Genomic DNA, 72,089 nt, shown 5'->3' on the forward strand with positions numbered 1-72,089 from the left:
TTTAGGTCAAGGAAGTAGGGAAAACTAAAACTTAACAGGACAGGACACACCAAGATACACATGCCTGGTGGCAAAATGGGCTCAATGACTTTGTATACATCACTTATAAATCACGTTGTATAATCATCTGCAGTGCTGTCCCTCAATTTACTCAGGTGCAGAGAGAATTACAACACAGATAACAAGCGCTACACTCTGCCCAGCCCTCTCTGAAAACAGGCTTTCTCTATCAACACCCACCAAAACTGAGATTCAGAGTTCCAATTGCTGCTTTACTCAGTATGGTGCTATAGAAAGCCTCTAGTTTGGAATCCCTGTTGGGACATCCCGACTTCTCCTCAGGAAGAGAGGAGAAGGTTGCTTTTGTTCTCTTCTCACGTTCGCAGGGCATGTTAGAAGGGTCTACAGTGCTGGTCAGCAGTGCCATTCCACCTGACTCAGGATATAAAGTATAAGCGTCTTGTTATCCTTTATGAACAAATAAAATATGTGATATTCTAGCCCATTGCTATTTACTTCTCTTAACTGTCAGAAGGTGCCCAACCCTTGATATATTTGATTTAACAACACAATATAAAATTTTTCAACACACCTGTTCCTATAAGGAAACATGAGTTATATGGCTATGCCAGGAGAATGAAGCAAAAATATCCACAGCAACCAAAAAAGTCTGTAGATTCTTGAAATCCATATCATAATTCCAAGGAAATAGAATTATTTACAAATAAAGAAAATGTCTTACAATACACACGGGACTTTGCAACACTGAGTAGCCAAAGCCATCTTAAGAAAGAACAAAGTTGGAGACATCACATTTCCTCATTCCAGAATGTATTACAAAGCTACAGATATCAAAACAGTATGTGAGTGGGGAGACAGCTCATCAGTGTAGTTGGCCTCCAGAACCCACATAAAAAAATAATAACTGAGTGTGCTAGAGAGGTGGAATGGGTGTATCATTGTGCTGATCAGAGAGTCTAGCTTACTTGGCAAGTCCCAGATAAGCACAAGACCTTTTACAAAGCAAAACAACACCCTACCCCCAACAACAGAAAAGTGGATAGTCCTGAAGATGGGCACCTGAAGTCATCTTCTGGCCACCATGTACATACACACACACAAGGTCCATACATACATGTATGTACCTACACACCCAAATACACACATGTAACTACCAGCATGCAACTGCATTAAAGTAGATGTGAAGAATAGAACAAAACAGATATCCTAGAAATCAACACACACATTCACGATCAGCTAACCTCCAGCAAGAACGCCCAGACATACAGAAGGGGGAGGACTGCCCCTCCCTCAGTAACTGCTACTCATAACAATAACTACACACAGAAGAATGAGACACATGGGTTAGTATTTAAGTATAATGGGAACATCTCAACTTCTTGAGCTTCCTACGTGTAGTTACCATAAGTCTTTAAAAAATTATTTCATTTATTATTATTATTGCGTATATGCACGCATGAGAGTGCCCAAGTATGGTGTGTGAGTGGGCACACATGATATGGAGCACACTCGGAGGTAGAAGTGAGCTCTTTCCTTCCTGATAACCTAGGGTTCTGGAACCAAAGTCGGTTAGTCAGGTTTGAGTGACAAGCACTTTCATCCACTAAGTCAACTTCCCCACTCTGAATGGAATGTTTCAATTCAGAGGAACGAGCTAAGCAAGGGGCATGTTGTCAGTGACTGCCTTCTAATGTCCATTTAATGTTTGTAGTGTTCAAGGTTGCTGTGAATTTTTTTTAATTTTTGTGTTTTCTTTGTAACTTACCAGAACTTCTCTCTCTAAAGAGTAACCATAAGACCTTAAAGACAAACAGTCTCTAGGGGGAAGGTTGGGGTCAGCATCCACAAGGCCAGTATCCAAGACCACTCAGTGGGAGAACATAAACCAAACACTTCTTCAGTATTCTTGGCGATGCTGTGTATCACGTGATAGTTAAGTGAAAAGGCAACCCAACATGGAGCAAAGTGGAACAAACTTTGAGTTAGGAAACTCCAGGCAGAAAATATAGGTCAAAGCTTTTGTTAGATTTGGCAATAATTCTTTATATTTTTTCATTTTTATAGGCGTGTGTGTGCGTGTGTGTGTGTGTGTGTGTGTGTGTGTATGTGTGTAGGCACATTAGGCACATGCCATGGCATGGATGTGAAAGACAACTTGCAGGAGTCAATTCTCTTCTTCTATTGTGTAAGGTTCCAGGGATCAAACCCAGATGTGGACAGCAACTATTTCTTGACTATGACATCAAACCCGTAGGAGATAAAAAGCAGCAAGAGACAAATGAGATTACATGAAACAAAATTTTTCCTTATCCAAGGACATAGTCATCACAATGAAAATGAACCTCTGAATGAGGAGAAATTACTTCCAAGTCATTAATTTCATTGAGAGTTAATAAAAATGCTGAGCCGTGGAGCCAGTCCCAACTGATCCGTCTAGAACACAACTCCTGAACTTAAGGTTCAGGGAACATTGTAGAAGAAGGGCTATAAAAGCCACAGGATCAGGGAGTGTGCCATGAGACTATATCACCTAGTAATGTCATATGCTATATTCACAAAGTCTCACCATGACTGCCTAAACAGCAGCTGAATAAGGACAACAGTAGACATGGCAAAGTGGGCAGGGAAAAGCCCACGAGGCCTCAGCACTACACGAAGAACTGCAGACAACTAAGGAACACTGAGAATGGGGGAACTCGTCTTCCCCAGAGAAGAGCACACTAACAGGTTACCCAACACCAAATGATCAGTCCTGAAAACATGTTCGGAGAGGTAACATTATACAAACCGGACAGGTTGATTGAGGAAGACATATGTATATAACAACAATTACTACGAAATGAGGCCATGAATTTGAAATAGAGCAAGAAAAAGTATGTGGGAAGGTTTAGAGAGAGGAAGGGAAAAGGGGAAATGATGTAATTAGATTATAATCTCTAAAAATACACTGTTTCAGTCTTGCAAGGTAAAACGGTGTTTTAATAATCATAGGAAAGGCAGCATTACTGAACACCCCATCCAAAGTGATTAAAATGGTGATTTTTTAATAATAATCTTTTATTTAACTTTTTACACATGTTACTCCCAGCTCCCTCTCCCTCTCCTTGTCTCCTGCCTCCCCAATCCCCCAGCCCCCCACACCATCCCTCCTTCGCTCCCCAGGGAGGTTGAGGCCTTCCATGGGGGATTTTCAAAGTCTGTCATATCATCCCAGGCAGGGCCTAGGATGTGTCCAGGCTGGGAGAGCATCCCTCCATGTGGAATGGGCTCCCAAAGACCATTTGTGTGCCAGGTATAAATACTGAGATCTACAAGAATCACACCAACTGGCATTAAGGCTACCTTAAATGCCCTTCCCTGATAATGAGATTTATAAAATGGTGATTTTTATGATGTTTTACTATAATAAAAAAGTATCCAATTTGAACTTCCAGACATGTGGATAAAAATACTCTCAATGGAATCAATAGCATACTAGATGCTATAGAAGGAAAACATATTTTGAAGGAAAACATAAAACTAGAAACGATATCAAATTAAATATAAGAGAGAATGGCAAAAGCATTAGTGAGAACTGAGGAAATGCCAAGAGGAGCCATATGTGTAATGGTAATCCCTGCATCCAAAAAAAAAAAAAGGAGTGTAGATATAATTGGAGATACATGACTGACAGAGGTATCACAGAAACTAGACTGTTTATTTTGCGTAGAAAGAACCTCAGTGACAATAGAGAAAGTCACCTTTGGCCTGCAAACAAAGGCCGATGTAGGGCCATCAGACCCATTGCTGAGCCTGGGTCATGGCCAAGAGACCTAGGACCTAGAAAGAGGCGGTTGGGTCTAACCTGATGATCAGCTTCCCAACCTTGCAGAGCCTTTTTCCTTCTCTGTTGAAGTGATATTGATCATTCTCTGCTGGCTTGGCTCATTTCCACCGTTGCATTCATGTCCACTTGCATCCTCGGTTTATTTATTTCCTGGGCTGTTGAGTACTTATGGGAAGAGCTGTGATTTGTGTGACCCGGAGATGCTCTAGCAGAAATTACACAACATTTTGGCAGACCACAGTGGGGTGAAGTCCAGCTCGGGATGGGAGGGGTGGTCCCAATGGAGACTTCTAGGGGGCTCCTAAGCAGAGACCAGAATTGTTTGGGGAGGTGCAGAGCACACTCTGTTCTCTGGCCTTTTTACACCAGCTCAGAACAACTCCATCTGTTCCAAGGCTTGACAAGGACAAGACAAGTGAAGTGACCGGGGAAGACTCGGAAGAAACTGAATTAGGAAGCAGCTGTGGTCTCTAGCTCTGTCTTGAGCCCAGCGGTCTCGCACCTATCCCTGCACCTTCCACATCTGTGAACAAGGGGGCTGAATCTGAATAAAAGGGAGACCATTTCTATCTCTGTGCTTACGATTCCCAAATGTTTTCTTTATGAGTTTGACGTCTGCTCACCATATGTTAGTCATTGCTTTCCACTGCAGATTTCAGCTTCATTTGGTGTGCTTTGTTCCAGAGCAAAGACTCTGGGTAATCTCTTTCAGCCTGGCTTATACCATGCCTGGCTGGATGTTTCCTGTGGTCATGATGGGATGGAGAAGGCACTGGAAGGTGGTGGGAGTGTTAGTGACAAGTGATGGGGGTCAGGGGGTGGGGATCGCCCTTTCACAGAAATTGAGTGAACAGAGTTGTTTTGTATAACACACTTTCACGCCTTCATTCCATCCTTACCTACGCTCTTTCTTCGTTAGGGTTGGGCTCACGGATCTCACCCTCTTGTCAAACTGAACTGGGCCTTTGCCAAAATCAGAGGTGCTATTGTGAGAGCCCCAGGGATCTGAAAGCTCATAGCTAGGGAGGGAGGTGTCCTTCATCGTGGAGCTCCTACTGGTCACACCCTTCTCACACTGCTCTAAAGTATCCTTTCGCCTCTCAGGGAACTGTTGTCTGGCTTCGTTACAAAACAGTGTGAGAGTTCACTGGTGTCACGAGGAGCCAAGTTATCTCCTCCACTCTATTGTTCCCCACGCTTCACCAAACAGGGGGATGGAGCATGAAATTGTAAATATTCATTCACCCAAGGGGAAGAGCATGGCGAGTCTGGCCTTCCCTTTTCTTCATGAGGTCTCTAAATGCAAACAGTGTCCAGTGCAAGTCTCTTCCTAGTTGTACACAGGCATTTTTACATGATGGGAGAGGTAAGCGGGTTCCTCAGGTTTCTTCATAATGCCACTAAACCAGTTTGCAAGTGCCCATCTTCATGGACCAATCATCTCCCTAAGACAGTATTACTTTGAGGATTAAAGTTTCAACATATGAATTTTAAGGCAGAACATGAATTCTGAACACAGCAAGTTTTTTACAGACAGAAGTAAGACATATTGAGACATTTATCCTTCCCAAAGGGCCTCCTTGGGATGTGGGTACTCCATGGACTATCATAGTACAAGCCATAGAGATACACATCTATAATCACAATAGCAGGGAGGCTGAGGCAGGAGGATTGCTACGAATTTGAAGCCAGTCTGAGCTACATAGCAAGTTCGAGGCTAGTCAGAACCACAAAAAACAAACAAACAAACAAAAAACAAAAACAACAACAACAAAAAGCAAGCAGACATCAACAACAACACAACGAACAGAAACAAAGCAAAGTGAAGCGATAACAAGAACAAGGTGCTCTGGGACATTTGTAGCGTGGCTTGAGTTGAGTTGTGTATATGCGACAACTGGACAGACTGTGGGTGGAGCAGCCAGCATCAACCAGAAGTAGACTCATTTCCAGTGCTCCCTCACTGAGCGCTAACTTCACTCTACCCTGCAGCAGTCCCGGGAATCCCTAAAGAGCCCCACTCCAAATCCCCCCTCTTCAGATGGAGGATGAGCAGCACTGAGACTGCGCACTGAATACTGAGCACTGAGTGTGAGCACTGAGCGTGAGCACTGAGCATGAGCACTGAGCGTGAGCACTGAGCGTGAGCACTGAGTTTGCAGCCGTCACCTCTCTCCCGGATGCTACAATGAGGCACCAGGGGACATTTGGGGTTCACAGAAGAAGGAAGCCATTGCCCCAATGGCCTGCCGACAGCACATGGCGCATGTCACTGTCCTTTCAGAAACGGCGTTGCCTTCGTAGATCCCAACTTCTGGTCATAAGAAATGTCTCCTTTCTTAGCCAAACCCACATTCCGTCTGGTAGAAGACGGCAAGTTCGCTTGCCTTGTGCAAAGCCCTAAGGAAACACCCCCTGCAGAATTCTACTGCAGTCCCTTTGCTGTGTGGTTAAGTAACTGCGGTCAAAGAGCCAAGACAGGCCAACAGTTTCCCTCCACTGTGACCAAAGCAAAGCCTCCTTTGCTTTCCCACGGCGAGTCCGAGTTAACTGAGAACACTGTGCTGCTTTTAATATTCCTTTCACCACGCCTTTACTGAAGTGTGACTTTGTTCCAGAAAAGCATAAGAAGGCTGGCAAGGGTATCTGAAACCCTACATCCACTCCGTTCCCCCGGGGAGAACTCGTGCTTTCCCCGCAAAGGGTTCCTAACTGAGGCACAAATCCTCAGTTTGGGAATACTCCCTGAAATAGAACAAAATATGTCGCCATGATTGGCATCTTTAAGTCTTTGTTAGCTGAAAGCTGAGCTAATCATTCACAGGCTTCCCTGTACTTTGAGAATTAACAGTTAGTGATAAAAATCACTTTGTTCTTGGCTTTCTCTAAGACACAGATATGGGTTCAAGAGAAAAAAACAGCAAGTCCTAGATCCAAAATAGACCTCAAGGTCAATGTTAACTGACAGGGAGCCTATACTAGCTATAAACATTTGAAAATTGAACATAGCCTGACAGGTATCGTATAAAATACTTACCTAAAAACTATCGCTCAAAGCGATTGCCATAAAAATATGTCAAGTTCCGGGGCTGAGGAGGTTTCCGTAGATAGGGGTGCTTGCTGTGAAAACACCTAAAAGCCACATGTGGCCGCGTCTGCCTATAACCCCGGCACTGAGAGTAGAAAGAAATCAAATCGTAGGAGCCTGCAGGCCATCCAGCCTAGACAAAACGGCCACCTTCAGGGTTAGTGAGAGATCCTGCTTCAAAAACTAAGTTGATGAATGATAGGGGGAGTGTCTAACATCCTCCTCTGGAGACCACATGTGTACACGGGTGTGTAACACACACACACACACACACACACGCAGACAGTATGGTAGGCTCCAACAAGATTGCTCATCTCCACTTTTCAGAGAAAGAAACTGGGTGCTAGTTGAAGAAACAGAATGATGCTATACAGTGGAGAGCGGTGTGGCCTGAGATGATGTGAAACCAGTGCCTGCTGGGTAAGGGTCCCAGGAGGGCTCCTTCCATAGCGCGCGTGTGTCCTGGGTGAGAAAACGGAGTCTTTCACCCTGTCATCTGTCTCCTCGAGACCCCAGACTTAGTCTGACACTGATGGCAGTACTATTCCAGGAGGTCCAGACTTACACTGATGGCAGTACTATTCCAGGAGGGAGGTAGTGAGGTGAACTGCCGACTTCACACTTACTCTAATTGCCCTGTAGAACGGAGCTTGTCAACTTGTCGCGCTTACTCCATGGGTTCTTGGGCTCCGAGAGTGAGTCTGTTCAGCTGCCTTGAGAAAGGAGGGGCCGTGAACTAATTTAGGGCAAGCCTGTGTGTTTTCCTCACTTACACTTCCCAGGGTAATGAAGAGATCAACGCTGCTTTAGGCTGGGCAGCCTGAACTCACCCTAGCAAGTGTTGAGTCTGCCGACCAGACTGGAGGGAAAATGCACTGTGTTTATGCTCATGAGGAGAATGGCCATTTTGTTACGTTGACCTGAAGGCCTGAACTTCTTGTGGGGTGAAAGGAGAGGTTGTGGTGAGTCTCTCACAACTGGCAGACAACTACAGAAACAATGCCTGGAAACGCAACCTTATTTCTCATCATTGAAGGAGACCCAGTCAGGTTTCATGGAGTAGACTTGGCTTTTGTTGGTGAATGACCGGCATGGCGATTCTCTCCCACTTTGGCCTCTGCTCCTGGTTGGTGGCCCTCGTTTATGGCTCTAACACTTGCCAGTTGTTGACAATTCTCTTCTCTCCCCTTGCCCTTTGACCTAGGGGTAGCAACAGTGTCCTTGTATCACAGGACCCTGGTCCTTTATCACCCAGTTAGGGTGACTGACCTTGACTAGACATGGAAAACACCTCACTCATCCACTTTCTCTTGAACTCTGGTTTACTCTGGCAGCCGTGCTAGGTACGGCTGTAGACAGCTACCTAACCAAGAGTCGGGTTCTGACCTGTCCTCAGAGAAGCCCACTGGGAGGTGGCGATGGCGAAGGTGTTGGTGGGCAATGAGAATACAAAATGAAAAAAAAAAACCCATGAAGCAGATGCCCAGGCATCGACCAGCTCAAAGCCACATGCTCAGACTGGGTCGCTGTAGAACCCGGAAGCGAGGGGTGTGTAGACGGATTAGAACCTGGTGTGAGCGTGTGGGGTTGGAACTGAGCAAGAGTAAATGTAACACACTGAGGGAAGGGTGTGGAGTACCAGTAGGGATTAGGCATTTCCCCACAGTAACGCCCTCAGTCTGGGCAGTTGTCTGTAGCTGTACAGTGGTTTATGGGCTGAACAGACCATTTGGGAAGCAGTTTCCAGGACCTACATGAACAAAATGGGTGGCTGTGTGCTTCATAGGATGCCCCATTAGTCCAGTACTTTAGGGTGTGGTGTTTCTGTTGAGCACAAAATGGTCCTTTACGGCTTCATTTTCCTAAATTCCACTGGAAAAGAGAAACAAAATTCAGCTGTAAGTTTATCCTGGACTGAGAGAGAGAGAGAGAGAGAGCAGTTCTGTAGTTCTTCCTAGATGGCTGGCCAGCTTGCTTCCCCCCCCCTCAGCTCCATACTGCCACCTTCTGGTCTTTTAGAAATCCTGCAGAAGAAGCCGCTCCATGTCTACAGGTACTTCAGAGATTGTAGGAGTCCGTTCTTATGCCAGCAGCTGGTAATAGATGAATAGACCCACGAAGGAACAGATACACAAACATAAAAATAAAGAGTGGCCGGGTACACACAATGACAGAGTCACGCTCAAGTTCTGCAGAGTACATGGGTGACGGGCCCAAGTAGACACACTAAAGAGGACTAGGCTGCGTCACACAGCATCCTCAGAGATTAGTGAAGACAGGTGGAAGGTGAAAGGATCACAGGAGGAGGCCTTGCAGAAAGGGCCCCAGGAAGAAGATACCCCAGTGGGGCTAGTGCATCAGCCACAAGCCTCTAAGTTAAAGCACCTTGAGAATTTGGGGTGGTGCGGAGGGGTTATCCAACCGGTACAAGGGCCTCCAATTCTGCTAAAAAACGCCAGAGTGCAGTCCGTGAATGCCTCTAAGCAAAGGAACGATGTTCTAAGCAAAGTCTGTGGCTGCCTCTCAGATACCTAGTTTAGGCACAGCTGGAGAGATCCATCTTAGGGAAGAGACAAAACGCAGCCCATGGCATTCCCCCAAGTTCCTACTGCACCTTAAAGTGGATGAAGATAACAGGATGATAAAATTTATACTGTTATTAGCAATTTCCCAAAAGAGTGAGCACTGCACTACACAAACTGTAAATCACACAAGCTATGGTTCTGGGGGGGTTGACTTTGGTTTTGGTGAATACTAAGTTATTTTGTAAAACTCAAGAAATCTAATACCATGATAGGGGATGGGGAAGTGGCTGAGTTAGCAGATTGCTTGCCTGGCATACACGAAATCCTGGTTCCCAGCATCGCACGAACCACCGGTAACCCCAGCACTCCAGAGATGGAGACAGGAGACTCAGAAGTCAGAGGTCATCTATGACAACATAGTGAGTTCCAGGCTAGCCCAGATAATGTGAGACTCCGTGTCATGAAAAAATTATGTCCCTCAAAGTATTACTAACCTCAGCTATAATGAAGGATAAAGTTGAACAAAGTCCATGGCAAGTAAACCTGAACTCTCTGATGACAGAGAATGAAGGCGTGAGCTTACCAAGTGCACAGCAATCAGGGAAGAAAGACTGGAAGAGTGAACAGCAGAAAGAAAGAAAGAAAGAAAGAAAGAAAGAAAGAAAGAAAGAAAGAAAGAAAGAAAGAAGGAGGAGGGAAGGAGGAAGGAAAAAGGAAGGAAGAAAGGAAGGAAGGAGGAGGAGGGAGGGAGGAAGGAAGGAAGAAGGACAGAGAAAGGAAGGAAGGTAGGAAGGAAGGAAAACAGAAAGGCATTTGGTTAGACACACCATCAACTGAAACCAACAGGGGAATCCTCGGGCACCAAGACAGTGAGCTAGTGGGTCTGACATAGAGTGCCCCACACAGCCGTCTCCTGCTGGCAGGGGACTTCTAATTATTCCCAGCACACGAAGTTCTTCACATGTTTTAAAAGATTTTATTTTTGATGTATGTATAGGAATGTGTTTCTGCCATGTGTCTGGGTCCTCTTGGAGATGAGAAGAGAGCAACAAATTTCCTGGAGCTGGAGTTACGGGCAGTTGTGAACCGCCCAGCCTGGGTGCTGGGAACTGAACTATCCAAGACACTGTACACTCACTCTTAACCGGCGAGCCATCTCTCCAGCACCCCCCACCTCCACCCCCACCACGGGCGTTCTACTCCATGAGATCAGCTATGGCTGATCTTTTGCTTTGGGAAGGTGTCTGGGAGTGTTCACCTCCCAGCTCTGGTCAAGGCCAGTGTTTTCATTCTAATATACTTTCCTTCTGCTCATAAGGCATCGGATCTCCACTTTGGATTTTTTGCTGTTTTCTGTTCCCTTTCCTAGAGGTTCGGGGGCTAGCCCATCCTTGACGCACTAAGACAATTATGCTTGGGTCTGTATTGGGGCTCTAGAGTCAGATCCTCAGGGAACTTACCACTGCACAGGACAATTTACTAACTCACGCCATGGTCTTTTGTGTTAGTTAGCCTTACATGGGGAAAGAGCAAAAGACTAGAAAAGACTAATAAGGAGCTTGTGCTCGAGAGCAGGGAGGAGAGTGAGAAGGGCTGTGAGTCCTGGCCTCGGAACACACCTCTGGTGGCTATACACACCTGTGGTGGCTTTGCACACCTGTGGTGGCATTGTACACCTGTGGTGGCTTACACACCTGTGGTGGCTGTACACACTGTGGTGGCTTTGCACACCTGTGGTGGCATTGCACAGCTGTGGTGGCTTTGCACACCTCTGGTGGCTGTACACACCTGTGGTGGCATTGCACACCTGTGGTGGCATTGCACACCTGTGGTAGCATTGCACACCTGTGGTGGCTTACACACCTGTGGTGGCATTGCACACCTGTGGTGGCATTACGGCTACCCTTTCACAAGGCATCCTGTTCCTTCCACTCCCACACGAGCAGACATCAATGGTGCTGAAGCAGAGCAGGAGTGCAGTGACCAGGGCACTTCCTCGCCATCGTCACCTCCTATCCCTGGCAGGCCATGAGTCTTCAGGAGGAAAAGATGCTGGCAAGGGTTTGGTTTTGCCTCCTCTTTTGCTCTTAAAAAATCCCTTTGGGTATTATTAAGAACAACAGCAAGGAGCAGTTGGATTACCTAGTCCAAATCCATTCTAAAAGAGGGGGGGGTGCTGGATGGCGGGAATCTGGGTGAAAGGTGGTGCAGGGAGAAGAGGGCATCGGGGAAGAGGGGACTGATGACCATGGGAGATCTGCATGGTGTGCAAGTTTGCAGTGGGAGTGAGGAGCAGTGCTAGCTAGGGGCACACATTTGAGGAAACAGGAAACCATGGAGAGACCGGAGGGTTCCGTTGAATTACCCTTGATCATGTAGACTGTTGTTTCCACAGGCTTTTGAGTTACCCCACACAGGTGAGGCCCACTGGCATGCTATCCTCAGGGCAAAGTACAGGGCATGGACTCGCAGTGATGCCTCACGTGTGCCAATTTTGAAAAGGAGAGAAAACTGGATAAAGTTCAGGGGTGGTGCATTAGAGGTATCCCGGGGGTGGGGGGTTACAAGGGATCATTCGCTGTCTTCTGTTTTAGGCTCTCCCTCTTCTCGGAAACACTGTCTAAAGCACTGAAATTGGAGAAACAAGCTCCCCTGCCCTTGTAAAAGTCCTTAGTGTCACCGCCTCTGTAAAAGTCCCCAGTGTTCTAACCATGGGCTAATTGATCCTCTGACACTGAGGCCATGCCGTCTGCTATTAGAGCAATCAGCTATTCCTTGTGGGCCAGCAACTTGAAGGAAATTGTACACAGAGAAGAGAGACAGCGTTCTTCAAGAAAGACAGGGCCTTGTTTGTGGGGAAATTAGCTTTAACAACGAGTTGATTTTTTTTCTTTTTTCTTCAAAGGGTCAGCAGGGCTACAGAGGTGGCTCAGCTGGGAGACCATTTTGCATGCCAGCGAGGGAAACTGAGTTCGGGTCACTAGAATCCACCATGAACCGGGGTATGGTAGTCATGGCTACAATCCCGGTTACAGGTCACCTGGCCTGTTGTGAACCGTGTCTTAAACAGGATGGGAAACAGGGACTGGCAGCAGAGCTTGTCCTCTGACCTCCACACACCCCTGCCATGGCATGCATGATACGCATGCTACATGCCTTTCCGAAAGGACAAGAGTCCAAATTAGGAAGGGATTCCGCCAGGCCGAGCACCCTCTGGACAACAGGAATGAAATGGGGTCTCCAGACAGGGACAGCACCCTGGCTCCCAGAACGCTTGTCATTTTGTCCAGGACACTTAGTCCTCCATCCCACTAATCCTCTTGAGCATTTCTTTTGGATTTAGACAAGCACTTCTGGGAACTCTCAATGGATGCCTTGGGAAAGCCTGTTTCTGATTCTCATCCCAAGGCTAAGGCACTAGATTAGAAATGAGGGATTAGAAGTTTAACTCTTTTTTTTTATTTATTCTCCTCTCCTACAGTACATCCTGACAGCAGCCCCTTCCCCAACACACACACCCGTAGCCTCCCCTCTCTTCCAGGCCCCTTGCTCTTCCATTTCCCTTAGAAAAGAACAGGAATACCAACCAAACGTAGTATACCAAGATGCAGTAAGACAAGGCACAAACCCTCATGTCATTAACCCTGAGGACATAATCCTTGATCTCAGTTTTAAAAGTAAGAAACTAAGCTTAAGAGTCCATATTGTAACCAGATCCTTTGGGACTGGGGACTGTGTGCCTGGGGTGGCGGGGTAGGTACAGGAACTAGGTGCCAAGGGCTTCCATTAGAGGCGACGCTTCTTGATCCCCGTTGCATGAGGTCTGGAGTCATAATCTACAGCGTTGGCATGACTTTGTGCTTGGGAAAGCTTGTGTTCCAACAGGTCTTACTGGATGAATAACACTGCATTTGACACATGCCAGGTTGTTATATAAGCCTTGATTCTTTGCCAACACTTGCACTGAAGTTTGTGCTAGGAACGTTAAAACACTATCTTTATGGTTTTTCAAATGTGTAATTGCAAAGTAAGGTAACTAAACTACTGGGCTCTCTGGTGCCTCACTGAGATTTTATTTTTCTTCTGTGGTGTTAGGCATATTGTTGTTAGGCAGTTTCAGTGTGTGTGTGTGTGTGTGTGTGTGTGTGTGTCCTTGTGTATTTTTGCCATCAGAACAACATGGGACTCCCAAAATGAGTTCGGAAGGATTCTCACACAGAAAGGAGCATGTTTGCCCCTTGGGTTCAGTCCCTTTTTACTGGAAAATATTAATTATGGATTTGGCTCATAGTTACCTAACCTATCCAACTTACACTATGTCCTTATGTGGAAACCTCACATTTCTGCTATTTCTGTTCTTCTTTTTCTTATGGATCAATTTGTCTACAAATACTCCAATACTCTACAATCATTAAAATTTCAACAATTAAATAAAACTGCCCCTTTCAAACAGACTTGTCACTACAAATCATTTTATGTAGCTTTTGATTTTATTAAGAACTTCTAGTCAGGTATACATGTTGGTAACCCTCATTTGATGTTATCCCAGGCTTCATACTAGGCCAGTCTGATACATATCATAATGAAATTTTAATACATATTGTATGTATGCACATGTCCATAGACAGAAGATGATAAATACACACTGGTATAGTTACAGCAAAACAAAAATATCTTCACGTTAAGTGCTGTTATTACCATGTAACTAGGGACTTAAGGACTTGTAATTCTACTTTATTAAACTGAATATTGTGGTAAATATCACAATGTGATTATAGCTATGGTTCATATTTAATTGCTATTCTAAACATTTTGTTTTATAAGGTATTAACATATATTAACAAATAGCCCCAGACACTGTGGTGCCTTTTGAATATCACAAAGTTATATAATGATAATTCTTAAAGTTAATCATTGAAAAATGTGCCCTTCCCTTAAGTTTCCCAATTTTTCTTAATCTAATCAAATAATGTGTGCAATTTCACAATATAATTCAAGTTAATTTATAACACATTTTAAAAGCATTTCTGTTAAAAACAGAATGAGGAGTTGTAATGTGTTTGGTGGGTATTGCTCTATAAACGTGTTTACTGCATCTCTACACGCTAGGTCTACTTTAAGTCACTTTGACAACCATGTAAAATTCTACAAACATTCCCTATTCTAACAAATAGAAATCCAAGTATATGTTTGTAAAAAGATATAGATTTATATCCTTAGAAAACACAAATTAAAATACTTCATGCTACTATTCAATTTCCTTCTAACTCTTGGCACCTTACTAAACTAAAATTATGAAGGTTTATCAAACCCTGTAAAGTTTCTATATCCTCACCAAGTTTACTTCTGTGTGTGTTTCTGAGACAGACCCATGATCTCAGAGGGCACGGCCAGGAAGAAGGTTCCAGGTTACAGTCACCCAGCACAGAACACCCACCTCTTAGATCTCAAAATGTCAGGACAGTCCGAATGCTGAAATGGAAATGACAGTGTTTAGTCGTGTGTGTGTGCGTGTGTGTGTGTATTTCTTCATATATATATATGAAGAAAAACATTCCTTCCATCATATGATAGAAGCTCTATGAGAAAGCCATCTGGGTTTGAGGTTCACACCTTCTGTGCACTCTGGTGCGGGAAGCTGAGTGGATAATGAATTAACTCTGGAAGCGTCTGCTGAAATCGCAATTGTAACATGAAAGAGTTTGCCCTGCAGCAGCAGGACTAAGGCCATCCTGGGGAGAACAGTAAAGATAATCCAAGAGGGTATAGATGTCTTGATGCCCAAGAGATGGTAAAAGCAGGCAAGACCTACCTCTCTTGTGTCCCCCAGAGTTTTGTCAGGGCCTGCAGGAGAGTAGGTGTTATGTTCTTAGATTACTTAATAAATGGAAGTGGGCTGTAATTCAGTAATAACACCACTGTGGGACTTTGATATTTGGGGATGGCCTGAATACATCTGCTTGTGAAGGACTGGCTAGGATTGGAGAACAGGAAGCAGAAGGCCCACTAAGTTACTGTCAGCAGGTCCAGAGAAACCATGAACAGACTGGGCCAAAACGATGGCCTTGGGCAGGGAAGAGGAGAGACACTGGAGGAGAGGGATTGGGCAGGAGTGAGTGTGTGAGGGTCCTGTCTGCGGGTCTCAGCATCTTTTGGACACACGGGGCAGGAGCCAGGATGAAGGTGCAGTGCTCTGGTTCCTGCTCTGTTAAAGCAGAACAAGTGTCGTTCTCTGCTCAGGTGTAGAAAAGCAAAAATTGATTTGATGATATTGATGTAAATGAAACACTCTGGGGTCCTATATAGGAAGTCATGGAAATTTAAGGGCTCAGGTTTACAAATGTCATCTGGGAAGTTACTGCATTAGAGAGACAGTAGAAGTTAAGGTTTCTGCACGTAGTTTTGTTTATTTGGAAAACAACTAGTAATTATTTTTCAAACCATATTAAAATATTAGTCTTGTGTATGTAAATAAATGAATTTTGACTTTTTTTTTTAGGTAGAAACGCATTCACTGTTTACTTGATTAAAAATTCAAATTCAAACATATGTACACAATGTTTGGATTCTGTAGACTGCATCAGGCATAGACAGGGTGTCGAAATGAAATGTTAGTTCCTATTACTGACAAATCCAAACCCACTGCACACTACTGATGCTCAATACTTACAGAAGCAATGAATGCTGTCTATTTTGACCTTATAGGCTGATCCCAGAAATCCATAGGAAAAAAGCAGCTGACCTTTGACTCCTTCACACTCCACCTTGCCCAATGCTCAGGAGGGACAAATGCATGACAGAATCGCCCACTGTTTACCTGGCTTATAGGGCTTTAGGTGGGAAGCCTGACCTGTGTGGAACAGAGTGCACGCTGGCATTGCTCCCATGAGACCAAATATTACTTATTTGCCTTTTGTAACCTTAGTTTCAACAGCTGAATACAGCAAGAATAACATCTGAGAAAAAAAAAAACTCAGAAAACAAACACAGTTGCAAAACAGCTTTGGGAATGATAAACAAGTTAAGCATGGTATTGCTTGAGAATTCTGGCAGCTTTATCATGTTAAAATGGCTGATGAGATCCATCTGGCATGCAAAACTAAAGTCTAGGGGATTTCAAAGAGCTCATACAGGGCTGACATTCTAAGAGAGTAGCTATGTTCCCTGGCTACCTTAAATAATCCAAAATAAAAAAAAGGGAAGGAAATGGAAATACTTATAAAAACTAAACATTAAAAGTAGCCTGTGGGAAAAAGTCAAAAGTTACCATAAGAAAACATACCTTTGTCCTGAACAAAGCAATTCAAATCCTTCATTGATGTTTTTAAAGGGCAAGGTGTGGGTGATCAACTGGTCCAGGTCAAATTTCTCTTCCAGGAGCTCAGTCACCAGTTTCGGTACGTCATCTCTGCTCTTCCAACCTGTGAATAAACTTGGTAAAGCTTGTTCTCGGTAGTCTACTAAGTAATCCTCACATTTTATGGCATTATAGTGTGTCCTTTCTCTTATGCATGATTGACATTCCTAACATACAAACGATCTGTATTTCTCCTATCGTAAGAAACTAAGGCCAACAAAAGCCTTCTTCCTTCCTGCCTCCTTCCAGTTGCCCCACATCTCTGCGTGGTACAGAACCACAGACAGAACTGTCTCCCATGTACTGTTTCTGGTCCCAGTCCCTTTGACTCTCTTGTGAGCTCACTCTTCATAGATTCACACACAAGCACACTGCCATTTCAGCTCAAGTCAAGGTTACTCCCGCCGTCATTTGGGCACAGCGGTTGACTATGAATCCTGTACTAATGTGTCCTCTGGGGAGCATTGGTGGTTGATTTCTCCCTGTCCCTCACTCTGCTCTCCTGTTTCATCCTCACTCATTATTATCCTACTTCAGCTAGGAAAATGTGTTTACTGAATCCTCCTCATCTTCCAGACTTCTACTGTGGCCCAGGGCTTAGTCCTCATACCTTTCTCCTCTTTGTGTCTCTCTTGGTGTAATCTCCTCTATTCTAAGGACTTTAAATAAACTATTTACAACATTTAAGTGTCTGTCTCCAGTGAGACCTTTCCTTGAGCTATAGTCTATCTGTGGCATGTGCTCCTCAAAGTATCTAAAAATCAGAAGACCTAATAATATATCCAACATTGGGTTTTGTTCTGTAAATGTACAACTAAGAGTGTCATTATCGCTATGGGATCAACACTAAATGACAAAAGAAAGGGGTATACCAACAGTCAATGTCACTTGACAATTCTTGATTTCCACCACCTTCCCATGAGCCCCCAACTGCTCCTTCTGTAGTCTGGGGATCTGAACTTGGATCCTTATACTTGTGCAGCAAGCACTTTGCCCCTGAACCATCTCCCCAGCCTTACATGAAGCTTCCAATATATAATTAATGCAAAATGACTCCTCTTACAGTGGATCTTATCATATCAATGGCAACATTAATTATATTATTTCATTCATATTTTGTTTGCATTTTCCAACAAATTACATACTTCTCTTGTTCAAGATCAACTTTCTCCTCTTTATACTCTCAGCAGGTACTCAAAAGGTTATCCTTCTCTCACACTAAATTCCTAGTGCTACATGAAGGTCCCAGAGAATGAGACATTGTAGGAAGGGATTGAAGTTGTGATTAAACTCCTCCCTACAACAGAAGAGTGATCCTGACCTCATCCTCACAGTTTCTTGGTTGTTCTAGCAGGGAGCTGAACTAGCCCCATGGGATATGGCATTCCAGCTATTCATTTATTTGGGCTCTGGGCACAGAATTTTTGCCAAGGTCTTCGTGAGTAGGGCAACTTCTCTTTCATGAGTGAGTATTCTTTGTGTGTGTGGAGAACAATGGATGCCCTCAGAACTTCTACCTCAGAAATCATCCCAGAGGAGACATGTCTGGTGCCTTTTACTCAGGCCTTTGGGTCACAGGAGTTGAAGATACTGACCTAAAGTGTGTTCACTGGTGCTAGCCCTATGTCACTTAAGGAACAGACAGATGTCCTTTGTGTAATTGCTATTGCAGCTCCATTTGGGGTCATTTACCACTCACCCTTGGAAGAAAGTACTTCGAGGGTGAGAAGATGAGAACATAAGCCTCTCTCCCTCTGTAGGCAGGAGACACAAAGTTACTAGTTGCTGTCTGGAGGGCTGGCTGTCTCACCTCCAAAGATACAGCCCTTCCACGTCCTCCCAGTGAAGAGCAGCATTGGGTCGTACGTGAGCATCTTGGCTGATGGAGGAGCACCAACCACCACACTGGTCCCATAGTTCATATGGCAAGACGAGAGGGCATCAACCTGAGTTTAAGATAAGGAGATTGTTGCTTCTGGAGATCACGGGCTCAGAAATGACAACAGGTGGTTGGAGTTCCAGTAGTTAACATGGTTTCCAACTACTAAATAAAATTAGGCTCCTAGGATTTAAAAATTGTCGATGCAAATTTAGTCCTTAATATGCTTCTTAAGATGTGAAGTAGCCTTTACTGTGGCCAGTGTCATTGTTATATTTTTTAGTACATTTTGTCAACCTTCACGAACTAACAACACAAGGGAATCCTTGTGATACTTTCACACCAACATCAGCCCTTCAGATAAGCCTTATGTTATTTGCGTTGGACAAATTAATCAAGAATGTTTGAAATCTTCATTTGAAAATTGAATACAAATACTAAAACATGAGGCAAGGAGTTTCTGCTCCTGGCAATATCTCTGAGGCTAGGTCCACAATTTTGGTCATTCACCCTTTCAGTTATTCATTAATAACCCATTTAAATACTCAGGGGATTGCAACAACGGACAGTTTGCTTCAGACAGCTCTTCCTCAAGGTTCCACCTCAGAATCAACAGACCTCATAATGTTTCTGTCTGGCTCTTGACTGTAGAAAGTACAACCTAGAGCGCGATAGATGCTATGGAAAAAATCCTAGGTGACACCGTAAAGGGGATGTGACAGGGATGACAGACTGAGTGTTTCTTCTTAATTACCAAATACCTTAGAGCAAATTTCACCTGTTAAGCAATTGTGAGCAAAACTGGTTTTGTCCAGGTTTCCAGGACTCCTAATTCTACCCGAGGCCTGGGCTTTCTGTAAAGTCTGCCACCAAGGTGCCACCGACAGAGGAGGCCTCAGGGGTGCCACCGAGGAGGCAGGACAGCCGAGCTCAGTGACACAAGGAAGGGTTTGAAGGAAGGTGTCATGTATACAACAATCCCTTTCCCTATCATCGCCTCCTTAGCTCTCTTTAATTCCCATCACAAAACAAATTCAAGAAATGGAATCACTTTTGCCAAGACCTCCTCCATGTATACAAGGGAGGTTATGGGCCACAGGTTGACTCCTTGCCCTCTAATTACATGAAAATGGAATGACACGATACTCACACGGTCAGGTAAAACTGATCATTAGATTGTGACTTTTTAGGCAAAATTGCTATGTGGTTATCATTACACTTTCCATTGCATTTTTATGCATTTATTCGTGTGTGGGCAGAAGCATAGGTGAGTACATGCCATGGAGTGTGTGTGGACATCAGAGAATGAACTTGGGAGAGTTGGTTTTCTTTTCTACATCTAAGTATTGGGAATCAAACTCAGGTCATGGGTTTTGGAGACAAGCCCTTTTGCTCACTGAGCCATCTCACCAGTCCTGTTCTTTGGCCTGAGTCAAGGATATTTCCATAGTTGATTGTTAATAAAGCTATGCAAAATGACCTTTAGCCTGAATGCATCTTGTAGCTTGGGTATTTTGTGACTCCTTGAAACTTGAGTCTTACCATGGTTTCAAGACGCCCAATAACTTCAAACGTGTACTGCACGGTGTTCCCAGTCATGTCTGACAGCACCTCACTGATGGGCTTGGTGGAGTCCTTGGGACTGATACACTCTGTGGCACCTACAGCCAGGGCCTTCTGGAATTTGTCCTTGTTGATGTCAATTCCAATGATCCTGGAGGCTCCAGCTGCCTTACAGCCCATGATGACAGATAGGCCAACTCCTCCCAGGCCAAACACAACACAAGTGGAGCCAGGGGTGACCTGTGGAGAGGAAAGTTCCTCCAGGAGTTAATGGCGAAACCTGCCAAGTACTCTCAGTGTCAGAAACACAAAATTCAAAGGATTGCCATGACTTGGACCAGGACTCCAGGTGACTTATTCAGATGACAATGGCACAAAAAGAATTAAAAAGAGAAGAATGCCTGAGAAAAAAAGAACTTGCCAAAGCAAAGGCAGTATTTGCCAGATAAACATCAGCCCTTCCTAAAGGCTTACCGTAGGCTGGCAGCCTATCCACAACCCCCTCCACTCTCGCAGGAGGGTTAGACAAGGTCCACACACTCTCTATTGTCTTTCACAAAGCCATGCTGATTTGTTTGAGGTTTGGTCTGCTGGCAGTGTCTGAACAACCATGACTCTCAGTCATTTGGAAACATGTTGTCTTTTTTTTTCCCAGCCAAGTCCAACCTCCATGTCACATGCACTTGAGTGGTTGACAGATAGCTTAAGGAAGGAGCCCTACTTAAATCTAGTACTATGCTAGATTAAAGAAGGATTCACCCATAGTCACTTTCCTGCTAGAAGGCTAACCAAGACTGAATCCAAATGATCACTTAGACACTCACCAGGCTTTTGTGTTACATGGCAGCTGTTCTGGTCTTCCCTGTGTCCTCTAACCCATGTGTGGAAATGTGAACCTTCCGTACTCAACACCTGGCCTTATTTGGAGAGTGTCTTTGCAGAGGTCATCAAGGTCATTAGGAAAAGCCTCCCTGTGGTTTCCATGTAGTTAGAGCTATCTGTCTCTCATGGGCTGTGTGTTGGGGACTTGGTGCCCTGTGCTACCATGTATGTGGCTGTGAAACCTGTGTGGCCTAATGAGGTGTGAGTCTGTCCTTGAAGGCGCTGGCCTCAGCAGAGATTGATTCTTGGGGGATCTTGGTTGGTTCCCTGGAGAGTGGGCTGTGTGGGGTGGCATGGTGCCTCTGGTACACACTGCCGTCCCGTCTTGGTTTTCTACGCTGTTAGGAAGCTGGAGGGGTCCCTAGCCAGAGGATGACTACATGTGAGCTAGAACTTCTGGTCTTCAAAACTGTGAACCAAATAAGTCTGCTTTCTGTTCACATACCCTGTTCAGGTCTGTTGTCATAGCAACATAAAACTGACTAGCACATCCCTAGTCCAATGTAACTGGTGTACTTATTTTTTTTATTGAAATTTAAGTATAAAGATGCAGTAGGGAAGATGATATGAAAAACCTGGAAGGTTGACGGCCATGGATGTGGCAAGAGAAGCCTGAAGCAGGTCCTCCCCAAGCAGCCCTCAGAAGGAAGCAATCCCGCCAGCACTTTGACTGTGGACTTCCGATCTTCAGGACTCTGACAATAAACCTCTGTTGCTTAAGCCAGCCAGTCTTCAGTACTTGGCTACAGTCTTTGGAGCAAACGAACATACCAGCACCAATAGCGTTCGGTGGGAAAAGAGAGATTCGTTCTAGGACTGACTACAGACTTCAGTGATTTAACCTGAAGGAGATGCTACAGAAACAGAAAGTAAATCCAGAAATTGTAGCTCCATGTATTTAGAAATGAAATGTCTACTTTGATCCCTGCCTCTGCCTTTTCTTCCAGTTCATCTGGCACCGTGCATTTTCTTCAGTGTCTTGTTTTCCGATTACTTTCGTGTCCTAAGAAAACCACCCGATGGAAGACAGACAGGCAGGAAGGCAGAAGCTACGCAAGTCAGCCCTGATTCTTACCTTGGCGGTTTTAACAGCAGCCCCGTAGCCCGTGGAAAACCCACAGCCAATGAGGCAGGCTTTCTCTGGAGCAGCTGCTCCGTCGATCTTAGCTACGGATGACTCATCTAGTACCGTGTACTCCGTGAAGGTGCTAGTGTTCATGAAATGCTGGACCGGTTTGCCCTTGCACGTGAATCTGGTTGTGCCATCGGCCAGTACTCCACGACCCGTCAGACTGTTGGACACATCAAATGCACACATTGCTTAATTCAGGTCAGAAACTATCATGGGAGACTCAAAATGACAGAGTGAAAAATAACACCTACTCGCTCCTAATGCAGAGATTGCCCTCTGGGTTACAACAGGCACTGCATTCTCTGCACTGTGGTAGAAAGAGGGGGATGACCTTGTCACCTAGAAGGAAAGTAGCATGATGTAAGACATCATTCATTTGCATTAAAATATGGAGTAAGATGGTTTGGTGGCTCGTGCCTATAATCCTAGCACAGTGCTGACTGCTACAGGAAAACGGCCAGGCCAGACTGAGCTGTGCAGTGAGTTTTCGACCAGCCTTGGAAACATTAAGACCGTTGACTCAAGAACCAATTAATTAATTAATTGACAGATGAAATAGATATGAATTGACCTACATTATACACAAAATGTCTTTAAAATATTCTAAGGATTATAAGTACCACAAAGTGGCATTGAAGAGTGAGATTTGACAAGTTGACCTTACTCAGTACAATCTACTCTCCTTGTGTCTCTCAACTCTCTCTCTCTCTCTCCAACTCTCTACTAATACCCAGTGAAGATGCTGTCTCTTTCAATAGAATAACCAAGGCCCCCATACCTGGTTTCACTGTAGTGACCCCTTCTCCAACACTCTCTACAACCCCAACTGCTTCATGTCCCACAATCACTGGAAACTTAGATACTATCGCTCCTTTTATCACATGGTCATCTGTGCGACAGATTCCTGTGGCCAAAATCTGTTAAAAACAGCAACAACAACAATAAACATTGCATTACCAGCAAACAGATCATTTTACAATGGGATGACATTTAATTTGCTCCCTTAAACTCTGCATCTTTTTCTCAAATTATAGTGTTGATGCTAGTTTGAGCCTAAATCAAGCATCAGGCCAAGTTCCCTTATTTCAGGGATGTACAGCATTGCTGTTTCCCTTCCTTCTTGGATCTTGTTCTACAGTGAAGAGGTCAGACTAGCATCAAAGCCTGCTCAACAGGGGCATCTAAACCAATGATAATGAAGGAGGGCTGTCCCAAAGTGGGGGGCGGTACAGGAAAGTATTGCTTCTCAGTCACAAACCAGTCCCTAATGAAAGTCCTCTGGATGGCCCTGGTGAAACAGGCCTGTAGTCCCATCTATTTGGGAGACACAGGCAAGAGGATTATCACAAAGTTCATATCTTATTCAGGCTACAAAGTCAGTTCAAGGTCAGCCCATGCTACTTAGTGAGACCCTGTCTCCAAGCAGGAGGTGAACACATAGCTAGAGATATAGTTCCTTGGCAGAATGTTTGCCTGGCATGCATGATGCCCAAGGTTCTGTTCCCTGTGCCCCCGCATATATATATATATATATATATATATATATATATATAGTGACTCACACCAGATTTTAAGATAATTCTCAGTCATGGTATTGGTCATTTTCAGTCAAACACTATACCAGTAAAAGTTCAACAAATAATAAGACCTATTGGCATTGTTATTCTTAATGGACAAAAAACTGGTGAATTCCACAGCCAACATGTCCACTTCCCTAACAACAGGTATAAATTGGTTGGAGAATTCGCTGGCAAACATTTTTTAAGAAGCTAACCTCCGGGCTAGAGAGATGGCTCAGCAGTCAGTTAAGAGCAGTGGCTGCTCTTCCAGAGGACTCTGGTTTGATTCCCAGCACCCACACGGCATCTCACAACTGCATGTTTGTAACTCCAGTTCCAGGGGATCCAACACCCTCTTCTGGCCTTCTCTAGCACCAAGCGCATGTGATACATAGACATACACATAGACAAACACCCCCCTCACATAAAATAATAAATACATAACATTTTAGAAGGAAGCCAGCCTCACAACAATGTCTTTCTCAGCATAAATGAGATCGCCTTTTGGGTTTATGTGTTCCAAGCCCCTTTCTTACCTTAACACGAACTTCCTTCGCCTTTGGCGGGGCCACTTCTATGTCCTCGATGGAGAAAGCCTGGTTTATTCCCCATAGTACAGCTGCTTTGCACTTAATAACCTAAGAAGCCAAGAGTCATAACAGGTGTTAATCGTAACACAGACTCCGTGAGTCATAGAAATATCACAGATGCTTTCCTTCAGTGACAGAATTTGAAGCCTTATGGATTATCTTGTGTGGACCTTATCTGGTGTCACAGCCTGAGACATGGAATGAAAGACACAGGACACACATCACATAAGGTCAGGGCTGAAATTCACACAATAGTCCAGTAGTCTACTAGTATGGTTTGAAACGTGATAGATGGATGCAACTGTCATCTGCATTGCTTATTAATGAAGGACAAGTCTGGAAAAAAGAGAACACTGATGATCTGTAAAAATTTAATCCGAGCCGCCCGGTGGTGGCACACGCCTTTAATCCCAGCACTCGGGAGGCAGAGGCAGGCAGATCTCTGTGAGTTCGAGGCCGGGCTGGACCGACAGCCTCCAAAACAATACAGAGAAACCCTGTCTCGTAAAAACCAAAAAAAAAAAAAAAGAAGAATTTAATCCGGTCTTTAATTACATCTAGTCCACTCAGCAATGGTGAAGCAATGAGACAACTCATGTCATAAGACTTTGTGATAACTTGAAAGAAAATGGCCTCCAAAGGGAGTGGCACTACTGGTTGGAGTGGGTGTGGCCTTGTTGGAGGAAGTGTATCACTGTGGGGGTAGGCTTTGAGGTCTCCTATGCTCAAGCTACTCTCAGTTTGGCACATAGTTGCTACCTTGTGAATCAAGAGGTAGAATTCTCAGCTCCTTCTCCAGCACTATGTCTGCCTGCTCATTGTCATGTCCTGCCATGAAGATAATAGACTAAACCTCTGAAATTGTAAGTCTCCCTACACCCAATGAAATGTTTTTCTTTGTAAGAATTTTTATGGTCATGGTATTTTCTTCACAGCAATAGAAACTCTAATTAAAACAGAAGTTGGTACCAAGGACTAGAGTATTGTTGTGATGGGCCTGACCATGTTTTTATTTGGAGGAGTGTGGACTTTGGGAATTTGAGTTAGGAAAGCAGTGGGACACTACTTTAATCACTGTTTAATGAGCCATAAAAGTACAAGCATGGAAGACAGTGGTGCTAAGGGTAATTTGAATTGTGGGAGCCTGGCTCAAGAGGTTTCAGAGGTGAAGAATTTTAGTATGTTGCCTAGATATCATTCTTGTGGTATTTTGTTGATTAATGTAGCTGCTTTTTACCCTTCTCTGAAAAGTCTTCCTGAGGCCAAAGTGAAAATTTTTGGATTAATTGTATTGACCAAGACATTCTCAAGACAGCCTAGTATATACTCCATTGAGTTGTTACTAATTTTAAATCTAATGAAGATTTATAATGAAAAGGTGCATGCTGAGAAAGGAAAAATGCAAAATATACAATTTGAGGAGAAAAGGAGCCCCAGGAAGTGAAATGGAACTAAGTCCTGTGTTCAAGGATATAAACGGATTAAGAAATGAAATAAAGGATGTTGTGACATCAGGGCAAGATCCCACACAGTTACGTTTCCAATTTGTGAAAAGAAATTAAAGAAAAAGTTAGTGCTGGCTGGATGGTGCATGCCTTTAATCCCAGCACTCTGAAGACTTAAGCAAGCAGGTCTCTAAGTTTAGGGCCAGCCTAGTTGACAAAGTTCCAGGATAGCCCCAAGATTAGGCAGTGAAGGAAACCGTGGAAAACAGAAAGTTGGTAAATATGTCATTGAACAAGGGGGCCATGTCTCAGCCCTACCAAGCAGCAAAACTTGTCAACTTCAGCATCCTGGTTCTAGCTTTAGAGTCAATGATAGAAGAAAGGGGTTATAGACTCTTCCTCCATGGCTAAGGAAAGCTGTAGAGATCAGATGTGTGGCAGGGGTGTCCCTGCATGGAGACCCAAACAGGCCATTGTGTAAAGCTGTGAGGTTGAAGCCTGGATTGCCTTGCAGAGTCCAAGGTGTTGGAGATGCCAGAGCCATGGGATATCTGCTGAGGAGAGCTGATAACAGGAAGTAGAACCAGCCCAAGAGAAAGAAGTGTGTTGCAGTCAACAAAGCTGAAAGGAGTTGGAAATCTGAAGTGTTTTGACATCAGACATGGAGATGCTTTGGTCCAGCATTTCCTCACTATTCTCCCTTCCCTGCGTTTTGGAATAGTAATCTATATCTTGTGCCATCATATATTGGAATTATGTGTATACTTTTTAAATTTGATTTTATAGGTGATTACAATTAAGAAATTATGTGAGTATCAAAAGAGACTCTGAATGTTAGATTTTTAAATAAATTTAGGACTTACAGACTATGGGGACTCCTGAAGTTGGACTGAATACACTTTTGCATTGTGATATGGTTATAAGTCTTTGGGGCCAGAAAGTGGAATGTGATGGTTTGAAATAAAATGGTCCCCCAAAGAGAGTGGCATTATTAGGAGGTGTAACTTTGTTGTAGGAGATATGGCCTTGTTGGAGGAAATGTATAACTGTGGGGGATGGGCTTTGAGGTCTCCAATGCTCAAGCTCCTCTCAGTATGGCACATAAATGATTCCTGCTGTCCAGGGATCAAGACGTAGAACTCTCAACAGCTTCTCCGGCACTATATCTGCCTGCACATTGCCGTGTCTGCCATGAAGATAACAGATTAAACTTCTGAAATTGTAAACCCTACCGCCCCCCAGTAGAAGTTCTCCTTTGTAAGAGTTGCTGTGGTCGTGATATCAATTCGCAGAAATAGAATCTGAGACAGAAACGAATCTGTTTGTTACCATCGTAAAGCGTGTGGATTGTGACTGTGCCTCTGGGGTGTGACCCGTATCTTCACATCTCCATCCCTTTTTACACTTAACCCAAGTCAGAGCTTCTTACCTTGTACAAGTAGGATACACCCAGCAACCCACCACCAGGCACTCACATGGTTTTGCTAGAACTAATCAGCTAACAGGTTTTGGTAACGGTATATAAAATTCTAGTGAAAGAGAGAGAGAGAGAGAATTTAAGTTTGCTGACCACCTAGCCTGGATATACAGCAGGCACAAGAAACCATGCTTTGAACAAAGGTAGAAGCAGAGGACAGAGATACCCAAGGTTGTCTTCTGACTTCCACATGGGAGCCATGGCATGCAGACACCTATATTCACATACATGTATGTAAACACACACAGAGAGAGAGAGAGAGAGAGAGAGAGAGAGAGAGAGAGAAACAGAGACAGAGACAGAGACAGAGAGAGGAGGCAAAGAGAAGGGGAGAAAGGGAGAGAATAGACACATAGATTCAAATAAAATCTAAAATTTCCATTTATTATTATGATTCAACACTGTTGTTCAATATTATTTTGACTAGACAAACATGCTTTACATTTGTTTATGATACAGAATATTACCTTAACTGTGTAAAAATGTATTACATTTATTTATGCTGCATTTGATAATGGTTTAAGGATGTGTGTTTAATTATATAAAGATGTGTTGCATTTCTTTCACCTTTCCTGCCTAAGGTACCTGATGGGTCTAATAAAAAGCTGAATGGTCAATAGATAGGCAGGAGAAAGAGTGGGTTGGGCTGCCAGGCAGAGAGAATAAATAGAAGGAGAAACCTAAGCTTCGGAGCCGGTTGGTGGCCCCAAAGAAAAAGCCTAGTATACAACACAAACTACACCTCAACTATTTACTAAATCATGCAAACTCCTTTAGATTAAATATGGAAAACATTATGCTAGAGACAGATGAATGACAGAAAGCCATCAGTGTCTCATTTAACATGTACCCATTGTCTAGCTAAGGAAAGTATTTTCAGTCACAGTATAATCTGGCCAAGACTAAACTAGAACCGTCACATCACATTAATGGCAGTGACAGAGAGCATGAAGTAACTTTTATATTTAGCAATGACGGGGAAAAGTCATAAAGGAAACAATAGCTTATCCGAGGCAATTCCCCAACATCTCATCCTGCTATGCAGCTGAGGCTTCAGGCTAGCCCTGAACTCAACAACCCTTCTGCCTCAGCCATCTGAGTGCTGGGGATATAGGAATGTGTGTTCTGAAAATATTTTATGCTGAGACAACAGCTTTTCCAAGTAGAACACAGAGATGTTCTGAGAGAGGATACTTGAAGAAAAATGGACACACAGAAAGCTTAATCAGATACATAAAGAAAGTGTCAAGATCTCCAATCACTGCTCTGACCTCTGAGCTAGTCCTCTGTTCCAGGAGATGTGTATAGAGGACTCCATCGGGAAAATACAAATTAATATACTGTGGCATATTTACTCTTCTTGCTCTTAAGAATATTTTCAAGAGACTAGAAATGACAAGCTATAATTCTACATTTATCAAGTTTACAGTGAATTTGCACTTAATAAGAACACCCAATTTTGTTCAAGCAATAGAATGGGCAATCCTATGCAGGGTCACCTTTCTGGAAGATAATTTTCTCAGTACATCATGATACATAAACATGTATTGACACCTTTACCCTATAATTCCATTATACAATCAGCCTCAGGGGAGAAGAAAGTGCAGAAACATCTTAATATGCTTTAGAGGTTATCTTAGGACTCTAAGGGAAATCTGTAAAAAATAATGGAGGAAACTGTTAAATGCAGAAATCAGTGTAAGATGTTGAAAGCTGATTGTTAAATTGGAAAAATGGGTTAGAGATATTCGTATCTTATATGAATATAGCCACATAAAATATAGTTGGAGAATGCATAGATGATACAAAATCAGGCAAAAACAAACTCAGTAGTCGTTTGGGAATGTAAGAACATGCTTGGGTTCCCCACCCCCCCATACAAATTCTGTTTCTCTAAATTCTCTATGATAGGCATTGTAATAAAGTCTCCAAATTCGTGCATTGAAGCCCTAACGCTCAGTGCCTCAGAACGTGATGGTGCCGTGCTTGGAGATGGGATCTTTCGCATTGTAACCGAGTTAAGATGTGGTCACTAAAGTTAGTCCAGTCCAGCAGGGTTTTTTAATATATAGTGAGGGGAAGCCGTGTAGAGATGGCAAGAAGAGCACCTCCTAAGCAAGGCTTCCGAAGAAGCCGTGTTCTCAACAGTCTGTCCTCAGGATCCCAGCTTCCAGATGCCTGAGGAGACAAAGCTCTCTTCTTCAAGACACACAGTCCCTGGTACTTGGTTATGGCGTCTTTAGCAAAGTAATGTAATCATCTTTTAAAAATGAAACAGCAAAAAATTAACAGAGGAGTGATGACATAACAGAGCCTCTTTCTGGGCTACATTAAGACACTGGAACTGTTTTGTGGAGCATATAAGCCCCTGTGAACCACCCTACTGTATAACATCATCAGGTGAAGATTCAAACCTGTTGTGCTGTTTATTTTATGTGATGTTTTCTTAGCTATAGTTAGGAGATGCTGCCTGGAGGCCCTGAATTCTTCATGACTGGGGATGCTCTGATAGTGCTGCACATTCCCATGATAAAGGCCACAGAGCAGGTTGTATGGAGTTATGAATATTTTAAGATTCATTTCAACTCTTAAGTTCCATTTATCTCTATGAAGAGTTACTAACTTCCATAGTGCAAGACTAATTCTCCTGATTATCAGTTTTTCACAGGATTTCTGGCTCAAACTAAGAAGTTTTCATTCTCTCTCTCTCTCTCTCTCTCTCTCTCTCTCTCTCTCTCTCTCTCTCTCTCTCTCTCTCTCTCCAGTTCTGGGGGGGAAATGTCTTTCAGATTCTAGCACTCCTGTGCCGCCTCAGAGACACTAGTGTTACTGAGACTTTTAACAGCATCTTCACCTTCCTAAAATTTTAAGGTAGACTAAATGCAAAGTTGTTTAAAAGTAATATAAACATAAGTGTCTGACATCCCAATCTTCAAGCGAGAAAAAAATAAAAACAGTATTATTTCTTAAATTACTGTCACCCTTTAGGCTCTGTTACCTTCGGAAGGAATAAACATGCTCTGTCTACAGCATAGTTCGATTTCTAAGAAGGCCTACTCTTACATTTGCTACAAAACATGCCCTCTGAAACTTGAAAAGTATGATTCTTTTGTTGCTGGCTTTGCATTCCATAATTAGCATTTTTCCATTCTTAACAATAGGCCACATCCCCCACCCCCTCCACACCTGCAAGCTGCATGGGAGACGTGGACCAATTAGATTCCAGAAATGAATTGCGTATACACTATTGACCCTATTGAAATGAATTGAGTACACACTATTGACCCTATTGAAGTCTCCTCATGGAAACAGTTTGCTCTCTAGAGCAAGTGTCTGACTAATCTGAAATTAAATTATGAATAATGTCCATATAAACCACAATTCTCTTTTTTCCTTCACTGCCTTCTAGAAGAACCTTCCCCATGTGGTTTTCAATCAAATCCTGCTGCTTGCTATTGGCGTTCTGTTGTAATTGACCCACGTTTCCCCTATGTGGGTCACACAGCAGCCTTGCCGTCTTCAACAGACAGCCTTGTGTATTTAGTTACTCTACTGGATTCAAAGTTCTCAGGAGCAGCCTCTATTATTAGCTCATTAGAGAATAAGAAAGCCGTAATAGTTCCCTTACTTTTCCAGCAGTGCCCATCCTGGCTCCCTTGGGCTTGTGGTCTGAAAACTTTTTCTGATTGATGCTCAGTTCACTCTGCCATGAGTAACAGCATCTGCACCTTCAATAAATAGCGTGAGTTGGACGTTCTGCCTACTGTCACAGCCTTGAAACTTTCCCAACCCCAAGAAGCTCCACCCTCCTGCAAATCAAGTGATGAAAAGAAATACAATGTTATGTTGAGATAAAGAATAAGAACCTAGCAAAGTTTGAATAGTCAACTCTGCTGCGAAGGGGAAGAATGCATCCTTATCCATTTTATTTCGGAGAATATAAAAACAGGTCAGATTAATTCAGCTCAGCGTAGTTGATTAAGAATAAATTGCAGGCTTCTAAGTACAGGTTGTTATGTAGGGCAGCTGATTTTAGGGATATCTTTAAGCATTTGCATTTGCACTCCACTCTGCAGACCTCATAGATCTGCTAGATAGAGTGGCTAACTATAAATGAGGGCTAGGGGTATGACTGTGGGGTAGAGCCCGTGTCTTTCCCTGGGTTCAGTCTTTAGCAACACACACACACACACACACACACACACACACACACACACACACACACACCTTATAATGACATGTATGTATTTATAAATACATACATGTAATTGATGCAAGAAAATCTGTAAAAATCTGTACCTAGATTTGATTTGTAATCAGAATTGATTACACACATAGGAATCCAGACTTCCAGGGAATTAGAATCCTGCTATACACAGAGGTCCTTGCATCCCTAAAGGAAATCCTTTGGGCAAGTATTTACCTGTTTTGCTATTCTAAGCCACTATTTTCTAGTATGAAGCCACACCAGATCCTCCTGAATTTGCTTTCTTTTTGATAGGAGGGTGTCCAAGGTATTTCTTATTTTTGACAGTGGTGAGTTGTCACAGTGACACACCACAGCTTCCAGTAACCTCTCCATTTGCCAGTAATATATCACTCCTGTGGAGTGACACAGCGAGGCTGGCTTTCATCTCTAGACAAAACTCTTCAGTTCTGTAACACAGAATAAGGACTCTTACCAACCTAGAAGACATTTGGCAGAGTTTGTTGTTCAACTACTTATATATCAGCAAACCTTTTCCTCCGACAAATGGAAAATACGGCCACAAATCTCTCAATGTAATGCAATACATGCAGCAAATCTGATTTAGTATGGTTATATAAATTCAGAAGTTAGTAATTCTAGAGCAGTCGCCAAATTAAACCCAGCAGGGAAAGCACTGCCAACGAATCCAGCTTGTACGTAAGCGCCATTGTTTCAGCAGCAACAGTAGAGAGCCCTAGCGTGTGTTGTAGGCACAGTAGAGAAGAGTAGGCAGGTATGGACATGGTATATGAGACTTCTGAGTCTCAAGAGCAAGACTCAGCTCATCAATCAAAAGCCTGTTTGCTTCTGAACAAAGGCAGGGGAACTAACACGGGCAGTGCCTGAAGAAAGACAGCGGGACACACAAGGGCGGTGCCTGCATGGAGGCAAACTTGCTCAGTTGATAAACTCCTTAAGGGTTTTTCAAAACTTCATAACCTACCAGTCTGAAAAGTAAAATATTCTCAAATTAGTGTACCAGGTGATGTTTGAAAGAAATACATTTTTATGTTCCCAATCCATTTCACCCAGAATTTATTGGCTAAAAATCATCAAAAGCTGAAAGTTGGAAAGTACCCAATAAAAATGACTATTCTGGGGTGGGGATAGGGGTGGAATCCAGGAAGAGTTGAAGGGAAGGAGAATGTAATCAAAAGACATTGTGTGCATGTGTGAAATTCTCAAAGAATAAATAACAATATTACATTAAAAATTAGACTTAACATGAATGGCTTGAAGTTCCCAGGGTAACACATCAGGTTAGAAGCTTATGCCATGCATGCAATGAATGAGAAGAGTCGAATGGCATTGCAAACAGAGACGGGAGACTCGCTAGCATAAGGAATATAATGGGAAAGGCAATAAGTAGGGAGAAACGGCAGAAGACAATGCGAAGGACAGGCAGCACACGGCTAAAATGTGGCTCTCTGATGGAGCTGATGCTGCATCCAAAAGATAAGCAACTGAAAAGTGACTGATGGTCCTAGCCATGGGACAATTCAACAGTCAACACAGGCCTGGACACAGGAGGGTTTCCTGTGCAGAGGGATTCCATTTTGCCACACCCAGTATCTTAGATAGAGATCAGTGGTCAAGTGCCATCTTGAGAGTTAAGCTTAATAACTAGGTTTAAGATGGTATCTTAGAATTGTTTTGATTTGCATTTCCCCGGTGGCTAAGGATGTTGAACAATTCTTTAAGTATATCTAGCCATTTAAGACTCTTTTGTTGAGAATTCTCTGTTTAAATCTGTACCCCATTTTTAATTGGACTATTTGTTTGTTTGTTTGTTTTATGTCTAGTTTCTAGAATTCTCTATATGTTTTGGAGATCATCCCTCTGTCAGATGTGGGATTGGTGAAGATGTTTTCCCATTCTTCAGGCTTTCAGTTTCACAAGGTCCAATTTAATAAATGTCAATCTCAGTGTCTGTGCTTCTGGTGTTCTATTCAGGAAGTTGTCTCCTGTGCCACTGCATTCAAGGCTACTTCCCACTTTCTTTTCTATCAGGTTCAGTCTAATTGGATTTATGTTGAGGCCTTTGAACCACTTGGACTTGCATTTTTTGCAGAGTGATAGATATGGATCTATTTGCGTTCTTTTTTGGGGGGATTTAAGACAGGGTTTCTCTGTGTAGCTTTGGAGCTGTCCTGGAACCAGCTTTTGTAGACCAGGCTGGTCTTAAACTTACAGAGATCCTCCTGTTTCTGCCTCTTGAGTGCCGGGATTAAAGGCGTACGCCACCACCACCTGTCTTCCACATGCCAACATCCAGTTATGCCAGCATCATTTGTTGAAGATGTCAGAATATCTAAGATCAAAAATGCTAATGACAGCCTATGTTGGAGTGGATGTAGAATAAGGGGAACACTTCTCCACTGTTGCTGTGAATATAAACTTGCACAGCCACTTTGGAAACCAGTATGGTGGTTTCTCAGAAATTTGGGACTCAATATACCTCAAGACCCAGCTATACCAATCTTGGGCATATATCCAAACATACCACAATGACACTTGCTCAAATATGTTCATAGAAACATTATTCATAGTAGTCAGAATCTGGAAACAACCTAGATGCCCCTCAGTTGAAGAATGGATAAAGAAAATGTGGTATATTTACATGATGGAGTATTACTCAGTGGGGAAAAAAACAATGACATCATGAAATCTGCAGGATAGAACGAGAAAAAATCATCCTGTGTGAGGTAATCCAGACCCACAAAGACAAACATGGTAAGTATTCACTCATAAGTGAATATTAGCTTTAAAGTAAAGGATAACCAGGCTACAATCCACAGACCCAGAAAAGTTAGGTAACAAGCAGGACCCTAAGAGGGATGCATGGATTTCCCTGGGAAGGGGAAATAGATGAGATCTTCTGGGTAAACTAGGGGGGATGAGGGGATGAGAACATGAGAGATCATGTTGGGCATGTTAGGGGCAGGACAGAGAGTGAAAGTAATGAAAGAGATATCTTGATGGGAGGCATTTTGGGAGAAACCTGGTGCCAGGGATCTATGTGGATGACCCCATCTAGGATTCCTAGCAGTGGTGGACAAGGTGCCTCAACTGGCCTTCTCCTGTGGTCAGGTTGATAACTACTACCCTAGTTGTTATCAGAGAGTCTTTGTCCAGTAACTGATGAAAGCAGATGCAGAGATCCACAGCCAAGCACTGAGCCAAACTCCAAGAGTCTGTTGAAGAGAGGGTGGAGGAACTGTACTAGCCAGGGTGGATCAAGATCATTATGGGGGGAAAACACAGAGACAGCTGACCTGAGCTAGTGGGAGCTCATAGACTCTGAATCCACAGCTAGGGACCAACTTAAGCCCTCTGTTACCCTCTGTGTAGCTTGTTCTGTCCCTGGCAGATTGTCTGGGATGCCTCACCCAGGGTGAGGAGCTTGGTCCTGCCTCAACTTGATATACCATGCTTTGTTGACACCCATGGGAGGCCTAATCCTTCCATAATGGGGGAGGACTACATGGGGGGGGTAGACTGGAGGTGGGAGAGAGAACAGGAGGAGAGGATGGGGGAGAAACTGTGGTTGGTTTGTAAAACAAATGAAAAAATCTAATAGAAAAACAACAAAAAAGAAGTAAGTTTACAGCTTAGAATGTGTTCAAGAAAAAAACTTAAATAATTAGACTAATGGTTCACCTCAAGCATTAGAAAACAAGTGCAAGCCACACCCAGAGGAAGTAAACAAATCAATGAAACAGAAACTAAAGGCACAATAGGAACAATGGATTCAATAAAACTTTGGACCTCTGAAAAGATAAAAACCAAATAGTCCTTAGCCAAACTAGCCAAATGAAAGAGAAGACCAATTAAATGAAATGAAAAGAGAGACAATATAACAGACACCAAAGGATCATGGGGAAAATACTTGAAAAATCTAAATACAAAGAGTAGGAAATTTTAGAAGAAGTGAATACATTCAAAGATACCTCTGACCTGTAAAATTTATATTAAGTAGATATAAACAATTTAAAGGGATCTGTAATGAACAAAAGCACTTTAATAATAACAGTCCTCCAATATGGAAACGCTTAGGACAGGAGGGCTCCCTGTTGAATTCCACCACCCTTAAAAAAGAGCTGGCAGAGTACATCTCAAACAATTTCATAAAATCAGAAGCAACACACCATATTAATCCTATGATACCAATAGGATTGTTACAATAACAACAAAAACAGTATAGACCAATTTCCCTGATGGAGGCAGATACAAAAATCTCTTTTAAAAAATGCTTGCAGACTGAATTTAACAATGCATTAAAAAGATCATACAAATTGGTGTCTTTCAGGGATGAAAGGAAGGTTCAATATATGTGAATTAATGAGAATAGCACTATATGTAAGTAGATTCAGGGCAGAAATCACATGATTATTTTAATACTTGGAGTTTGGTTCTATCCCAAAGTTCATGGGTGTCTGTCATGAAAAGGGTTTATCTAGAAGGAACCATTCAATCCAGATTGCTACAAGAAGAAAGGTTTGGGGTTTAGTGTACTTGGCTCAGGGCCTGGGTTTACACTTGTGTGAGTAGGAGAGAGAGTAGCCACAACGCTTACATGTCCTGAGGACTCGGGGTGGGGACCACACAGCTCCTAGCAGACTGTTTCATTCATAACCAGGAGCAAATGGCAATAATAACTTGATTCTAGTCAAACAGATTATTATTCTGATTCATTGCTTGGATTTTTAAAATATTTGAGATATAAACATATCTGTGAAAATGTGTTTATGTCACTTAGCTGTGAGATCCTAGAAGCCATCAGGATTTTCCAGAAGTTTGGGCACCAAGACCCCTCTGAACAGAGAATTTCCACTGAAACTCAGAACTAAAGGAATAAACTATGATCAATGAGTTGACCACCCATCAGCAGCAGGAAGATTCCAGAATGCAGAATTTTCAGTGCCCTGAACAGGAGAGGCCAAGGCATATGGAAACCAGTCACTGTAATTTTCAAGCTGCCTTGTTTGGAGTATAATTGTATGAGACCTACTGGGTGGTGTTAGCATGGGGTCATTTGCTCTTGTTTCTCAGGACACTGTTTCCTTTCTGTCCATTATCTCACCCAGGACTCTGACCTCACTGTCCCATAGGGACAGCAGGAATAAGAAGGGCCTTTGAAGTCAGAAGAGCTAGCTAGCATCTGCTTCAGCGATGACCAGTAAAGGGACACACTATGTACTTGGGAAACACAAAGAGAAACAAGTGTTTCCATTTGGGGCTTCTTGAGAAGTGTCAGTGAGACAGAAGGGTGGAGACACATGTGAAGTGAAATTATGATAGCCATGTCTTTAGTTACGAGGGGTGAACATTGCACAAATATGGAGATTGAAATCAATGAACTATTGAGTTAGTCTTCATAGCAGAAAGAGCCCTGAAACTGTAATTACCTAAGTGCACAGGACTGCTTAGTCACTCAGAATCACAGTGAACATTGCTGAACTTTGTTCCACCTTATCAAACACCAAATCTTGAGGGCGGTGTTTTCTTCTAGACTTTGTTTCTCACATTTTCTCATCCAGTGATGAAAACATAAGCTGTAAGTAACCACCTGCAGGCTGAAACTCATCATTCTCTACCCTCTTCAGCTATGCCAGGTCATGTGGGGTTGAGGCATGCCAGGGGCAGGGCAGTAGAGGCATCTCAAGGTTTTTCTTATGTGGGAGGCTAATTCTCTCTAGGAGTTGGATGCCAGCTCCCAGGGCTGCCATAGAGACCATTCTTGGCAGATTCAGCATATTTGCTTTTACATGCACACCCCACTCAAGAAAAGAATCCAGTGAGGGATTTTCCTTCAGAGCAAGAGAGGAATGTCACATGTGCTTTGAATAAACTCCTCGTCTGTCCAGTTTGCCAACTGACTGGTGTTGGACGAGAATTTCTATCTGAAGGAGACAAGAATTGAGAAAAATATTCTGGTCATTATCTCTTTTTAAATATGCATGTGCTCACACACATGCTCATATATACACACGTACACATACATATACACACACATGGGGGGCATAGGTGGTGGTAAATGTTTCCATGTGTCTGGCTAAGATATGCTATTTCAGAGACTGAGCCTAGAAACTGCTTCTTGCATAGAAAAACAGATGTCAATACACCTGAGCATCTAGGAAAGAAGCCTGCCTAAGAAGCCAAAGGCAGGAGACATGGACCAGGAAGAAGTCGTTGGAGCCCTGGGAAATATCCATCATACCAACAAGTCAAGATCTTTTTTTTCTGTCTCTATTTTTTATTTAAGTTAGAATCAAGCTTGTTTTACATGTCAATCCCAGTTCCCTCTCCCTCCCCTCTTCCCCTGCTCCCCACTAACCCCCTATCCAATCCCCTTTCTGCTCCCCAGGGAGGGTGAGAACTTTCATGGGGGGATCTTCAAAGTCTGTCATATCGTTTAGAGAAGGGATTAGGCCCTCCACCATGTGTCTAGGCTGAGAGAGTGTCCCTGTATGTGGAGTGGGCACCCAAAGTCCATTCGTGTACTAGGGACAAATACTGATCCACTACCAGAGGCCCCATAAGATAGCTAAGGTCTCCTCACTGACACCCGTGTTTAGGTGGTCTGGATTAGTCCTATGCTGGTTTCCCAAATATCAGTCTGGGGTCCACGTGCTCCCCCTTGTTCAGGTCAGCTGATTCTGTTGGTTTCACCAGTCTGGTCTTGACCCCTTTGCTCATCATCTCTCTCTCTCTCTCTCTCTCTCTCTCTCTCTCTCTCTCTCTCTCTCTCTCTCTCTCTCTCTCTCTCTCTGCAACTGGATTCCAGGAGTTCAGCTCAGTATTCAGCTGTGGGTGTCTGCCTCTGCTTCCATCGGCTACTGGATGAAGGCTCTAGGATGGTAAATAAGGTAGTCATCAATCTCATTATTGGGGAAGGGCATTTAAGGTAGCCTTTCCACTATTGCTTAGATATTTTATGTAGTTTGTGGCTATTGTAAAGGGTGATGTTTCTCTGATTTCTTTCTCTGTCCATTTATCGTCTGTATATTGTAGGGCCACTGATTTTTTTTAGTTAATCTTGTATCCTGCCATTTTGCTGAAGGTATTTACCAGCTGTAGGAGTTCCCATGTAGAGTTTTTCAGGTCACTTATGTAAACTATCATATCATCTGCAAATAGTGAAAGTTTGACTTCTTCCATCCCGTTGATCTCCTTTTGTTGTCTTATTGCTCTAGCTAGGATGTCAAGTATAATACTGAAGAGATATGGAGAGAGTGGACAGCCTTGTCTTGTTCCTGATTTTAGAGGAATCATGTTGAGTTTCTCTCCATTTAGTTTTATGTTGGCTGTTGGTTTACTGTGTATTGCTTTTATTATGTTCAGGTATGTTCCTGTTATCCCTGATCTTTCCAGGACCTGTATCATGAAGCGGTGTTGGATTTTGTCAAAGGCTTTTTCAGCATCTAGTGAGATGATCATGTTGTTTTTCTTTTGCAGTTTGTTTATATGGTGGATTACACTGATAGATTTTCATATGTTGAACCATCCCTGCATCCCTGGGATGAAGCCTACTTGATCATGATGGATAATGTTTCTGATATGTTTTTGGATTTGATTTGCTAGCATTTCATTGAGTTTTTGCATCAATGTTCACGGTTGATATTGGTCTGTAGTTCTCTTTCTTAGTTGTGTCTTTGTGTGGCTTGGGTACCAAGGTAATTGTAGCCTTGTAAAAAGAGTTTGGCAATGACCCTTCTGCTTCAATTATGTGCAACACTTTGAGGAGTATTGGTAGTACCTCTTCTTCTGGTCGAATACTGCACTGAAGTCATCTGGCCCTGGGCTTTTTTTGATGACTGCTTCTATTTTGTTATGAATTATAGGTTTGTTTAAATTGCTTATCTGTTCTTGATTTAATTTTGGTATGAAATATCTATCCAGAAAATTATTCACTTCCTTTAAATTTTCAAATTTTATGGAGCGCAGATTTTCAAAGTATGACCTGATGATTCTCTGAATTTCTTCAGTGTCCATTGTTATTTCCCCCGTTTTCATTTCTGATTTTGTTAATTTTCATGCTCTGTCTGCCTTTTGGTTAGTTTGGATAAAGGTTTGTCTATCTTGTTGATTTTCTTGAAGAACCAACTCTTTGTTATATTGATGCTTTGTATTGTTTCCTTTGTTTCTGCTTTATTGGTTTCAGCCCTCAGTTTGATTATTTCCTGGCGTCCACTCCTCAGGGGTGAGTTTGCTTGATTTTGTTCTAGAGATTTCAGTTGTGCTGTAATTCTCTAGTGTGACTATTCTCCAGTTTCTTCATGTGAGCACTTAATGCTATGAACTTTCCTCTTAGTACTGCTTTCAAAGTGTCCCATAAGTTTGGGTATGTTGTGCCTTCATTTTCACTGAATTCCAAGAAGACTTTAATTTCTTTCTTTATTTCTTCCTTGACCCATGAATGGTGCAATTGCACGTTGTTCAATTTCCATGAGTTTGTAGGGTTTCTGAAATTCGTGTTTTTTTTAATCCTAACTTTAAAGCATGGTGGTCTGATAAGATACAGGGGGTTATTCCATTTTTTTTATACCTGTTGAAGTTTGCTATGTTGTCAAGTATGTGGCCAATTTTAGAGAAGGTCCCATGTGGTGCTGAGAAGAAGGTATACTCTTTTGTGTTTGGATAGAATGTTCTATAGATGTCTGTTAAACCCAATTTGGTCATAACTTCTGTTAGTTCCTTTGATTCTTTGTTAAGTTTCAGTCTGGTGGTCCTGTCTAGTGGTGAGAGCAGGGTGTTGAAGTCTCCCACTATAACTGTGTGAGGTCTTATGTGTGATTTGAGTTTTCTTAGTGTTTCTTTTATGAACATGGGTGCCTTTGTATTTGGGGCATAGATGTTCAGAATTGAAACTTCTTCTTGGTGGATGTGCCAGAGGTGTATTGTGACCAAAGCCATGTGAAGGCTTCAATGCCCCTTCAGAAAAAACTCTACACAACATGGAAAACCATCACCATTTTCTGAAAAGATTCTGTACTGTTTCCCACAATGACTCTTCAAAGTACTTCCAGAAAACAACTGCTTACTCTGATGTCTACCTTAGATAAAGCAACTCTACTAAATTCCCATAACACTGGGGTAGGGAGGACTAATGTCACTATTATCCTCATGTGAACTGATTACAGGAAATGCTGAAGGTAGCAAGGGCTGTTCACATTTAGACTTATGCCAATGGAGGTCATTGTGATTGCTTTAATTGACACCAGTGCTGCCATTTCTGGCTGTTTGGGGATGCCATCGAAGCCTGACATACCCCAGAAGATAAAGTAAAAGGTCCCTGGGAACCCAACTCTTTAAAAATAACCGCATATGATATATGCTGAAATATGAGGCAGTTTGCAAGGACAATGAACCTGAAGGATACAGAGAAGAAGAGACACACAGAATTCCACATATTTTATAAAATGCACAAAGCCCACAACTCTAATCAACTCATTTGTTCAAGCTCTATTGCTCTCTGGGTACATTCATAGAGGAAACAAATTTAGATCAGGCAATAGCTCTTAGTGATATAAAGGCAAAAGCTATAGTTATTTCTTTAGAAAATTCTGTACATTTTCCTTGTGAATACCAAGATGGTCTCTAAAAAATAAAAATAAAAACAGACCTTTATTTTGTCTACATTGGGCTGAAATGACTAAATTCTGTTGATGGTTATTGAAGCAGTTTTGACTGTCAATACTTGGAAAGAGATGTCTCAATAAAATCTATGTATTAGATTCTAAAGCAGTATTTCTTAACTTTGGTGCATACTAGAAAGACCAGGAAAGCTGTTAGAACACATAAAACCAATTCTCGCATACCCTTCTTTCACTTAAAAACAAATTATGGAAAAATTTTCCAACTGATTCCACGATAAGTCACTATGGGAACCAATACTAACTCTAGTGCTGTGACCACAATCTAGGTTTGTGTCATCACTCTGCCAAGAAACTGGGAGACAGAAATTAAGTGGAAGGAAAGGAATTTGTTGGATACTGGCTTTGAGAAAAATAGAAAAGAGCTGTATCTCAGACATCTCTCTTTGAAGGTGTTAGATGGGCCAAGGGCCTTTGTAGGGCACACTGGTTACAACAAAAGGGTGGGTAGAGAAATCCACTGTAGGGGCTCTTTGTCTTCAGGGCACATATGTGTACACATGGGTGTGGGGGCTGAAAGTTGATGCCGGGGTTTTACATGATCACTCTACAGCTATGTATTGAGCAAGGTCTCTTGCTGAGCCCACGGGACTCATATTTGAGCTAGCCTGCAAGCTGGCTCCAGGGTTCTCCTGTCTCTACTTCCTGCATGGTGGGGGCCACCCTACCCTCCAAGTTTTAATTGGATGCTGGTAATACGAACTCCCATACTCAGGTTCAGCTTGCAAGGCAAACACTTTACTGCCTAAACCATCTCCCCAGGCCCTAGTGGGTGAGTTTTTGAAGTCCAGAAGTTGGAATAGCCTTACCCGCCTTACCCTTCAATAAAACCCTAAATAGTCAAAGACACCTTTTCAGTCTATCTCTATTTCCCTTGGTAAGCTATGCCATCCTTTTGCTGAAATTTTATTTTATTTTACCAAAGAGATCTTACACCTTTCCCTGATGTCTACTTTGTGATTAGGAAAGTCCTCTAACTTAAGTGGTCACCTTAACAAAGGACCAAGGTGATCTCCAAGCTTGTTGTGAATGATACAACAGTTTTCACCGAGGGCAGGATCTGCTGTTATCTAATGAGAGAGCTGGAGACAAGCTGGGACCTGAGGTGTAATCCTATTAGAGAGGTCTAGCTGAGGACAAGTCTGTGGTCTGCTCCGGATTATTTCAAAATAGAAAAACTTCAAGTTCAAACAGACACGGTTTAACTGCCTGAGCTGTGTTAAAGCTGTTTTTCTCATTAGAAGCGTGCCTGGCGTGGTGGAACTCACATACTATGCTAGTGAGGCAAAGCCAGAAGAAGGGCCTAAAGCTTGGGGCTAGCCTGTTCTATCACAACTCCAGGCTATCCACAGCTACAAACTGAATGAATGGAAGGATGAATGAATGTGATAAAAAACAAGCCAAGATACAGTCTGATGAGGGTTAGGGTTTGTTGCTGGTGGTGGCCTCATTTCCACAGTTGAGACCTAGTCTGGGAAATGTTTATTTGGGCATTCATCTGTAGGGATTTCTGAGATATTTCAATACTTTCTGGGGAAAACAGCAAGATTTTTATACCAGGAAAATTCTTGAAAGCCAGAGATAGGCACAAATTTCTGCCATGTGTAAAGAGGAAAGATGACTCTCTTACATCTGAAGTAATTTGTTGGAAATAACCTCAGTCAAGCTGAAATTTTCTCTTTATGACAGTGAATTTCCCTTCAACCAACTGTATGTAATGCTTACTGGATCATTAAATCATTGTCTAACTTAATGATTAAGCCCTTACAAGCCAAGTACTATTATTGTTTATTTTGAAGATGAGAGATTGAGACACAACTTCAGAGGTGATCCTGAAAAGAAGTGATAAGTAAGCTACCTGAAGGACTTGGGACGTGAGTGGGTTGTAGAAATGCTTATAAAATAGCTAAGCAAAATGGAGGAGGAGAACAGAAGAGAAATAAAATAAAATAAAATGGAAAGTGGGGGAGGAAATGAAAGGAGCTGTGCAGAGAGAGGTGATCTGAGCCCTAAGACAAATTCTATCAATGTACAAAGCCCCTGGTGAAACTCCCTGAAATGCCACATCCTGAAATGTGAAGCCGGTGTCCTCCTGGTCATTCATGTCACCAAGTGAAGAGACCTGTACAGCTAGGCACAGTCAGGCTGACAGGGGTTTCACAAGCATGGGCAAACAGGGCATGCCTTTCTCCACAGTTCCTCCTCCTCCTCCTCCTCTTCCTCCTCCTCCTCCTCCTCCTCCTCTTCTTCCTCCTCCTCCTCTTATTCCCCCTGTGAGCTTCTGTGTCTTCAAAGAGCCAACCACCCTCTTTCCCTCCTTTCTGTCTTCATTTGGGGCCCTGTTGAGTCAAACCGACAGGTGCAGTAAAAGGAATTTAGGTTTATATAAAATCAACCAGCATTTGCACTTCAGATTCACTGGGTGTGAGACCAAGAAAATGATTTCTTGTTCTCTAATCTTTTTTATCATCTTCAAATGGAGAAGATTCATCTGACTATCCAGAGAATACTGAGTGGTGCTTAAGAGTTCATTCTCTGGACTCTGACACCCATTTAAAAACATTCATTTTTTATGTATTACCTGATTTCTGTCTGCAAGCCTCGTTTTCTTCATCTATATAAAGAGGGTAATAGCACATAGCTCATAGCATTGTGAGAATAACTGAAGAAATACAACCTATGGGACACTTGATGTACTCTCTGACAAACAGTGAACAATCGACAGCTGTCAGCTTTATTACTGCAGTTGGCCATGGGCTTGCTGAACAACCCCTCGAGTACTGAATGATTTCTGGTCATGTGATTTCTTTTTTGAAATGTGTTTACAAGTGATGCAAAGTTAACTTGTTGTTCTCTTCTTTCTAGAAAAGATGAGGCTGTGGCACGCCTAAGTAGAGGCTCAGAGTATGGGTTAACTTAAAAAGAAACAACATCCCAAAGGTTGAATGCTATCTCATGGTTTGGATTGGTTTTGAGAACTCTCTAGAAAGAAAGGGGTTGTGCTGGGTACTAAGGTCAACCTTCACATTCATATCACCCAAATGCCAGACTGTGATATTGTTAGAAAATATTTTTGTACATATGATGTAAGAAGACATTAAGGTGGAGCCATATTTGATCAAGAATGGGCCTAAATTCAACAGTGTCTTTGTAAGAAGGTCATGTAAGAACTTGCAGGTGCTGCGTGAGAACTTGCAGGTGCAGGAGCAGACTACAGGCTGCACCCATGTGGCTAAGTGAAGGAGAAAGAACAGGACAAAAGAAAAATCCCACAAGGGTGATTGGTGCTGGGGAGCTTCATGAAGGCAGAAGAGACAGGGCAGGGCCTGAGTGAGAACTACGCCAAGCATCATGGTTGCTTAGGCCTGCAGAAGACCTGCAAATGCATTCATGTGTGGGTACCAAAGGTGTCCAGACAAAACCCTCAGGATGTACTTTCCAGGAGACACTACGAGAGCAGGTGTCTGGGGTCCTATAATGTCGGGAGTGGGTGACCAGGGACATAGGTCATTAGAGATTTGGCTGTCCAAAATCAAGAGTTACCTATGACAGATTTTGGGACTGGACACCCCAGGCTACACTCACAAACTCTTTAAGCATGTAGCCAGAAGCTGTTCATTACCTCATCTTCTAAAGACACCATGGAGTTTAAGTGACAGTCTTAAACGGGAGTATATCATCCAGTGTTAAGTCTGATGCCTTGTTTATTTGAAGACAGGATCTGTAACCCTGAATTTTCAACCTTCCTGCCTCACTTTCTCAAGCGCTGGCATTAAAGGTGTTCTCCGATGCACCAATCTTGGGTTCTTATAGTTTTAATCAAGAGATAGCCTACCAGCAAAACTATTCTTTTGTTCATTTGTTTTTGTTTTTATGACATCTTTTGTTTGTTTAAATGCAGCTAGTATACCCTACCAAGACCTCAATTTGGCATTTCCTGAGAAACTTTTCTTGCCAAATGTAAGCAGCTGTACTCAACAAACAGCAAATCAAACAAGCAGCCAAAAGTGTGAAGCCTCCCTCCACAGCTGGCGGGAAGCAACAGGCAGAGAAGCTACTCGGCTGGCTCATTTTAGGAATTACCTCATTCATATTTTCAAACCATGGTTAGGAATGGGGAATGGGCCAGAGATAAAGGGTTACAGTGGCTACTACACTCTATACTGTATTTTTACAGTGTGGTGCCTTCGATCAGGTTAGGTCTAGGAAGTTAGTCCTGGCTTAGTCCTGGGAAGTTAGTCCTGGGAAGTCAGTCCTGGCTTGGTCCTGGGAAGTCAGTCCTGGCTTGGTCCTGGGAAGTTAGTCTTGGGAAGTTAGTCCTGGGTTAGTCCTGGGAAGTCAGTCCTGGGAAGTCTGGCACACCGTCTAACAGGCCTGCGTTGGGATTCTGGCTGACCATAGTACCTACTATCTCCCACTTGATTTAAGCTTCTGTCAAGGGGATTCTCTAAGGGATCCATTGAGAATAACTTGAGCCTATGACAGATGTTCAGGAAAGCACTGTGCTGGCCCAGAGTGACAGCTGGGTACATTAGCTGATAATACCTGAAGCACACAGTTGAGACCTACCATCAGAAGTGCTTTATGTCGGGTAGAAAGCTGTTTTTTTCTACCAGGAGACATGAAACCAACAATGGTTATGTATTTTAATCTCACATAGCAAAGCTTGCAGAGGCTGGTGACTAGAGACTTGGCCTTGGGACCTAGCATGGCCAGGGCGTGGGGTTCCCTGTTGTCCTGCTTTGGCTAGTAAGATGGTTGCCAACGTGAAGCTACCTCATCTTGCCCCAGCACATGAATCAAGAGAGGCAGAGTGGCACGCTCACCCGCTCCTTTCTTTTAGAAGAAACAGTCCCCCAGGCAGTATCCAAGTCAAGCTCCTTTATGACTTCCATGAGAACAGGGCCACCTGTGCAGCCCTAGACTGCCACTTCTGTGCGACAACCACTTCCTGTTCAGCAGCCAACATCCACATGCAGTCACAGGGGACGGAGGACACTGGCAGAAAATGCCCCACTGGTGGGCAATGTGTGGACAGGGCCGCATTCCATACATGGTTCTTTTAAAGGAGGAAACCAGAGATGATTGCATATATAATGTTTGAGTTATCATGTTATAAAAATTATTTAAAAATATGAATCCCATCTTCCTTCACGTTGTGTTCTTGAAGGCCACTACCCCACCTGCTCTGGCCCTTAAAGTCTTGTCCAGAGACTTGTAAATAAGCTACCAATTTCTTAATGATTCAACTTGAAGATGCCATTTATTTCCAGCTAGAACTAAACATGACAAAAATCACTATATTTCTGCAGCGGTTCCTAAGGTTGGTCCAGTTTGCTTTATTGGTAGATTAAGGATCTTATGTTAATCAAATTTGTCCATGGTTTTTCTACCAGAACTAACATGAGCATGGGTTCTGGAGAAGGTATGGCTGTACAGGAAGGAGCCTTGGTTTCTGATATCGCTGAGTTTGGGTCCTAACTATAATCCTCTGTGACTCTGGCTGTAAACTCCTCACCTGTAAAATAAGGCTACAGTAGTCCCAGGCTCCCGGGACAGTTGGGGTAGGTAAAGGGAATACATGCATATAAACTGTTCAATTAACATTACAATGATGTTATGCCAAGGAGCTTGAAGGAAGACTTGGTGGATAAAGAGCTTGCTGAGCAAGGACTTGGGTTTGACGCTCTAGTACCCCCATAAAAATCTAAGCATGGCAGTCTGTGCTTGTAACATCAGTGCTGAGGAGGTGGGTCCCTGGAGCTAACTCGAATGCCAGTCTAGCCAAATTAGTGAGCTCCAAGCCATAGAGAGGCCCTATCTCAAAAACAGAAAAAACAAAACAAGGTGAATAGCACTGGAGAAATAACACATAGTCAACCTTTGACTTCTATACGCATGAGTGTGTGCATGTGTACATACATACACAAACACACACATGAACACATACATATACACACATATATACAAATACACATACACACATATACACACATATAAACACATACAACACATATATACACAAACACACATACACACATGCAAATACACACACATACATACACATATACAAACATATATACACACATTACACACATACACACACATATACACACACAAACACACACATAAATACACAAACACACACACATGAACACATACATATACACACATATACACACATACATACAAATACACATACATACATATAAACACATATACACACATATACACACATATATACACACATATATATACACACAAATACGCACATACAAACATATACACACATTATACACATACACACACACAAACACACACATAAATACACATACACAAACACACATACATAAATACACATGCACACATAACACATATATATACACACACATACATACATACATACACACAAACATACACGCATACACAAACACACATACATAAATACACATACATACACACATATACATACAAACACACACATACAAATACACAAACTCACACACAAATACACATATACACACATACATACACACAAACACACACATACAAATACACAAACACACATACACAAATACACATATACACACATACATACACAAACACACAATACACACAGGAACATGAACACCATGCTGTTGTGCCAAGACACAGAAAACAATGTCCGTCCGCCCGAGCACACATGGACAGCTTGGTTGTGCAGTCTGTCTTCACAGGGCGGCGTATCAGGCCATGTGGAAACACCGAAAGCTCACACACTGTATGAGCCGAGCACGGGAAGGGCACGGGCTGGCTGCATATAGAGTGGTCAGGGCCATTTTCCCGGGAAGTGAGTCTCTGCTGGAGGCCAGAGCTAGTTTATCTTCTGTGCTGCCGCTGCGGACTCCAGGCTTGGCCTCTGGAGTCCCCCGGAACTTTGGGAAGCTGATTCTTGGGCACTGTTGCTATACAAGCTGGGTCAGACATTAGGCCAAGCACTGAACCCACCCTGGGCCCGGCTCTACCCTGTAGCTTTTCTCCGGTCCATGGACAGGAAAGGACCAATCCTATCAACCTTCAAAAACAGCAAATGCTGGAATCTGTAAACCTAACACTTTTCACCAGGGCGGGCTATCAGCCATTGCCTGGAAGTGAGAGTAGTGTCTTCAACCTGCTCCCAGGTCCTGCCTCCAGGTGTGAATAACCCGTCCTCCCTGGGAAATGCTCCATGCTCTGACTCCTGCACATGCTCTGCAGTGTCAGGACTCAGGGCTGCTACCGCAGCTCGGGCTCCAAGAGAGCTGGGTGTGCAGTGTTGGTCACTGCCTGGAAAATCCCCGTGCCCCATGCCTCTCCCTGCTCCAGTCAGCATTTCCTGACCCCTCTTCACCATTCCACCCTTGTCCTGTGATTCATCCGTCCGTCCGTCCATCTATCCCTCCACCTATCCACTCATTCAAGAAATATGAAGCTATCACAGGGAGGGAATTCCACCCATTATCTGTAGAGTCTCCCATAAAAAGAGCTGTCTCTAAGTGACCCCTGTTATACACCGACCGAGCCTCGCCCTTCCCAGGGTCAGGAGTCAAAGGTCAGCTCCGATTTCTCTAGCACTTCTGGGTCTGCAAGGCATTTTCGTGGGAACTACTTGTTCACTCTGCTCATCCTGGGCTGCAGCGAGTGAACATTCACAGCTCAACCTCTACAAAGAGGGAACCAAACAGCATGCAGGAAAATTCCAAGAAAAGGCCACCCACGTTCCAAATGTCTGTCCACGAGTGGAGACCATCAACTCTGGTGACCCAGCAGCTTACTGGCAGGCTTGTACATAAGCCCTCACGGATGCCTTCGTCTCTGAGAGGTGTATTACCTATGGAACTGAACGGCCACCGCAGGGTCGGCCTCCTCCCTGCCCTAGCCCAGGACAGTGGAGTCTGACATGTTATAGCCACATACTGTAGCCCTTGCTGCCACCTAGTGGTGTACCCGACACTTGCAATCATGAAGCGAAGATGGGCTTACATCTTTGAAAGCAGTTATGGTTTTTAGTAGGCATGAGTGGTAGTTCACCTTTCCTCTTTCTCTGGTCACACACTTCCTTCCTGTGTGCATGTGCACTTCTGAGTGTGCATGGGTGGAGGGGGTGTGTGCGCACAGGGAGGTGGGTTCACACGTTTTGAGGGCAGGGGTCAGTGTTGGGTATCTTCCTCATCACTCTTCACTTCAATTTTTTAATAAAGGGAACAAACAAACAAACAGAAAGATTCCTCTAAGCCAGTTCTTACTAAGTTCCCTGAAAAATCAGGGACAGAAAAATCATTCTACTTTGGTCAAGCTATACTTTTTCCTTTCTTCAGACGGCAGATCCACGCAGCCAAAATGTGTGGCGAATCTACAGATGTGTGTACTTGCTCCAGATATGTAGTCTAAAGAGAGAGGGGATGACCAGAAGGCTCACGGCCCATGCCTGTCTCACAGAAACCAGAGTTCACAGATTGTCTACATTGTCTGGCCAGCAAGACCCGGATGCTCCCTTCTAATGCTAGCACTGGGATTCAGGCAGGCTCTTGAGCGCCTGGCTTTTTATGTGGGTGCTGGGGACCTGAACCCACTTCCTCACGCTTGTGTGGCAAGCACTGTACCAACAGAGACATCTCCCGACCCTCTCTAGCCACATCGCACATAAGTGAAAGCAAACGGTGACTTTAACTCCTCAGTATCTGCGACGTGTCTTGTATGGACGGACAGTGAAGGAGAAAGTTGATTAAATCCAAGTGTGCACAACAGCTCTTCTCCCAGTGAAGAAAAATCCCTTCTTAGAATGAGACAAACTGTGCAGAAATGCTCCGTATTGAGTCCTAACAAGCAAACTGGAAGCTTGTCCTCAGAGAGAGAAGGGGGAGGGAGGGAGGGAGGGAGGGAGGGAGGGAGGGAGGGAGGGAGGGAGGGAGGGAGGGAGGGAGGAGGGAGGGAGTCGGCAGCCATTGCATGGACAAGCTGGACTGGAGGTCTCTCCCTTTCCCAGTCAGGGTGGGTCCTAACACTTCTCACTGGTGCTCCACAGACAGTAACCAATAAAGAGAGCTGAAATGAAGCTTCTAAATAACTCAGGAACCCAGAGCTGCATTTCTTGTCTTTAATTGACCCAGATAATGCTTTAAAATCCACTAATCACCACTGATAAATTTATTAGGCATTCTGGAAATTCCGCCTGTTTTTGTTGTTTTCAAGATAAGGGTTTACTCTGTAGCCCAGGCTGACTTTGAACTCGCAGAAAGTCCTGTAAGTCTCTCAAATATTGGGATAAGAAGCATGGGTTACCATGCCCAGTTTCTCCATTCCGATTTTCTCTTCTTGATTATTTTTCATTATGTACACAAAGCAACAGATTTCACCGCGGAGTTTTTAGAGAAACCTTGTTTTTGTTTATGTTTTCCACCATGCTTTTCCCATCTTCTCCCTCCCCTCCACTCTGCCCCGTCCTTCCTCAGACACTCCTCCTCCTCCTTCCCTCAGCCCTCCTCAGACCCCCCTTCCCTCAGAACATCAATAGTATTCTTTATGCACCATGGTGGAGAGGCTTTCCCATCGTCCCCTCTGCTGCACCATCACTGCTCAGGGAGCTGTTTGTGTCACATAGCCAGCATTCACTAGACAGAGCTGTGAGGCTCGCTCGCTGAGCACTGTGACTGTGCGCTCTTCGTCTTTTCTTAGGTCCGTAGCGCCTCTGCCGTACGTCTAAAACGGGAAGAGATGTTCCTTGCTATGTTAATGAAACTGTGGTATCTAGAGGACCCCGGGAGCCATGCTGGGTGCAAGGTTCTGGAACTCTGATTTCCCCAGAATGTTACTCAGTTGCTAGGCTGTGTGATATCACCTAACAACCAGAGAGGCGCCTCGGCTCTTTGGAGTGAGAGTGGGAGACACTTGGGGGGACACAGCTGTGTTCTTTTGAAGGCATTAGACAGGCAGCTGTTTCCACCAGAAAAAAACTCCTGAGATTTAAGGAAATAACAAATATTAAGTATAGATCCAATATGAGGTTGGAAGGGCATCAACAGACCTGATTTGTCTGCTTTAAAAACTGTCCTCAGGTATAATTTTCTATTCATCATTAGAATAATGTGTTAACATTTCAGGTACGTTTTACTTATATCCTTCGAATATACTTTTTAAGGTGTACAAAAACTAAGTAAGTAATTTTGAGGAAAAGGATGATATCTTTTAAAGTTAGTTACTTATTTTTGAGGGGATCATACTACTAACACTGCACTAGTCACAGACTAGAGACATATATTCTGGGGGAAAATCACCAGCACATTTAACGACAGTTACTGAGTTCACACCATGTAGCAGGTGTGTGCACACAGAGGGAAAACCGGGCTGGATCAAGGCATGTCTGATGATGACACCCTGTGGAAAGAAGCAGGGAAGACGTGAACGTTTACAACAAAAAGCAGGGTGTGGGGGGGGGCAGATGCTATGCAGAATGATTTAAAGAAGAAAAGAGAAACTGACAGAGGCTGGGGTGACCATGGCAACTACTGCAAGGAGGGGGTTAGGACACCTTTTGGACAAAGTGCGTACCGAGAGAAATTAATCGAGAACGGGAAGAACCACGGGGCAGCGGCGGAGTGCATTCTGGGTAGAAGAGTGGGAGGGGTTCACGCCCTCAGTAACAGCTGAGCAAGGCGGCCACCTCGAGTAACTTTCAGCTGCTCATTTCTCTGTGTGCTCTCTTTGTCAGCCCATGTTTTATGCATGTACGATTTTGAACTTAAGACTGTCGATATTTTATGCAAATTGTCAGGGCATGTTTATGAATAGCATTAACGGTTCTTTTCCATCCATCCCTTTGGAGGATTGGATTTCCCTTATTCCAAATAAAATTCAACAATTTTACTAACATATAGCTAGATTCGAGAGACTACAAGAAAGGAAACTTGCTTTTCCTAAGCAGCTTTGAAATGTCTTTATTTATTTACCTGGTGTATATGAGTTTTGCCCGGATTTAGAGGTGAGCATCTCGTGCACACAGCACTGTGGAAATCAGAGGTTTTAGATCACATGAAGTTGGAGTTACAGACGGTTTTGAGGCGCCAAATGTGGGTCCTGAACTAGTCCTTGTCCTCAGCAAGAGCAGCGAGTGCTCTTAATCTCTGAGTCATCTCCCCAGCTGTAGTTTTTGGAATGAAGAATGCAAAGTGCAGTTAAATTCCCCTCACATAGGCTTCACATCTCCTTTTCAAAGATCAACAGCCGGAGAATCACAAAATAGAGTGCAAGCAGGAAATCTCGTGGGTATAACCACCGTCTTAGTTAGGGCTTCTACTGCTGTGAAGGGACGGCGTGAGCACCGCAGCTCTGATTTAATTGCTTACAGCTGGCTGACAGTTTCAGAGGTTTGGTCCATTATCAGCGTGGTGCGACTTGGCATCGTGCAGGCAGACATGGAGCGGGAGAATTATCTGAGAGGTCTACGTCTTGCACAGCAATAGGAAGAGGTCTAAGACACTGGGTATGGCTGGACCACATATGAGATCTCAAAGCCCGCCTCCACAGTGACACACCCACTCCAACAAAGCCACACCTACCTCCTAATAGTGCCACTCCCTTTAGGGGGGGCATTTTCTTTCAAGCCTCCATATCCACTAAGTGAAGAAGTCTCAGGCAGATTTTATAATATATAAATAGAGCTGTGATGTTTAATATGAATAGCTGAAATAGACATGATTTAAAAGGAGGTTAAGTTCCAGAACACGCTCTACTGCTTGTGCTAACTTGATTGAGCTGACTGGAGCTACAGCCCATGGGTGCCACTTTTGCGAGTGTCAGTTACTGACACTGCAGTAGCTTTTAGTATTTTGCTTCCCCACGATTTGAGATATGTGCTCCTGTGATGGGAACACGTCTTCTGTATGACCCTCCGACATGTAAATCATGGTAGGGCAATAGACTGGGAATTGTTGTCTAGAGCAGCAAATTCCTATGAAGTACTGGGAATGAGTGTGTACCTTCTGCTCCCTAACTCACTCCCCCACCCTCACCCCTACCCCCACCCCTACCCCCACCCCCACCCCTACCCCCACCCCCACCCTGCGACAATTGTGCATCACGAGATTCTATGTTACTTATTAACCAGCTCATGGCTTATGTGTAGAAGTGATCATTACTTTGCTTGTGGATTTCCTTTCTGATACACATCAGTCGATTTAGTACTAGCAAATGTCTCTAATATTGAGTTCAGCAAGATTTAGTCTCTTTATTGGACATAAATGTCATTTCTGATCCTCAGTCAAGATATTTACCCAATAAGTAAATAGCTTTCTTTCTTGGTCTCCACTTGTATTAATCTCTTACTTTAAAAAGTATGTCTGGAGCTGGAAAAGTGGCTCAGCAGCTAGGTACCCTAGCTGTTTTTCCAGAGGACGAAGGTTCGCATGGTAGCTCACACCTGCCTGGGATTCCAGTCCCAGGGGATCTGATCTCCTCCTCCTCCTGGCCTCTGCCACACTGCATGCACACAGTACACATATATACAGGCAAGGAAGACACCTTACACATAAAGCAATAGATTTACATTTTAAGTGTGCTCTTTTTATGTTAATCTTGCTTTTAGATGTATGTGATACGAGGATAAACAATGCCTTCATTTCTAGTGAGTGTATAATTCTTAAGACGTCACCGTTCAAACCCATTATCTGCCATAATGTGAGACTTTGTATCATTCCAGTTTTAGTGTACGTGTCAAACCGGCACCGTAATGTGAAACGTTAAAAGGAAAGTGATGTTCCAAGCCAGTTCACGGACTCCAGGAAGGGATTTAATAAACACAGTAGGCAATGAGTGATCTGCCAGTGTTGAAGTCAGAATAAGCACAAGGTAGAGAAGAAAAATGGGGGCCATTATTAGGGTCAAGGAGCCTGGCTTTGCTTTGCTTCTGGTTTAAGCTGATTTGATTTTTTTTCATTAGTTCACTGGCTAAATGATCTAAAGTACAACTTTAGTTTTTTACTCAATCAACTGCATTTGTAAAAATAAAAAATTTAATTTAAATTGAAACGTCCAAGAACACCATCCTAATCCATTTAAGCTGATACAACAAAATACCATAAGCAGGGAGGGTAACAACAGAGAATAATTTTCGGATGCTTCCGGAGGTGGAGAAGTCTCCCCGGAAGCAGACTCACAGGCTGGTGAGAGCCTGACTTAGGAACCACATCTCGGTGCATCCTCACATGATAAGATGGCTCCGGGGATGCTTTTTTAGAGGGCACTCACCTCATTCTTTAAGAACTCCATCTTCTCGACCCTAAAGCCTTCCAAAGGTCCCATCTCCTAACATCATCCTGCTGATGACTCGATATCAACAGAATAATTTTGTGGGGCACAAAGATTACACAGACAGCTCAGATTTTACAAAATTTTAGTGGTATATCTGAACAAAATATTTAGACGCTGTCTTCACTCTCACTCACCACACATGACGTGACATCTGGCCACACTCTCTTACACCAAGCATACAACATCTCTTTAGAATGCGTGGGATGAATCCCAGACCCGACCGAGGGTCTTCTGAAGAGAAATGCAGCTGCTTCACCCTCCGGTTTGCCTGTGATACCCTAACCCTCTGGATCACGTCCCTTCAGGGCTTACCTAAGAGGACTCATGTGGGACAGAGCATAAAGAAGAAAAGCTAGATAGATATTCCCACTGACATTTAAATCAGTTCCAGCAGGTTATAGAGCAATAAATAAGAACCTAAGAAATCTACCAACTAGTCTATGTTGATCCCAATTTTCATTCCAGGTTACTGCCCTTCCTGTTACACAGCTTGTATGCCTCTTCTGTCTTGTAAGTTAAATATGACTTATTTGCTTCCCATACAGGAAGATTAAGTTTTTGTGGAAGACTATTTTAACTAGGCAAAGATAGGTTACATTTGCTTATACTGCAGAATATTACTTTAACTGTGTAAAGTGTGTTACATTTGTTTCTGTTGCCTTTATTGACAATGTAAAGATGTGTTACATTTGTTTTACCTTGCCTGCCTGAGACACCTGATTGGTCTAATGAAAGCTGAACAGCCAATAGTTAGGCAGGAGAGGAATAGGCGGGGCTGGCAAGTAGAGTAAGTAGGGGGAGAAATCTAGGAAATCTAGGCTCAAGAAAAGAGAAAAATGAAGAAAGATAAGGACATGCCTGAGGCCGGAAGCCAGGCAGTGGGGGGGAGGGGTAAAACTGGTTGGTGGCTTAAAAGAAAATCTGCTACATTAAATGTAAAGTTTGATTATAAGCCTGGTGTGGTAGACAGAATCCCAGCACTCAGAGGCCTCAGGAGGATTGCCAATTCCAGGCCAGCCTGAGCTAAAAGTGAAGCTCTGTCTCAAAAATATCAATCAATCAATCAATCAGGAAAATAATTATAGTTTGACTGTACAAACAGATTAGAATTAATTTTGCTTGTGCTATTCCTAAAGGGTAATAACAAAATATACCACTTACTGTTAAGTAATTTTCTTTCTAAATTTAATGTTTAAGTATAACTTACCTAACCTAGAATAATTTTAGAATGCCGTTCTGGTTTCATTCTATTGCTGCAACAAATCCCATGGCCAAAAGCAATTTGGGAGAAGGGCAGGCTTGTTTCAGCTTTTGGCTCAGAGTCTGCCATTGAGAGAAGCCAGGCCAAGAACTCAAGCAGGAACCTGGAGACAGGCCTGCTTGTCATTACAGACAGCATTGTCTCCAATCAAGGAACTCACTTCATAGGCAAAATACGCATAACAGAAGCCATGGAGGATGTTGCTTACTGGCTCACTCACAGACCTGTTGTGCTAGATAGTTTTATGTCGACCTGATGCAACTTAGAGTCATCTGAGAGAAGGAAAACTCCAAGTGAGAAAACGCCTCTGCAGGGTGCTTTCTTAGTAAATGATATGGGAGAGCCCATTCACTCTGGGTGGGGCCACCCTTGAGCAGGTGGCTCTAGGATGTATAAAAAACAGGCTGGGTAAGCCTGGAAGAGCAAGCCTATCAGTCATATTCCTCCTCAGGTTCTGTTTCAGTTCCTGCCTCCAGTTTCCTCTCCTGCTGTAGCTGCCCTGGCTACCCTCATGAAGGAGTATGACCTGAGAGTTTTCAACTAAAATAAAACCTTTCCTCCCCAAGTTGTTTTAGTCATGGTGTCTTACCACAGTGACAGAAACCCAAAGACACTCATGTTTAGCTAGCTTTCTTACACAGTCTAGGAGCAGCTACCAGAGAATGGTACCAGCCATAGAGCTGAATCCTTCTATGACATTAGCAGCCATGACAATCTCCTGCAGATATGTCCGAATAGGTCAGTTGGATCTGGGAAATCCCTTATTTGAGACATCCTTTTTCAGGTGACTCTATGCTGTGTCAAGCTGATGGCTACAGCTAACTAAAACAGACACACAAACACACAGACATACACATATACACACACATATGCATACACATATATACACACATAAACACAGACAGGCATATACACCCATAGACAGACACATACACACACACACATATAGACATACACACAGAGACATACACATACACCCACAGACACATCAGACACATACACTCACAGACACACACACACACACACTCCAAAATGAAATTCTTAAAAGTCATATGCTTTCTGTCAATATGGCTGATAATTTGTACACCATGCACTCGAAAAATATACCCTGAAAACCTTGAAGAGATTGCCATGGTATAAAAAGATATCAATATGAACTGGTGAGATGGCTCAGTGGGTAGAAATACTTGCTGTATGAGCCTAAAGATGTGAGATCGATCCTCTAACCCAAGGTGGATGGAAAGAACCCACTTGTGAAAGCCTGCACACTCCGGCCTGCATATACGCACACTACAGCATACACGCTGCTGCTACTAAACAAATGAATAAATAAAAGATGTCAATGAACTAGAAATGCTCAACAACATCCTGAATTCAAGTTCCATTTGGTACTACATGTTATTCTGAACAGAAAAAATGGGGGGGGGAATAAAAATGTTCCTTTGCCAATGCTGGTATGAAGAGTAAGATTTATATACAACATAGAAAATATACTACATCTACCAAAAATGTCTTTCTTAGATTCCAAGAGTGGCATGTCATATCATTTAAAATCAAATGTGTTTGTTTATTTATTTATTTAATGTGTGTGGATGTTTTCCTTGGGTTTATGTCTGTGTGCCATGTGCATGCAGACCCTGAAGAGGGCACCAGATCCCCAGTGACTGGAGTTACAGATGATTTTTGAGCCGCCACATGGGTGCTGGGAGTCAAATCCTGGTCCTCTGATCGAGCTGCTAGTGCTTTTAACCTCTGAACCATCTCTCCACCTCCAAGAATAGCATGTTATTTTCAGAATGTTCTAGACCCCCCCAACTTGGCTGTGAGTTAATCAAGAACCATAACATCTTTAAAATTCTAGATTTGTGGTATGGAATTGGTGTCGAGCAATGATTGAAAGAACATTTTATATCACTGGATGTTGCAAACAACTAATAAATGTCATCCAGCTCACCAGCTGAACGTCTAGTGTGATTCCCTCATCTTTTTACTCCCCTGGGTGTCATTATCTGTTTGGAGGATGATATAAACTTGAAAATCTAGGTTTCTTAAAGATACCTCATGAAAGTTCCTTATATAAGGCTATTTATGTACAGCATTTTTGCAAATGTAGCATTTTAAAAGCCCAATTTAAATTTACCTCATTAGAAGAAATAATCATGTAAATTATTTGCTTATAAGACCACAGTGATCTTAAACTCAATTAAAAGTAAAATTCAGGTCATTTTCACAAGTACTTTTGATTGTTTTTCCAGGAGACCGTATGTCCCATTCAGGCCTGGAAAGTTTATAAAAGTTTGATTTGACATTTGCTTACTTGATGTTTTAGTGCAAAGATGGAAAATATTTGATAGACAATCGTCTGTCTAGGATCTCTTCTCAGAATGACAGTATTCCGTGATTTCCAGGTCTCAGCCCATCTGTGAAAGAAGTCAATCAAGTTAGGCCCCGAGAACTCTTGTGTCAGCTGTGGAGAGGGAAACCGACAGACCATGAACCCGACCCTCAAATCCGCAGCATCTTCTCTTTACTCGGAGGGCAAAGGCAGCCACATGATGACGAGGAACGAAAGCTGCTTCCTAGTCAGGCACACGCCTCATCCCAGAAGAGTCTGCCACATCAAAGGTGATGGGACTTTGCTGGTCAGATAGTTTTCTCCTCTGTGCACAATCTCTAAGTTTTGCTTAAAGTATTTAGCCACTGGTAAAGGCAGGTGCTAAGATACTGGAAGCCAGATCCTCGTGCCTAATGATATCTTTGGGTACCTTCTCTGCCAGACTTAGCCCATAGATTGCTTGTGTTGGGACAGTGACCCAAGGACCAAAGTACTCAGAGGTGGGAAGTCATTCGGAGAGTTCAAGGTGGTATTAACCAACTGGTTTAAACATATTTTAAAATCTTAACTACCTTCACACCTGTATTAGGGTTCTCTAGAGTAACAGAACTTAAAGAATCTATCTGTCTGTCCGTCCATCCATCCATCCATCCATCTGCCCATCCATCCATCCATCCACCCATCCATCCATCCATCCGTCCATCCATCCATCTATCCATCCATCATTCCACCCATCCACCCAGCTAAAGGGGATTTATTAGAATTATTGAATGATTTACAGTCCATGGTCAAGCTAATCCAACAATGGATCTCTACTATGGGAGGTTCAATTCAGTCCACAAGGCTGGATTTCTCACCTACTCTTCAGTACACACCAGACTCTTCTTAGAAATAAGCTCTAATGCCGGTGAAGGAATGGACTTGCCATCCAGGGTGGGAAGAAGCAGGCAAAAAGGGAGAGCCTCCTTCTTCCATATCCTTTACATAGCTTCCAGCAGAGGGCATGGCGCAGATCACAAGTGGGTCCTCTTACCTCCGAAGATCTGAATTAAAGGTGTGTTGTCTTCTTTGTGGATCCGGATTAGACGTGGATCTTCCCACTTCAAATGATCTGATTAAGTAAAATAAATTCCTTAGGGGAGTGCCCTGCCATTTTTGAGTTTTAGTTCATTTCAGAAGGAGTCAAGCCGACAAACAAAAACAGCCATCATGACACTCTTGCCAGGATACAAGCATAAGCCCTAGTGAAGTGTGTTTATGTACATATATGGGCATACATGCTGGGTATGGAGCCCAGGGCCCTCTACTACTGACCAAGTCATACTGAAGGGCATGATTTTATCTCCTTCCTTTCCTCCTCTCTTCTCTTCCTCCTTAGCCACCTCCCTCCCTACCTCTCCTTCCTTTTCCATTTTCTCATCTTTCTGTAGCAATCCCCTTGGCAACCAGACATTGCTAGTATATTCTCTCACCTTGTACTGAAGAACAAAAGCACATATACTTCCCACACATATCTGGGCTGGAGAGAGAGATAAGGCTTTATGAGGTGGATTTCTCAAGATCACGAAGTACACAGAAAACAAACAAAACGGTTGGCACCAGACGGAGTGAACCAGTCGGTTCAGTCCAGATTGGGTAACTGTGGCATAAAAGCCACCGCAGCTGGTGGGCTAACCCTCATCCTTCATATCCACCCCTAGAGACTCATATTCCTATTAGAGCCACCTTGCTTCTTCGTTATGTCTTAACAAACACTGACTTGGAGTGATTACACAGGCGGAGCCTGGCAACAAGGCCAGGGTGCCGTGGTGGTTAAGTGAACGCACACGGGAGGTGAGCAGAAAGGCACCAACACAGAAGAGAGCACCAGGACTTGGCGCAGAAGGGAGACATGCCAAGTACAGAGCATGGGGAGGAGGAAAGGGTTCACTGGCTGCTGAGCACATTTAGGAAGCTCTGTGTACCATGCTATGAAGCATACATTGCATCACAGCCGGAGAGATGTGTGTGTACTCAGGGTTCTCAAACCATTTTCTCTGAGCCTCTCTTCAGCCTACCACATTCTGGCTGCCTCAACACCCCCAGGCAAATCCTACTGCTAATGCTACCACTATCCTCATTTTGACAAATCTGACCAACATAATCAGGATGGTCATGATGCAAAAATAACAAACAAACAAAACCCAGAAAAATCAGTTACTGTCATCCAATCAATTCTCCATGAAACCGCCACAAAAATCATACTTCAAATGTAAATTTGGATATTTAAACATCTTGCTCAGATCTCTCAGAGGCATTGATGATAATTTTGTCTAGTCCTGTGATACGCCTGCTCTGTTTTATAACTCATCCCACATATCCACCCACATAAGCACACACTTTATGGGCATGCCCAAGTTTCTTGAAGGTATAACAAGCCCTTTGCAAGTTCTGGGCTTTCACACTTACTTTCTCTATTCAGAAAACACCGTTAATTGATATCTCTCACCTTCCAGATACTGGTTTAAACATCACTTCCGTCACTTCAGAGGGAAGCTCTAGGCCCCACATTCTCAATCCAGACGCTCATGTGATATTTTGCCACAGTACCCTGTTTTCCTCTAGAGACGTTTTCTTAAATTAGGCTCCGAGGATTCTAAGCTAAAAAGTTGTGTCGAGAAGCTCCATTTGGGCATGCTTCGTGGAGTAACACCTACGAAAGAAACAAAGGAACCAGAGTTAAGCAAGAGGGAGAAAGTAAAGTGCCACACAGAGCACACTAGGGTGACAGTAGGGCGGGGTGGCCTTTGGCAGGGTTCTCAACTGCAGGTTAAGACTCGGCCACTGTGACTTCCATCAGTCAGGCATTGGGTGGCGCTATGCATGTGAGCACCCTTCGGCTAAATGGGCGTCAGACAGAGTCCTAAGTGTCAACAGTCATGTCAGCCAAACAAACCTCTCCTCCCCCAAGTCTCCAGTTATGACCTTTTACTACAGCATTGGAAAAGCAAACTAGGATGAATAGTAGGCATTTTCTTAGTTAATCATCTCTGTAATTTTAACCTTCCTAACTGTGAAAGGACCGTCATCCACTAAGGAAACAGTTACCCTGGACAAAATGAACACAAAGCAAGCAAGCAAACACCCACTCTCCCATCAAACTGAGATGGGGTATCAATCGAAGACTAAGGGCTGTGGGGACAGGGCCTTTGGCTCTCTGATGACGGAGCCTTTTTAACTTCAGCAGCAGGACCTCGACTCCCCAAAGTGGACACTGGTCTCTCTGGAGCCCAGCTCCATTCCTGACCCTTTTGCTAGGCTGGAGGATGAGTCTTCTTTCACTGCTAGACTGAACCCGCCTTTCATGGACAAGCTGTCGGTCATGTAACGTTTCATTGGTCTTTCAAACCACTGTCACACTGGTGTATTTGCTGCTCTTGAACAGATGAGCTCGGAATTCCTCCCTATTATTTCCCTGGGATGAGATTACCATGGTACACATTTGCGTGTGCATGTGGGAAATGTGTGAAGCAATAATAAGGGACAAGGTAAGAATGGAGCGGTCTGTTCTCCCATGAAGTCCTCCAACATGCACAATCCACATACCACATGCTTTCTTTCTAAAAACCTAACTAAAAGAGAAATTAGGACTTTCAATACATGTATTTGTGTGTAAGATTACCCATACTTCGTTTGCTGTGCAATTCTTTCCTATGTACCTGGGACAATCACTACTCTAGGGTTTAAAGCATAATAATAACATCTGATAGTGTCTTCAAGAATCCTCATTTCTATATAGAAAGTTACTGTTAGTAAAGTATGAAGTAGTTAACCAAACAAGACCCTTATATGTGGTTGTATTATCCAGCCGTTCATTCAATCATCATAGCTTGCCGGCTTTCTGCCAGGCACCCAAGTGGGTACCAGCAAGAGACAGTAAACAACTCTGGCAAAACCCCTATCCACAAGGCTCACTTCCTAGCACAGCTCTGACAAGCAGTTTACAAACATTTACTAGGACTCATGGTAAGTGTGGTGGGAGTCTAAGAGCATTAGGAGACAGTAAGTGGTGGGTGTGTTCTGGACAGGCTGGTCAGCAAACAAGTAAATGGTTGTCCTTGTTCTTCCAGGTTTGAACAACATCCCAATCTGCACTGTGAATGATGATGAGGTCCCATTTAGAATGCTGAGTGGCCCTGGACCCTTTAGCCTCTTAGAGAGGAACGAGACACCTTTAGCCAAATCCAGTAACCCACCACCAACCGCAGCCCTGGAGAGGCCACCCCGAGAGCTGTCACCGGTCCGAAACAAAGTTCCCTCGAGACCTCAGTCTGGTGAGTCCCTATAAAGAAATGGAATATGTTCTTAGGCCTCTTGCAAATAATTGGGAAGAACTCAGATTGCTTAAATCGATGCAGTGACGGGTTATTCACTGTAGACAATTTACATTCCTCTGAAAACAGTTCAGTAAGGTACTATTAGCAAACACTGTTATTTTTTGATATATTTGGTGTAGTGTCCATCCATAGAAAAGCATGTGTGATAGCAGATTTCAAAGTCAACTCTCCACTGGATTTAAAATAGCCTGGAAACACACCCCTGGGTGTGTTGAGGAAGATGTTTCTGGAGAAGGTGAATGAAGGCGATGTGGATGGCACCGTTCATACACCAGAGGTCTCAGACTAAACAAAAGCAGGGAAAGAAGAAAGAAGCCAGCGGAGCACGGACATCTATCCCCTCTGCTTCCTGACTTCCAGCTGTCCCACTCCTCCCCCCCCGCCCCAAGCCTTCCCTACAAAGATGGACTGTACATCCTCAAACCTGAGCCGCAATGAGCCTTTCCCCTCTAATATGCTTCTGGCAGGTATTTGTGATCAGAAAAACCTAACAAACATGCTAAGAGATATCAGGTATGAGTGACAAGGCAACGTTGATAGGAGACAACAGACAAAAGGTGGGTTCCGTAAACACAATGGGGATGGAACTATGTGCTCATCTTCCCCATAGACTCTCACCTGCTCTGCTCACGACGCTCCTACTTTTCCCTGTGACCCACATGCGGTGCCCAGTCTTTAGTCCTTGACTAAATAAGTTAATAGACGCTTACTGTCTTCCAAGATCCCACTAGATTTGATCCATCGAACTGTTTGTAGCATGCAATGGCTCTTCTAGATCATCAATATATCAAAAGTTTTCACATCCTTCCAACAAAGTCGTCCAAAAGTATAAAAGCAACACTCCATTTAAACTTTTGTTTTCAGATTTATTCTATTTTGTATGTATGAATGTTTTGCCTGCAGGCATATATGTGCATCACATGTGTGCCTAGTGCCAAAAGGGGTCAAAAGAGGGCATCGAATCCTCTGAAACTGGAATTCCAGGTGCATGCTGGAACTGAGCCCAGGCCCTCTTCAAGAGCATCTAGGACCCTTATCCACAGAACCATCATCTCTCTAGCCCCCAACAGAGTTTTATGACAGTAATGACCTCACTCCCTTGGTACCAATTCCTGTCCTCGTTTTATTTAATTGCTGTGAGGAAATTCTCTGACAAAAAGCAACTTAGGGGAGAAAGGGTTTGCTCTAGGTCACAATTCTTGGTTACATTCCATCACTGTGGGACAATCAAGGCAGCAAGAACTTGAGACAACTGGTCACATAACACCCAGAGTCAAGAGCAAAGAGAATGTGTAGCTAGTGCTCAGCTAGACGACTTTACTGTGAGAGCTCAGTGACCCAAACAGGGAATGGGTATTCCCACTCGCAGGCTGGGTCTCCTCACACCAATGAAGTCAGACAGGACAGTCCCTCTAAGACATGCCCACAGCCAACCTGAGTTAGATAATTCCTCAGTGAGAGCTTCCTCCTAGGTGACTAAAGGTTGAGTCAGGCTGTCACTGATTTCTAGACCTCAAGACAAATGTTCACACCCCAGTCCTCCCAATGCAATTACACACACTCAGTTCCCCATACTATTAATTTTTTCTTAAAACAGACTAGTTTCTTTCCCAGCATGGCACCACTAACTGAACGTGGTCACTGGCCGTAACACTCTGTTAGTACCTGAACATGGTCATCAGCCACAACACTGTGTTCAGTACCGGAAGGTAAACAATCTTTCTTCAGACACAACTGATGAATTAGCTACTATGGGGATTCTGCACACACGCACATACACACACACACACACACACACACACAATGTTTACTAGAAAGGTGCATGGCTATAGCTTTGGTAAAGGAGCATGGCTTCGAGAGGACATACCTTCATTAAATAGAGAGGAAGCCAAGCAAAGCTGTGGATGATGTCAGCCCAAGAGGGATTTAAGGCTGAGAAACAAATAAAAAAAATTGCAACTCAGTGCAAATCTTCTGTCTTTGGGACAAACAAAACACACAAATTGTCTACTATACAGAAGTGACAGACACATGGATAAGACACGTACAGTAAGATTTAACTTTTACAATCAGCTTACCTGGATCAAGAAAGTAAAGTAGGCAGAGCTGCTGGAAGAGACTCCCAATCCTTACTTGGGAGCTGAGTGGGATCACAGGCCAGCCTGGGTAGTGGTGTGAGACTGAGATGGGAGAGGGGGAAGATATGGAGGGAAGAAGGGAGGAAGGGAGGGAGGGACAGAGGGAGGGAGGCAGGCAGGCAAGCTAGCTTGCAATATGTCTTCATTTTATCATGCTGGGACTAGAACCAGTGTTTTTAAAAAGTATAAATGCACTCGCATAATGTTATTATACCACAGTTTTCTGTCACAAGTTCCTGCATTTGCACACATAGGCCTAGGCTAATCTTAAGTTCGAAAGACTAGTTTATTTCAGCAACTAATACATGCAACATGTATCGACATTCCTTTGATATGATTTCAATATACTCCTTTAATTTCTTTCAGAGCCATGTAGAAATGTCAGTGAATGCTTCAAGACTTCCCGCGAGAATCCCTTAGTTATTAAGAAGGTAAATGAACAGCTGCCTACAGCTGGCTGAGTGACTTCCAGTCCCTGCTTCCTACAGCTGGCTCTTGACTTCTAGAACTTACTCTGTTTTACAGCTCTTCTGAGAAGTCTCTTCCACAGTATTTTCACAGCTTTATTAAAGTATAGCTTTCTGATATAAGATATTTCTATCCCCAATGCACAATGTGATGGGTCTTGACAAGTACATCTTCATCCCTTGGCGAAGCAATACCAAAGTCTAGAGCAAGCACATGTCTACCAGCTCCCTGGGTTTCCTCATGAGCCCCACCCTCCCACCAAAGACAAATGATGGTCTGCTTTGTGTCACTAAAGGCTGCTTTCACTCAGCAGTACAGAGTTTTCTAAGATCCACCCATGTTGCTATGGTGATTCTTCTTAATACCAAGGGACTTGGGTTTCTCTGCCCACAGTCGTGAACCCAGGTGGCTGTTGGAGGACATCTGTCATGTCTGCCTTTTCACAAAGCTAAGACGAACACTCACACGCAAGTGCACTTCCACACCTGCTTCCCTCCCAGCCAATCCCTGCACGTACAACAACTGACGCTCACAGTGCTCTTGTGTCGATGTCTTAAAGGAATGGCCAAGTTGTGTTCTGCTTCCCTGTCCTTCACTTCCTGAAATGCAAGTGATTGGTTTCAGTGTTTAGCTAATAGAAGTGTAGTTGCAGTTTGCCATCCTAGCACAAAGGAGGCTGAAGTATGACTACTATCTTCAAACAACAAACAAACAAACAAGGCTAACCCAGGGGTCTAGTAAAGTGTTCCTTGTGTGGTTTTAGTTTTGACTTTTTTCTCACAACTGATGAAGACGACTGTAACTCTTTCCTGCCAGCCTGGTCCCATAGCCATGTCAGCCCCAAATAAACACACAAAGACTTATGTTAATTATGAAACCGTTGGCTGGTGTCTTGGGCTTCTTTTTGGCTAGCTCTGTCTTTATCATTAACCCATAACTACTAATCTATGCATTGTTGCATGGTCTTTGCTTACTAGAGAATGCCTTGTACATCCTGTCTTCCCAGGCTCACATCGTGACTCATCTCTGCCTACACTTCCCAGAATTCTCCTTGTCTCCTAGCCCCGCCTATCTTCTTGCCTGGCCAATCAGTGTTTCATTCATCAACCATTAAGAGAAACATACAGAATAGCAGCTCCCATCAGAAGACTGCTTCCCTCTTCTTCCCTGTCATTTACGTGACCTTTTATGGGATGTGGATGTTCAGATCTCTTGCCTGTCTCTGAAGTTGAGTTATTGGCTTTTTTGTAATTGTGATATGAAAGCTTCCTACATAGTCTATATAAATCTTTTGCCACATGTGTTTTGCAGATGTTTTCTTTAAATCTGAACCTTGCTTTTTTTGTTTCAAGTTATTTTGGTAAGGCTTAAATTTCTAATTTTTCTATTATATTTTCAAATTTGCACACTGCCTGTATCTGGTGTGCTTCCCTGTGATGGCCAAACCTCTGGTTCAGTGTTAACTAGAAACAGGAGGGTCGGCAGCCTTGTTCTTGATGCTCATGAGAGGGAGCATTCAGACTTTCAGCCTAAAGTACAGTGTTGGTTCTCTCTGTTCAGATGCCCGTACATGACTCAGGCAGCTTCCTTCTATTTCTAGTGCTTTGTCAGACATGGAGGATAAATTTTGCCAAGCAATTTTCCTGTATTTGAGATTATCTTATGATTTTTTTCAGGTTACTAATACAGTTAACTGCTCTTCTATGTTCTGGCCATCTAAAGCCCAGGTGGACTCCTTTCCTCATTAGCTTGGTGGGTGGGTCAAGCCTCAGCTGAAGGAAGTTAGAAAGACCTTCCGGGAACAGGCCCTGAGATCTAAAGCTTCCATAGATCTTTGGACACAAAGTCTCCATTCTCTTTTGTGGTTGTTGCCACTGCTTTAACTACAGACTGTATCTCCAGCCCACCCTACCACAGGCCTTTGTATTTCCTATTCCTTTGAGGAGAAGAAAATTAGTTCAAATTCCAAGTCCCCAGCTTTCAGCAGAGCAAGGAAGCACAGCTCACACAATGAAGTATCTTTGCAGACACAACACAAATCTTCTCAACTGGCTTCCGGGTGATAAGGGGAAATCTTCCCAGCGCAACACAAAACTCACGTAATAGGAGCTGATTGCTGCCTGGAGCAACAACATACAAGAGCACTTCACATCCAGCATTTATATGATTATTTTGAGTTCATCAAGGGCTTTAAATGATTTCAGCAAAAGCCAATAATATGTCACTATCGGCTTTGCCCCCAAATGTTTAAACTTATTTAAATTATTAACATCGGTTTTGCTTGTATGGTTCTCTTATTAAAGACAACAGTTTCTCTAGCTGTGAGACGGTTCCACATGTAAAGGCACTTGCTGTCAAGCCCAATGACCTGTGCAGACATCCAGGACTCACATGATAGAAGGCATAAACTGAATCCTTAAAGTTGGCCTGAGACAACACATGTACCATACTGCGCTCGTGTGCATGCCAACTCTCACACACACACACACGGGGGGGGGGTTCAATTAAAATGTAAGCAAAGGTAAATGCTTCTCATTTATATAGAAATTACAAGTGCAAAACTGCATGCCAATCAATCGTACTATATCTTTGATTTAGGATGAATTGAAAGCCCAAAAGCCACTAGTGCCTCCAAGGATCAGCTCTGTTGCTGGCTCCCAGTCCTCAAAAGTGATGAACACCAAGACTGATGGGAATGAAAACACTGTGTGCATACCAAACTATCTGGATCAGGAGATAAAAGTAAGAGGCTTGGAAACAGCAGGTGCACGCACATGCACACACATCACACACACACACACAGAGGATAGTGAACCGCAATGGCACAGGTGGGTGACACTGATAGATAATAGACGATAAAATCATAGATTCACTTAGGATTTATGAGTATATAAATAAGCTGTTTTTAGGTATTTGGCAACAGACAATACAGCTTCATGACTGTGAAACTGGATAATTACCATTCAACGCAGGCTTCTGCTGGGCCCTTTCCTAACCACGGGACAGGGAAGTGACAGCAATAGAGCAGTGGGCTTCCCTACAGGGAAAACGGGTTACAGTTTGGGGACGCTGAGGCGGCTGGGATGTGTAGAGTAGGGAGCTGAAGAAGCATCTATGTGGAGAGCAAGTTCCGGAAGAACGCACGGGGCCCCACTGAGGCTTCGGTGCGATGTTAACCTTTGCATGCACAGAGCAGACTGCAGAGGTCCAGGAGAGAAGAGTGAATGAGTCTCGGGAGCTTCTGGCTGTCATTCACACACAGCAGAGTGCAGAGAGAGGCTTAATACACCAGCAGTTCAGATGAGATCCAGAAATTTCACGCCTGAAGAATGGAGTTAGCATAATCCTACAGCTGGGGAGAGTGACTCAGGGAAACACCCAATGTCAACCGCTGCCTTCCACATACACGTGCATGCATGTGCACGCATGTGCCCGCATGCTTGCATACCCACACAATAAAAACTACCTAAAGTAGATATAAAAATATAAACAAGCCTATTCACCTGTGAGAATATAGTGAGTATTCTAATATCCTGTAACTGGGGTCTCAGAAGTAGTAGAGATTAGAGCGTAGAAATTATGGGGAGAGATGGTAGTTAACATTCTTCTAAAGTTGACAGAAACTTAAACCTAAGAAAGATAAACTCAGGGAAAATTGCTTCCAAGCATCAAAACCCATGACTATGATGACTAAGGACTTTTTAGTAGAATCCTGCACGACCACAACCATGGAACACCACCCATAAAGTGTCTAAAGGACAAAAACTCTCATCTTCCGGTGCTTCTTCAAAAGGGAAGGACAATGTCAGAAGGAAAGACCTGTAGCTTCAGGGAAAAGCAAAAAAAAAAAAAAAAAAAAAAAAGGCCAACACACAAAACACAAAATCCCCTCCCACAACCTCAAGTATGGATTCTCACTGACTGAGTCAAGTATGGTTTCTCACTGACTGAAGGGACTTAAGTTCCTGTCTCAATGGGCCCAACACTGGATTCAAAGAATTGAGACACCACCCAGCTCAAGCGACATCCTTAGCCACACTAAGGAGAGAGCAGCCAGATGCATGACCTCTGTCTGTGACTAGCAGTTTCCTCTTTCGGCCCCCAGAAGCCTGCATGAGGGAGAGGTCCATTCCCTGAAGTGAGCTGCTCCTAACCTCTTAGAATTGACACAGCATGGCGAACAACAAACACACTTGAACTGGGGGTGTTTCTCACTGGCTCCCCTCTGCACTGTTTGAAAGGGTAGCTCTCAAGCTAGACCCCAACCGACCCAAGTATCATGTCTCCAGGGTGGCATTTCTAAAGAGAGGCAAGGAAACCTGGTGAATCTGGTGCCATTTACTTCCTCACTGTGTCTTCCCCGTCAGATCCTGGCAAAGCTCTGTGACATTTTACATACCGATTCGCTGGCAGAAGTCCTGCAATGGCTGCTTCATGCACGTACCAAAGGTAAGGTTACAAGGGGCATTTGCAGGCACTGACCTGGGGTTATCGTCAGAGATGATGAATGTGCCAAACTGAAGCTTCCTACCTGGGGTTTGAAAATAAACATTGCAAAATTATTTGCCCAGAGTTCCTTACCAGAGTCCTCTGTAAGCTCGTATACCTACCTGCGTGTGTGCTGGCCATTCAGGTAATCAAACAGTGGAGGGTATCTCAAACTGAGCTCATTAAACTAATAGGAAACATGAGTTCTCAGCTAAGGGTGGTTTCTGCATCTCCTCCATGTTTCTTACCCCAGGGCTTCCCATGAACACATCCTCTAGTTGTGAAATCGGAACACATACTGGCTTCTCTCCTTTTGTGTGGATGGTATCAGCACGGCCGTCCATGTTTTAGACTCCCAATAGCTATGATGGTTTAATCTTGGCTAACACCTGGTATCTCTTGGGCTGTCCCTGGTATGTGTCATGAAAATACCAACACCATTGCAGGGAAATCCATACAGCACATAGCAGCTGTCCTCACACTGGCTGATCATCAAACTGAGCTATAACCACCTACACGGGCCCCAAGAATCTGCGTTTGTAACACAATCCCAGGTGATGCTGATGGGTGACACTGGTCTGGGGAGCACTCTCTGAGAATGAGGAGTACTTTGGAAAACTAGCACCTTGCCATAGAGCTCAAGGCTACTTTCTAACTGCAAAGTCCTTGGGAGCAATTTTCTATGGGGAGGGGGAAGGGTAGTAAAAGAATGTGATGTTTAATAAATTACCCAAGTAATAACATCTTCTTTTGTCAATGTATGCATGTGTGTATATTTGTGGGGGGCGTGGGGGGTGTGGACACAGTGCATCTATGCATAGAGCACAGCGAACCAGCAAAAGGTAGGCAGGAGAGATGGGAAGGGAAGGGGGTGAAAAAGAACAATTGAAATGCCATAAATGTATGACATTGCCATACCGAAACCTGCACTTCTAGTCAATATGACAATAGTAACTTTCATGCTCTCAACCTTTTTCCAAATCAGAAAAGGAGTGGGTGTCGGCTTTGGTTCATTCTGAACTAGCCGAGATTAACCTGTTGACTCGTCACAGAAGAACTACCCCAGCAGAACTGGCATCAGAGCCCAGGAAGCTGCCCGGAGCTGCAACGCCCACCACAACCAAATCGATACAAACTTCACCTGCAAAATCCAAAGTGCTGACCAGAGCAAGAGAAGGATATCAGCCACCCAGGTGACTTGAATATGGAGGCCATCCAGGGTTCCTCTGTACATAGAAACATCCCACTTTCTTGCTTCCTCTTTCCACTGCTAATCATGCTGAGGTTTTAAGTCTCAACTCTATCTAGTGAGTGGCTGCACACATGTAATAGCTTTCTTTCATTTTCACACGTCATAACAAAGTTGTACTCCGGTTCCACTGTTCAGAACATTTTAGCAGAGGCTGTGTTCTTTGGCTAATAAATAATCTTTCTATTTTGAAGCAAATTCCCTTTCTGCTAATGGCAAAGTAAGGCTAGATATCTAAAAATCTAAGAAAATAAGGTTATTTTTAAGTGTGTGTGTGTGTGTGTGTGTGTGTAAGAGTGCAGTACCCATAGTGACCAGAAGAGGGCATCAGATGCCCCTATAGCACAGTAATGGGAAGTTGTGAACCTCTTGGTGCTGGGAACCAAACTTGGGTCCTCCACAAGAACTGTATGTTTTCTTAACCATTGAGCCATCTTCCTAGTCCCAAGGGCTTTAAAAAAGTTTAAACATGCAAACCACAAAGGAGACTGAAACTATTATTAGTATTATGCATATTTTGTTAGATGCTAGTATTATATAGTTATGAATTTTAATGTGAAGCAATGAAAATAAAAATAAATCACTAAGCCATTTGGAAATTGTTTTAGAAGCAGTATTTCTTAAACCATGCAATTTTAACAAACAGCTGGGTGTGGTAGTAAACATCTGTAATCTCAGCACTGAGGAGACTGGAACAGGAGTTATGCAAATTTACAGCAAATAATTCAAAATTTAAAGCTATCCTGGACTACATAGACACTATTGCTTGCTGATGCCCTAGTCTGTTGCTATCACTCAAATTCTTTTTCTTTCTCCAATTGATTTAGAACGTCAAGCCAAGGATCCGAAGGCAATAAGGCGGTATCACAAGGTTAAGTACAGTTTGTCATGGTTTTCAGGTGGTCTAAGGAAATCAGTAGGTACCTACTACTTAGGGGCATGGGTGCTAAGAATCTTGGCTTTCCAAGGGCAATCCCTGAGGTTTAAGAGTGGCTTTCAGCCCCGCTCCTCTAAAGCCTGTCTGCTCAATTTTGTGTAAGGTAAATCTGACAGAACTGTCTTTGGGACCAAGCACTCTGCCAAGCAACAGTCAGACAGTAAGGGCTGCAGGTAGTCACACCCATTCATTGTAAAGGATGGCTGACCCAACACAGACAGTGGGTGACTCCCCTGGTTTACTCTGCTCAGCTTAACTGTCATGG

General features: G+C 43.4%; 2 protein-coding genes and 1 long non-coding RNA gene across 6 annotated transcripts in view; 1 reads left to right on the forward strand and 2 right to left on the reverse strand.

The window, feature by feature from the left end:
- Window positions 1-3,699: 3,699 nt before the first annotated feature.
- On the reverse strand, window positions 3,700-31,089 carry Adh7 (alcohol dehydrogenase 7 (class IV), mu or sigma polypeptide). 3 transcript variants are annotated; one of them, XM_040751732.1, is made up of 9 exons: window positions 30,973-31,089; window positions 24,369-24,470; window positions 23,052-23,190; window positions 22,525-22,612; window positions 22,217-22,433; window positions 20,239-20,499; window positions 18,628-18,763; window positions 16,743-16,881; window positions 3,700-8,807 (listed from the first exon to the last, which is right to left on the reverse strand). In XM_040751732.1, the coding sequence occupies exons 1-9, from the start codon at window positions 30,988-30,990 to the stop codon at window positions 8,798-8,800; spliced, it is 1,110 nt and encodes a 369-aa protein (XP_040607666.1). In that variant the 5' UTR covers window positions 30,991-31,089; the 3' UTR covers window positions 3,700-8,797. The 3 variants fall into 3 exon arrangements, with proteins under 3 accessions (XP_040607666.1, XP_040607665.1, XP_040607667.1); XM_040751731.1 differs by lacking the exon at window positions 3,700-8,807 and adding an exon at window positions 13,932-14,932; XM_040751733.1 differs by lacking the exon at window positions 3,700-8,807 and adding an exon at window positions 14,942-15,304.
- Window positions 31,090-51,101: 20,012 nt separating this feature from the next.
- The window catches only part of CUNH4orf17 (chromosome unknown C4orf17 homolog), a 22,404-nt gene continuing 1,416 nt past the window's right edge, over window positions 51,102-72,089 (forward strand). The window contains exons 1-8 of one of the 2 annotated variants that reach the window (XM_040751734.1): window positions 51,102-51,367; window positions 58,242-58,458; window positions 62,278-62,481; window positions 65,049-65,113; window positions 67,749-67,892; window positions 69,518-69,599; window positions 70,624-70,831; window positions 71,715-71,758. In XM_040751734.1, the coding sequence (XP_040607668.1) occupies window positions 58,326-58,458; window positions 62,278-62,481; window positions 65,049-65,113; window positions 67,749-67,892; window positions 69,518-69,599; window positions 70,624-70,831; window positions 71,715-71,758 (880 nt within the window). In that variant the 5' untranslated portion in view covers window positions 51,102-51,367; window positions 58,242-58,325. The remainder of the gene's footprint in view (window positions 51,368-58,241; window positions 58,459-62,277; window positions 62,482-65,048; window positions 65,114-67,748; window positions 67,893-69,517; window positions 69,600-70,623; window positions 70,832-71,714; window positions 71,759-72,089) is intronic. The other variant, XM_040751735.1, reaches the window with a different exon arrangement.
- LOC121142317 lies at window positions 52,186-58,254 on the reverse strand. Its single transcript, XR_005879299.1, has 2 exons — window positions 58,151-58,254; window positions 52,186-52,946 (listed from the first exon to the last, which is right to left on the reverse strand). It is a non-coding gene; the product is annotated as an uncharacterized LOC121142317 (long non-coding RNA).

Source organism: Mesocricetus auratus, unplaced genomic scaffold (assembly GCF_017639785.1).
Source record: "Mesocricetus auratus isolate SY011 unplaced genomic scaffold, BCM_Maur_2.0 Super-Scaffold_100009, whole genome shotgun sequence".
In the NCBI taxonomy this organism is placed as follows: Eukaryota; Metazoa; Chordata; class Mammalia; order Rodentia; family Cricetidae; genus Mesocricetus; species Mesocricetus auratus.

Bases quoted from the DNA above. Each gene is read 5' to 3' on its own strand.
- Adh7 (XM_040751731.1), bottom strand. The intron at 22,613-23,051 runs GTATGGGGGCCT...CTTTCCTTCTAG, and splicing joins GGTCACTACAGTGAAACCAG to GTGACAAGGTCATCCCCCTC. The intron at 20,500-22,216 runs GTAAGAATCAGG...TCCTCTCCACAG, and splicing joins CTGCTGTTAAAACCGCCAAG to GTCACCCCTGGCTCCACTTG.